The sequence below is a fragment of the Taurulus bubalis genome, assembly GCF_910589615.1.
Source record: "Taurulus bubalis genome assembly, chromosome: 5".
In the NCBI taxonomy this organism is placed as follows: Eukaryota; Metazoa; Chordata; class Actinopteri; order Perciformes; family Cottidae; genus Taurulus; species Taurulus bubalis.
The window spans coordinates 24343915-24415483 of record NC_136593.1 but is presented as its reverse complement, the minus strand read 5'-3'; the positions used below and the strand labels follow the sequence as shown (position 1 = coordinate 24415483).

General features: G+C 46.7%; 1 protein-coding gene across 1 annotated transcript; it reads right to left on the bottom strand.

Moving 5' to 3' along the window:
- Window positions 1-41469: 41469 nt before the first annotated feature.
- Window positions 41470-43442, bottom strand: LOC306737098 (nicotinamide phosphoribosyltransferase-like; the record flags this gene model as incomplete). Its single annotated transcript, XM_079218801.1, has 3 exons — window positions 41470-41631; window positions 42677-42802; window positions 43431-43442. 3 exons carry the CDS (start codon window positions 43440-43442, stop codon window positions 41470-41472), a joined length of 300 nt encoding a protein of 99 aa, XP_079074927.1.
- Between the last annotated feature and the right edge of the window lie 28127 nt (window positions 43443-71569).

Here is a 71569-nt window from a genome sequence, read left to right as displayed (position 1 = left end):
TCAAATAAATTATTAATTGTAATATTCAATACGTCAAAGATTATTTTCCCTACTAACCATTTTGTCTCACTTAAACTCATCTTACTCTGGATGAAAAAAGTAAGTATGAGCTTCTGTTTCATTCAACAAAAATATATCAATATTAATAGAATATGCAAGGGAGGCCAGAAGCCTAAAAGGCTGTTTGTCCATGGAGCATGCATGCTTTCCCTAAATTTAAATAATGTGATAATTATATGTGTTTTACTAACCATGACCGTACTTCACTTTAATCCTAATCCACCACCTGAGATGCTGCTGTTCACTGAGGATGAAGAAGGTAAGTTAGAGCTTCTGACATGGAAACAGTGTGACTTAAATAGTCTATAATGTAAAGATAAAGTAGGAAATGTGTGTGTAACGTGTTCCTTACCCCCGTGGCCACTTCCCACACCTCTCTTTGCAGCTGAGCCCCAGCACCCGACTTTGGCCGGGGAGCCATCCGGACCTAACCTACCTGCTACTCTTAATGTTGCTTCTTTTAATAATCCAGAGATGACTCATTTTACTCCCTCTATTGTACTTAAAGTAATATGTATTAATTCCTTTGAGAGGAACTCAACGTACCTCCAGAGTTGCCTTGACAAGGGAGCAGGAGAGAAGTGCTCTTCTGTGTTTCAGTGGATAAGTGTCACGGCCGCTTCCTGGTCTCTCCCGGTTCCTGCTCACCTGCCTGCAATCAACTCATCGCCTCCAGCAGATCGACCCCGGCTCTCAGTGCCAGATGGCCTCAACTACTGTGGTAGGTAATCACCTGCTTCTGGCTTCTCTAGTTTTTTGCTTTTGGTTTTTGGAGATGTGATTAACTGCCTTTTCTCTTTCCCTTATTTCTAGTTTTCGATATCATCGTGCAGCTCGTGCCTTTTGGAAATCCTGGGACCCGACCGAATGGATGTGGAAGAAAGGACAAAAGAGACGAAAGCCGGGCGTCCCAGAGGCCACTGTCTCAACTTTGGTGTTTCATTCAATAAAACACTCAAGCGTCACTTTTGTATTGTGAGATTTATTGTAGCTTCAGTGTTGTCGAGTTAATGTGGGGAATGGGTTTTAGAACAGTGAATCGGTCGCAGGTGTCATAAAAATGCCGACGGTGGCTACAATGCTGCTCAAACCTCTTCCACCAACATGTACACCGAGTCATCTGGATGACTTGTAGAGCAAAGAACAGATCTTTTTCTTTTTTTAAATCAATCCAGGTTTAAAGCGTCCCCACATATTCATGAGTTCTGAGAAGATAAACTTCAGAGAGGAGAGAGGGAGCGCACTGAGCCTGAAACACATGCACACACACCATATCAACACAGATTCATTTAAATTAATTTCAAAAGGCATAGTCTGATGTTCTGCAAACCAGTGAATCAATATTTCATTCAGCATTGCTTTGAGTTTGAACATCAAACACTAAATGTAATAAAACTACAGCCATGCTGGTGGTGAAGGTATCGTATTTAATAAAACCTATTGGAAGAATATGGAAGACAGAGCACTTGATGAAAAATAGAGAAAAAAACATTGATATTCTTGGCCAACCCAAGGCAATAACAATAAAATAAAGTAGTGAAGTGACGTTTGGCCTGAAGGTGGCACCAGAGATACAGAAATGTTACAAATCCAAAGGTTAACCTTTAAAAGGTGCCAAACTTTTAAAATGTGACTAAATTGTGTGCAAAGAGAAAGGAGGTATATTTCAGAATAAACTAGGATGCTCAATGTTCCTGCTGCAGTACGGAGCATGTAAAAGGATCTCAACCGTCTTCAGCTGATAACATACAGCACACCGGGTGGGACTATTGGTGCTCTACTAAATAATATTTACATATCTATGTGCATATAAGGTGACCATTGCTTCAGAAATGACACGCACACATGCGCACACACACACACAGTGTGGAAGAGGGGTTGGTCGTGGTGATGGGATGGGGGCTGTCACCGTGATGCAGAGTTAAGGGTGTTGACAGCTGAGTGGAAGAAACTGTTCCTGAGCCTGCTGGTCCTGGAACGGAGGTTTCTATAGCGCCTTCCATAGGGGAGGAGGGCAAACAGTCCATGGCTGGGGTGAGTGGTGTCCCTGACAATACTGTACGCTCTCCGCAGGCAGCGCTTGAGGTGGATGGTCTCGATGGCAGGGAGTGGAGTACCGGTTTTCACCACCCTCTGCAGTGCTTTCCGGTCTGAGACAGAGCAGTTGCCAAACCAGACTGTGATGCAGTTAGTAAGGATGCTCTCGATGGTGCAGCGGTAGAAGTTCACCAGGATCAGAGGAGACATGTGGATCTTCTTCAGTCTCCTCAGGAAGAAAAGACGCTGGTGTGCCTTTTTGACCAGGGTTGAGGTGTTGAGGGCCAAGAGAGGTCTGAGATGTGGACACCCAGGAACCTGAAGCTGGAGACACGCTCAACCTCCGTTCCATTGATATGGATGGGGGTGTGTGTGCAGCGCTTTGTCTTCCTGAAGTCCGTGATGAGCTCTTTGGTCTTTTAGGGTCTGTTGGTTAGGAAATCCAGTATCCAGCTGCAGAGCGAGGTGTCGATGCCAAGCTCACCTAGTTTAGTGTTCAGTTTGGAGGGGATGATGGTGTTAAATGCTGAACTGAAATCGATGAACAGCATTCTCACATAGGTGTTGTTGTTGTCCAGGTGGGAGAGAGCAGAGTAAAGCGCTGTGGAGATGGCGTCCTCTGTGCTCCTGTTCTGGCGGTACGCAAATTGGATGTGGTCCAGTGTGGGTGGTAGGCAGGTTTTGAGATGAGCCAGGACCAGCCTTTCAAAACACTTCATGATGATGGGGCTGAGTGCAACAGGGCGGAAGTCGTTTAGGCTCGATGCAGTGGAATGCTTTGGCACTGGCACGATTGAGGTGAGTTTGAAGCATGTGGGTACGGCTGCTTGGGCCAGTGACAGGTTGAAGATGTCAGTCAGGACCCCAGTCAGCTGCCCAGCACAGGCCTTGAGCACGCGTCCGGGGATGCCATCAGGGCCAGCAGCCTTACGAGCATTGATCTTGCTTAGCGCAGCACACACGTCGGTGGGGGAGAGGGGGAGGGGCTGGTGGTCTGCAGGGGGCAAAGTCTTGATGGCCTCCGCCTCCTGGTTGTCCCTGTCAAAGCGGGCATAAAAGTAGTTAAGCTCATCCGGAAGGGAGGCGTCGCAGGTTGGGGGGGGGGGGATTGGAGGGTTTGTAATCCGTAATGGCCTGGATGCCTTGCCACATGCATCGGGGGTCAGAGTTGTTGTTAAAGTACTCCTCAGTCCTTAGCTTGTGGTTGTGCTTGGCCCTCTTGATGCCCCTCTTTAGGTTGGCTCTGGATGAGCTGTAGTCTTGCGCATCACCTGATCTGAAGATAATGATAGAGCTCTGCTTTACAACCTCCAGGATTGTCCCCTCAGAGCACAAAGCAGCTGTTTGCCTGTGTGGCCCTCTAGTGGCTCCAAAGAAAAGAGCACTTCAATGAACAAAGATGAGAAGTCCTTTTACTGGATGTACAGATGGAGAGGTGCCTGTAAGGAACAGTGGCAGTCAGGTCAATTCGAAGCATACTGAATGTTCTTTCAAATCATTCTGATGGCTTTTGGAGAAAAATTTAAACTATTGGGGTTAAAATGGTGGCTAGATGCATCGCTGTCTTATTGATAATACCACTAGGATTTTCCAGGGTCATTTCTATATTCTAGTAAAGGGCTTTACAGACTTTAACAGCCCCTGAACAAGGTGAAAAATGACATTATACATGAAGGAGAATTAGCCTATGGAAAAGAGGTGGACACCTTCAGTATGTCCCAATGCCTGGTTTTACCTTCTGGTCACTCGGTGCAACAACACTCTTTACCTCTCGTGTCATGGACAACTTCAACAAGTTTCACTTTAGAAAAAAAGAGCTCACCCCAGTATGATAGTGTTACTGTTTTTTTAATTTTACAAAAGGTTAGTTCTCAAACACAAATAAAATCAAAGATACAGAACATTTTAAAAGATAAAGATAAGTTACAAAGCGAATCAGTTTCAAAAGCATATTTACAAAACAGAATTAAATATAGGAGTGCCGATACTACACAGCAGGTAATCCCGATAGGTCTGTAGGTCATCAGCAAGAAAATCAAATGCAAGCAGTCTGAAATGGAGCATACCAGTGATTATTGAAAAGAAGTCAAATATGTGAACAGGAAATAAAAGGGCCCTAACAAGAGAGTAAGAAGGATCATACATGACGAAGAACTGGCCTTAAAACAGCAAGAGAATAAAACAAATGAAATAGAAGCAGCGGTATCTTTGGAGTCGTGTGTTGAATGCATAGATATTCAGCAGCAGACTAGCTGGTCTTTACATCTGTTGTGATCTGCCCAAAACCAAAGAAATGAGCCACTTCCAATTTAAATCTGTTCTACATTATACGGTAAGTTGCTTAAGGCAGGTACTCACATGATACACACTTCTTTACTGGGGACACACACACACACACAAAAAGAAAAAAGAAAAAAGAAAAAAGACAAGGCATCAGGCCTTTTCTCCCAATCTCCCAAGAAAACTTGTGTGTAAATGAATGTTCCCAACTTTACCGCCATTTCTACATCACCTTATATTTTCTAGAAAAAAACAGCCATTTAGTTGAGGTACAGGTCTGATAAATCACATCTTTGATTTATAAACTTGTAAAAAAAAAATGCATTTAGTTAGTTTAGTAAACAATCGTTCTTTTCATTTCCTCTCATCAGCTAAGCAAACGCAATGAGCGGAAGCCTTTTATATTAGAGTCAACGTTATCAGTAGACTACAATTATCTGAGCTATTCAAACATCAAGGCTCCATCCATCATGGGGCTCAAATGGGAACTATTGTTATATTCTGCTAATTGAATTGGCGACCCAAGTAGAATTTCTTGCGACCCACTTGCAGGTCCCGACCCAGTGTTTTGGAACAGAAATAAAATACTTCTAACTAAAGTAGACAAGGCAGATTGGTACTAAAAGACCTAATGGTGTGACGGAGAATATTAGTGAATGTTTCCATTAAAGTCCATAAATCATTCCATGGTTCATCAGCCAATCAAAGCTGACATTAAACCAAACATGCTCTCCCACATAATCCCACTTTGATACTGCCAATTCTACATCCAGTAGATTGTGTTCCATAATGCACTCAGTTTAGCAGGGCACAATAACACACCTGCAGTCAATTAAATAAAGGCAGTTTAAAAGGTGCTATGGTGTGAAATTATGAGCATTAATACAGCATCAAACCACATGCATGCTGATCTGCATGATCACAAGTGAACGCATGCCAGCAGGCTTTGTCAAGACAGCACAGTGCCCCGTTTACTTTTTGGCCCCACCAAAGCATGATACCTCAGGATTATCAGCACGCGGCGCACGCTTCTGATAGTAGTAGTCACTTAAAATAGATTTACGTAATGTTTCTTTATTGGCCCCGTGATAAAAGTAATTTCTGCACCGCTGTTATGGCAACGTTACACCATGCGTCATCTAACGGTCTTATTGGATTGCTTTATATTGTTTGTTTGCTTTAACGGCTATGTACGAGTGAGAATGGCTTTAACTAACGCTACAGACTGTCATTAGAGTCTGTAAATCCTTTCAATTATTTCCCTCATTCAACTCAGATAAAAAAAATAAAATCCTTTTGAATTTGAGGTCCAGTATTTTACTGATCACGCATCTGACAATAGGGTCTGCTATGTTGTTGCATCTATTGGTTTTTCAGAGAGGACGATGGAAAAGAACGGCTTATCTTTTTCCACGCTGAGAGCTCTGGAGGAAATCCCTCAATCGTAGCTATGCTCTGAATTTAGCACCTTTAATGTCCAGCCTGTCTTCAAAAGGTTTAACTGCACGAACAAATGGCTCATTAATGATGAACCAGTATTGTACCAAACAACAAAGGATACACTGACTCTGTTTGAGTTGGGTGACCTTCACAAATGGAATGGACATTTCAGTTTGTAATTAATGTCGTAAATTGAAACAAAGCGCAACAAAATGACTTGGTTTTATTTCGTAAAAACATCATGGTTTGGCTTAAAATAACCATGTTTCTTATGTTATTTCAGTTACGCTCATGAATAAAAATAAGTCCACGTTGACTTTTGGTTTGGTGGGACGACTCTGGGAGGAGACAAGTTTCTCTCAAAAAGCTACTTGACAATGCAGTTTTGTTGTATGTGAATGTAATGTTTAGGCTGGACATTGACCTTAAATCAAATATTGTATCTTAGAACTAGCAAGTGTAATCCATCCCTGATGATTACTTCAAACAATAAAACTCTTTATATTTTGTTTAGGTTAGTGTCTTGTAAAAAATAGCATTTCCCTCCCCTCCATTATGTTCAGATTAATATATATTCATTATGTTTAGATTTATACCCGAGAGCCTTTCCTCCTTCCAGTGCACGCAGTTCAAAACTGAAGTTTTGTTTGCATTGCGCCAGGCTTTGGGGTTGCTTAATGAATCCCGTTAATGATGCGATTGTGCAGCAGCTCCTGTTCATGGTTGTGCTGGGTGGGCTTCACCTCCTCGTCCGTCAGCCGAGCATTCTTCCTTATCTCCTCCAGGGAGTAGTCCTGGACCAGGCTGCTGTTCTCAAAAACAGTCACCAGCAGGTCCTGAGGAACGCAGAGCACACAGACAAACCGTTAAGTCCAGGGGAAAGAAGTTGAACGAACTGTTAAACACCGCTTTTAGTTTACAATGTGCCTGATTATTCTCTCCAGGTACAGTCGTTTGTCACGCTTGGTGAGCTTGAAGTGTTTAATAGAAGCTTTATTGCATTATGGGAATGTAGCATCCAACATTAAGAGCTCGACCCATAGCGACTGATAGTCCGTATATCTTAGCCTCTGCTGCCCCGATTATCACCACTCTTTTAGTATCGGTTTCTTGTGAGCTTCCCATCTTTAAGAAAGCATCACGCAACAATATATGAAACATCTTTATACTCAAAGTACAAGAGTCCCGTTTTCAAACACCTGATATCTGGCTATCCGTCAGTGAAAGCTCAAATACAGGACATTATAAATGGCTTCACAAGATCAACAGAATACATTGGAAGCCTGCAAAAATAAAATGGCTGGCTGAGGACTCAAAAACAAGTAATATCATCAAGAGACGTTCAAGTAAGGATATCAAGAGGTACACGATGAGGAACCATCCTCATCGTGTACCTCTTGGTGGATCACAAGGATTGATCACCAAATAAACAAACGCACACAAAAAAGCCCAGGTTAGTTTGAGTTTGCTTAATAAACTACTTAAATACTTAGTCGTGTAATCAGCAGTTTCCAAAAAAACTCTTTCATTTCCTCTGGAAAAGAGACTGAGAAGTTCAGACATTTCCGCAAAACAACCTTTCATAGTCACTTCATCCCAACTGCTGAGGTTAATTTAGATGTAAAGAGACAACAATGTTTAATAGATTAATTTGTGAGAAACAATAGAAAAGCAGTTGATTTCTGAGTGGAAAATGTAACTAAAGAAAAATGAGTATGGCCATATTAACAGGGGGCACTTGACCTCTCACCTCAAGATACGAGTGAAAATGGATCTACCAATACTCCAGTTAGCGAATGTGTTTTCCAAAAGGACATGCCCTCACTTTGCCCTCATGATTCTACTGACAGTGAGAGTTAAAGATGAAATGCTGGGACTAACCTCCTCAGGCTTGCCTGCCCCGCTCTCTATCGTCTCCAAGAAGCCATCAGAGTTTTTCCTCAGAGATAATCGACCCTTCTTTGACCCTTTGGACGGGTCGGTCACCGGCTGCTTGTACACGTCCATCTGGAAGAAGCAGAAGGAAATTACAATAAGTGAAATCACGTTGAAAAAACAAGCCTCTGGGAGGATTTCTGCATCTGGGACACACGAGGAAGCACCTCTGGTCTTTTCATTCATTTTCAATCAACATGTCTACGACAGATGCACCAATTAATACAATGGAAAACGTGTTCATGCCGTGATAGGCGTGTGTCTCTGTAATACAGCACGGTAACACACGGTCAAGTACAGCAAGATGCACGCTTGGCATTTGTGTTCATGTTGGTGCCCTCAAATGTCTGAAATGAATGAGTGAAATATTGTGATCACTAAACAGCTTTTTAGAGAGGGAGATTTCTGATGACTATGTCATCCACTGCATTACAGAACTTTATTAAACACCTTTGTCTTGCTACGGTCTGTTATAATAAAATCATTTTTGTAATCAATACTTTGTGTCAAATCATTGATTGATTTCGATGATGCACAGGTCATTATTATCATCAAATTATAAATGGGACTGTAATTCTATATCTAGTTTCTAGTCCTAGACCATTAAAAGCATTTTAACCCTATGTGTCATCATTCACTCATTCATACACTGATGGCAGTCTGACATGCATGTGCCACCAGACCATCACAACTATCTAACATTCACACCCATTTCACAATAATGACCGGTTAGCTCTCACAGGGAAGTATGGTAGGTCAAAGTTGAACCAGGGCGTAGTCTACTTCCTGAGGCTGACTTAAGATCAAGTTTTAAATCAGACTTAAAAAGTCTGTAAAAGTGCACAATTAGCTGGATGATGACGACTAGTTATTCAAGATAACTGCATCCAACATTAAGTATCAATTCTAAAACTACACTCAAGACGACTGACCCTGAAGTTGTAATTCCACCGTTTGGCCCAGGACCCCCAAACTAATAGAGAGATGGAGCAGGGTTATACTATATATATATATATATTGTACTACAATTGTGTTTTATATTAAACTGGGCCTATATAACATACCTTGTTATTGTGCAATCAATACTACAATGTAAAAAATCACAGCCCTGTTTAGTGATGTCCATTTACTTCTTCCCTTTAACTCAAAGAGCTCTGACAAGTTTTAGATTGTGTACTTAACTGTTAAAGTTAGTTTAATGTACAGTAATGTCTTGTGTTTATTTTTTTAGATTTGTTAGAGTAAATTTAACTTGGGTCTTTTAGTTAGTGGGGTGGACAAAAATAAATGCTGACATGTTTGAGTTTGAGGATCTTTCTTAAAACATGGCCAGGTTGAAGCCTGGTCATAATGTAATATATAAATACTGCAGATAAGTGTGGAAGCCCATTTCCGTCCAGAAAAGAACAAAATAAGCTGTGATCATATAAATATTCCCATGCTAAATCCTAATTATGAGATATAAAGTCGACATTCGAGGACAATGCTCGGTTGTCTCGGCTGACCCGCCTCTTCAATGTCGCATCGGGAACAGGTGTTCAAGATTAACTGTATTTAATTAACTGGTTTTGTCCGCGTGCGTGGGGCAGCTGTGTGTAGGTGTGGCCTTCAGGGCCCAGTTGGACTAACTAGGAAAACAACATTTCGATCGCTTCGCCTCTCTGTCACATTCTTTTAAGGGTCTCTTTTTAAAGAATATAAACGGAACAGTTTACTGTCAAATCCTCTCCCTGTTCGTGAGGTGGTGTTGAGACGCCGCGAGGACAAGACTGAACTATAAGTAGGTGACTCTGTAGATGCCTGTTCAATATACTACTAACGTCAATGCATACTTGATAAAACGCTCTTGTTGTCAGTCTGATATTTAAGTCATACATCGTTGTCTGGTGTCAAGTCGATTTGAGACCAGTTTACTCTTCATACAGTGGGTCAGTGAAACGTGCAGACCGTGTTTACACCCAGCTCGACCGCCGCAGTCAGCTGTGGGAAAGTGTGATCCGCTCTTTTTAAACATTATGACGGAGCAGCTTTCTGCAGCATTCATTTAGGATTGCGACAGATTATCACGAAAAGTTATCCATCTTCATCACGAAAATATCAGTTGTTTACTGGCGACAAAAATACAATATAAAATGATGGTTCTGTCAAGAGTCGAATGCTATAACCTTTTAACCATTTCTTATTTTCAATATGTTTTTTGTTTTTCATTTAACTATCCGGTTGAGTGTGTGAATTTGATCTTAATTAGGCATTTTTATTTCGTGGTATTTCCTCAATCTGTTTCTGCGGTAATGACCTCTCACGCGTCTTCTTCTGAGCTCCTAGGCTTCCGTAGTCCCGTTTACTCCTCACAATTAGATATTATGCATTGCTGAAGGTAAATTGTGTGGAAAATTATGTCGCACTATTTGGTTATATTCTCCAAAAATGTAACCGGTTATGTTACACACGGTTATGGTCGCTAATACGATCACGGTGTCCAGCTGTTGCGTGTCATTTAGACCGTGAACATGAATGTTTTGTGGCTTTTTGATTGAGCCTCGTGGCGCCATTTGCATTACATCGCGCCGCCACTACATAGTTATATTTTCTCAGTGTAATTCTGTGTTTTTTTCGTGTTTAGGAAGCGGGTGTGCAGAAGAGTGAGAGACCAGAAACCAATGTGTTTTATTTTCGTCTCCAGGTATGCGTTTTCCTTTCTCTTTTTTTATGTTATAATTTTCGCCACTAGCTCTTGCAGTTGCTTATTTTGTCCACTTGGTGTTGCTGTTTCCCCTTGTATATTACGATTCATGGTTTTGGAAATAATGGTTGTAATTTAAGTTTAATGTACATGTCAAAGTCTAAGACAATGATACTCTGCATTGCTGAGGGAAGCGGATGTGCAGAGAGACCAGAAGACAATGTGTGTGTTTTATTGTCGTCTGCAGGAGAAAATAAATACATGAAAATCATTGTTGACTTCTTCCATGCCCTTTTCCACATCTGTAATATATGTTGAATAGTGTAACACTCACTCGTGGCAAAATATGAATATGATATTTTGGGAATTCTTTTAGTTGGTGTTTAAAATCCTCTGTTGTTGGGCAGTAGCTGGCAGTAAGTTTTCGTTTCGTATTTGTTTGAGATGTTCTCTCTCCTCTCCCCTCCAGTTTCGACCTCGTGGCACACAGAGGAGGACCGGCGTCCGTCCATCGACCGGTCCATCCTGCCCACAGCGCCGCACTCGGCTCGTGAGCCCAACGTGGACCGGTCCCGACTGCCCCGCAGCCCACCTTACACCGCCTTCCTGGGCAACCTGCCCTATGATGTCAGTGAGGAATCCATCAAAGACTTCTTCCATGGCTTGGCACACATATACATACATATAAATAATATATATATATATATTAGGGCTGGGCAAAGTTGAAAAAAAATAACTGATTAATCGCATGATTCTTCTGCGATTAATCGCATTATGCGCCAAATTCAATAATGAAGTAAATCCTAGTGTATTGCACGCTTTTATTTTAAAGTAATGTTATCAGAACAATATAGCAGGCACTCTGGAGCAACAGCAAGTTAACAACAGTATATAAATTAAAAATATATGCTAGGTAAGAAAAAAAAGATGTATTTTATTTTTGTGATACGACTGGTCATTCAATTAAATATTGTTTTTATTTTAATGGAGAACAGCTTAATATCCCTGATGATGTACGGCCCACGGAATGAAGCTACCTCGCCCGGACAAGGGAAACCGGGGCACCCTCCCGGAGCCAGACCCGGGAGGGGAGCTCGACGGCGAGCGTCTGGTGGCCGGGCTTTCACCCATGGGGCCCGGTCGGGCTCAGCCCGAAAAAAGATCATGGACCAGCAACCCTGTGGACTCACCACCCGCGGGGGGAAGCATCGGGGTCGGGTGCTATGCAGACCGGGCGGCGGGCCAGGCAGGAGACCTGGGCGAGCCGATCGCCGGCAGCATAGACTAGCTCTAGGGACGTGGAACGTCACCTCGCTAGCGGGGAAAGAGCCGGAGCTGGTGCAGGAGGTGGAGCGGTACCAGCTAGATTTAGTTGGGCTCACCTCCACGCACAGCATGGGCTCTGGAACCAAGCTCCTGGAGAAGGGTTGGACTTTGTCCTTTTCTGGAGTTGCCCAGGGTGAGAGGCGCCGGGCGGGAGTGGGGATACTCACGAGCCCCCGGCTGAGCGCTGCTATGTTGGAGTTTTCCCCGGAGAACGAGAGGGTCGCCTCCCTGCGCCTACGGGTTGCAGGGAGTAAAGCTCTGACTGTTGTCTGTGCTTATGCACCGAACAGCAGTTCGGAGTATCCGGCCTTCTTGGAGTCGGTGGGAGGGGTCCTGGAAAGGGCGCCGCCTGCCGACTCCATAGTTCTCCTGGGAGACTTCAACGCTCACGTGGGCAATGACAGAGAAACCTGGCGGGGCGTGATTGGGAGGAACGGCTTGCCCGATCTGAACCCGAATGGTGTTTTGTTGTTGGACTTCTGTGCTAGCCACAGTTTGTCCATAACGAACACCATGTTCGAGCATAAGGTGGCTCATAAGTGTACCTGGTACCAGAACACCTTAGGCCGGAGATCAATGATCGACTTTGTAGTCGTATCATCTGAACTGCGGCCGTATGTCTTGGACACTCGGGTGAAGAGAGGAGCAGAGCTGTCAACTGATCACCACCTGGTGGTGAGTTGGATCAGATGGCGGGGGAGTCGGCTAGAAAGACCTGGCAAGCCCAAACGTGTAGTGAGGGTGAACTGGGAACGTCTGGCGGAGGATCCTGTCCGGGAGGTCTTCAACTCCCACCTCCGGAAGAACTTCTCACAAATCCCGAGGGAGGCTGGGGACATGGAACCCGAGTGGACCATGTTCAAAGCCTCTATTGTGGACGCGGCTGCTCGGAGCTGTGGCCAGAAGGTCATCGGTGCCTGTCGTGGCGGCAACCCAAGAACCCGGTGGTGGACACCGGGGGTGAGGGAAGCCGTCAAACTGAAGAAGGAGGCCTTTCGGGCCTGGCTGGCCCAGGGGTCTCCTGAAGCAGCTGACGGGTACCGGCAGGCCAGAAGGGCTGCAGCTGCGATGGTCGCGGATGCTAAAACTCGGGCATGGGAGGAGTTCGGGGAGGCCATGGAGAAGGACTTTCGGTTGGCCTCAAGGAAGTTCTGGCAAACCATCCGACGGCTCAGGAAGGGAAAGCAGGGCCTACCCCAGGCTGTTCTCAGCGGGGGGGGGGGGGGAACTGCTGACCCGGACTGGGGACATCGTCGGGCGGTGGAAAGAGCACTTTGAGGAACTCCTAAACCCGGCTAACATGTCCCCCGGAGAGGGGGCAACGCCGGAAGTCTTTGGGGTGGTTTCTCCCATATCCCTGGCAGAGGTCGCTAAGGTAGTCAAAAAGCTCCTTGGTGGCAAGGCGCCAGGGGTGGATGAGATCCGCCCTGAGATGCTGAAAGCGCTGGACATTGTTGGGCTGTCTTGGTTGACACGCCTTTTCAGTGTCGCATGGGGGTCGGGAACAGTGCCCATGGACTGGCAGACCGGGGTGGTGGTTCCCATCTTCAAGAAGGGGGACCGGAGAGTGTGCTCAAACTATCGTGGCATCACACTGCTCAGCCTCCCGGGAAAAGCTTATGCCAGGGTGCTGGAAGGGAGGCTCCGACCGCTTGTCGAACCTCAGATTCAAGACGAGCAGTGCGGATTCCGTCCCGGTCGTGGAACAGTGGACCAGCTCTTTACCCTTGCAAGACTACTGGAGGGGTCCTGGGAGTTTGCCCAACCAGTCTACATGTGCTTTGTGGACTTGGAGAAGGCTTTCGACCGGGTCCCTCGGGGGTTTTTGTGGGGGGTGCTGCGGGAGTATGGGGTGCCGGACCCGTTGGCACGGGCTATCCGGTCTTTGTACGCCTGCAGTAGGAGCTGTGTTCGTATCCTCGGTAGTAAGTCAGACACGTTCCCGGTGGGTGTTGGCCTCCGCCAGGGCTGCCCTTTATCACCGGTCCTGTTCGTGACCTTCATGGACAGGATATCTAGGCGCAGCCAGGGGGCGGAGAGGATCCGGTTCGGGAGTCTCGGGATCGCCTCTCTGCTGTTCGCGGATGATGTGGTCCTGTTTGCCTCCTCGGATTGTGACCTCCAGCATTCACTGGGGCGTTTTGCAGCCGAGTGTGAAGCAGCAGGGATGAGAGTTAGCGCCTCCAAATCTGAGGCCATGGTGCTCTGCCGGAAACCGGTGGATTGCTCCCTCCAGGTGGGGACAAACTGCCTACCCCAAGCGAAGGAGTTCAAGTATCTCGGGGTCTTGTTCACGAGTGAGGGTAAGGTGGAGCGGGAGATCGACAGACGGATCGGTGCGGCTGCAGCAATAAAACAGGCGCTGTACCGGTCCGTCCTGGTGAAGAGGGAGCTGAGCCGGAAGGCGAAGCTCTCCATTTACTGGTCGGTCTATGTTCCAACCCTCACCTATGGTCACGAACTCTGGGTCGTGACCGAAAGAACGAGATCTCGAATACAAGCGGCCGAAATGAGCTTCTCCGCAGGGTGGCCGGGCTCACCCTTAGAGATAGGGTAAGGAGCTCGGACATCAGGAGGGAGCTTGGAGTCGAGTCGCTGCTCCTTCGTGTCGAAAGGAGTCAGCTGAGGTGGTTCGGGCATCTAGTCAGGATGCCTCCTGGGCGCCTCCCATTAGAGGTTTTCCAGGCACGTCCAACTGGTAGGAGACCCCGGGGAAGACCGAGGACACGCTGGAGGGATTATATCTCCCGGCTGGCCTTGGAACGCCTCGGGATCCCCCAGAATGAGCTGGAAAGTGTTGCGGGTGAGAGGGAAGCCTGGGTCGGCCTGCTGAACCTGCTGCCACCGCGACCCGACCCCGGATAAGCGGCTGATAATGGATGGATGGATGGATGGACAGCTTAATATCATGCTGAAGAAGAAACATTTGTCTTTTATCAGGGAACAACATAAACAGTCTGTTCAGTAGTAAGGGTCCCTGTGAGGGACAAGCCACTCCTTCTTTTGTCCATGTTCAGTTTGTTGCTTACCTTTTTTTAAAGATGTATGTTAAAGAACAGAAATTGATTAACTTCATACAAAAGCAATCAGTGCTTTTGATCTTGTTCAGTTTTTCTTACTCTGTGAGAAAAGTCCAGTCTGTGTTGGCTTGAACAAGTGCACTGAAGTCTGGTTGAATGAGGTGGAGATGTTAAGGACAGCTGACGGGTATCTCAGCAGCGCGATTAATGTTCACTCTGGACGCGGAGAGCGAGGCTCCTGTGAGGCGGAGCGGCTCGCGGCAGCACCTGCTGAGCAGTGAGCACAGACACTACAGAACAATACGTGCGTCAGTCTGTTGGCAACAAGCCGGTCTGTGAGGCTGTAGAAGCACGCGCGCAAATCGCCTTCAAAGTAAAAGCAGTGCCGTTGTATTCCATTTCTGGCGTGCATCTTTTTTATTTTTTGATTGACCTCACGCGGGCCGGACTGGGAGAGCCGTAAGATGCCCAGGTCTGAACTACGCCGTCTGGGAGAGATTTAAAGTGCAGCACCTGTGTGCAGCAGCATTAAGCCCCTCCCAATGCAAAAAAAAAATGTTGACGCATGATCAAATAATTAACGGCGTTAATAGTTTGCTGCTTTAATGCGTTTTTAACGCTTCAACTCTTTGGCAAGGGAACAAACAGTGAAACAGTCTTTGTTGCTCTTTGCAGGCAGGAGCCTTAAATGATGACCTGAACATCCTGTGAAACTAGTTTGTTTAGTCCACATTCAATTTCATCTGTAATTTAAATATTTATCTCTGAAGTATTTTCCCAGTTCACCCAACCGACACATCTTGAACTGACACGGTAACTCCGGCTTGCTTGTTATGCTTTGTGACTCTTTTGCGGTGTCATTATTATTATTAATGTTTATACAAGCAATGTGTATAAATTTTTTTTTTTTTTTTTTACAAGAGCAAAGTGAATTAAAGAAGAAAAAGTTATTTGTAGGCAGACCAGGTCCCTTAAAATAATATATTTGCTGTAAGTCAATGTAATTATTGATGCATTCACTTCATCACTTTAATGTTGCTGCTGTTAAAGGTGGATTTAATTTGAACTACTTTAATTATGTATTACTTGATAATAAATAATTATTCATTAGTTGATTTATATTTTGTATTAAGAATTAGAATCTTAAAAGTAACCTAATTATATTGTTAAATAAATGTAGTGATGTTATAAATACAATATTTCCGTTTATAGATGTATAAAATGAAAATACTCCAGTAAAGTACAAGCAACTCAAACTAATCCAAAGTGCTGAAGTAGCCTAGTATATCTGAAACTCAAATACATTTGTTTATTTTAGGGTAAAGGAAAACATGCATGACAAACATTTCCATTTCCTCAATTCCAAAGTCGATCAATTTCTTCCATATTTTTAATTTGCACACTGCTCTCGCTGTCTCCTGATCTTGTGTGGGTGAACTGCTGGTCCCAGATCAGTGCATTCTGTTTTCACATGTGGTTCTGTCCCCACCTTCACCAGATCAATGCGGTGCGTCTGCCTCGAGAGCCCAGTAACCAGAGAGGCTGAAGGGCTTTGGTTATGCTGAGTTTGATGATGTGGACTCTCTCCTGAGGTGAGAAGATGCAACAGTAACCTGGTTTTATATTGGTTGCTTTTTTATTTAACTACAGGGTTCTTACGGTCATGGAAAACCTGGTAAAAGTCCTTGAAAATAAATTAATACCCAAACGTTTTGGAAAAGTCATGGAAATGTGTTATATTCATGTGTTCATGATGTTCATTTATGATGAGTTTGAAATAATGAATATGCTTTTAAAAGAAAGATGCTCAAAATATAAGCAGGCATACACACAGGCATCGATATAAATGTTTATTCATTTAATCAAACTATTGTCTCATTCATTTGTGTCATTTAAGGTATACTGTATCCTTTTGAATTCTCATTTTTGGTATAAATACTACATTTTCTCACTTCATGTATTTGAATGTATGTGATGTAAATGTATATGAACCCTGTTGAGTTATCTTTGGAAAACTGCTAAGCTATTTGTGAAGCAAGTACCAAACACTGACGCTGTACCTTCATTTTTGTAAAATTAAACCATTTCACTGATTTGATCTTCTCAGGGGTGAAGGAACGATTGCTCATCGGCTGAAGGTCTCACCGTTTGGATTCCGCAGGATATTGAACTTCATTAAGGATGAGTATGGAAATCCACCTATTATCATCACAGAAGTTATTCATAGTGGCTACTACTATGAAAAATACCTCAACCAGGTGCTTAAGAGTATCAAACCACAACTTGCATGGTATGTTTTAAGAGAGACCATTGACAATATCTCATGTAATGTATCTCTGAGAAATGATTTGAATTGTATTGGATCATAGCAATCTTGCCATTTTCACAGAATAATTGTCATGTTCAAACCAAGATACCGAATATCTTTTACTTAGGAATCTCAAGTGTATTTGCAATCCTAAAGGTTTTCATTTTCTCCTCCTTGCTCACTTGCTAGTTAACGTGGATATCCGGGGTTACACAGCGTGGTCCCTGATGGACAACCTAGAGTGGGCCACACGATTTGGGCTTTTCTGCGTCAATCACTCGGACCCCAAATTGCGAGTGGCCAAGACTTCTGTTACACTCTACTCCCATCATCAACTGCAAAGGATTCCAGACCCCATGCATGCTTGAACACCGTGCCTGAAGGTAAATTGATGCAACCAGTAGCTTTTTTTTTTTAAAGCTCACCAATTAAAATGTAATTCGTGCAAAAACCTAAGTAAAAGAAAACAATAAGTTGTATGAGGGATAAACCCTTTACACTGTATATACAGAGGACAAATAATCCCATAAAATGCAGCAAGGCCGAGATCCTCCCCGTGGCACTGCAGTGGCAGGTTTCAGTCAGGTGTCGGGACAGTGGCAAGCAAACGGCACTCGTTCGACACCCGTCAAGAAGCCCAAGCTGAGTGGGTGGAGTAGGGCTGCACGATTATGGCCAAAATCCTAATCCCTACTATTTTGATCAATATTGAGATCACTATTATTTATCACGATGATTCATTAATTTTAGGGACATCTTTTTATTCCGCTTTCACGTTTAAATGAGCACTGCTTCCACTTCCATTGTTGTGCTACATTCCAGCTAATATACAAATCTTTGCATCAGACTGGTCCTTATCACAGTGCATCTCTTAGAAGAAAAATATTAATAAAATAGTGTAAACACTTTTTACACAAAATTAAATCAACAGAGCACTGCTTTCACTTCCATGTTGTGCTACTTTCCAGCTAATGTACACGTCTTTGCATCAAAATAAAACTTATACTGTGACATCCCTTTTTATTTCCCCTGACGTTTTTCATACAGTGCAGGTAATGCCTGTTTGGAGAAATAATTGCGTGAGGGGATCACGTATCTTGTCTACTGTCTTGACCATTTTTCTGAAGCCTTCACTCCTCACAGTATTTATTGGACACATGTCAGTGTCTTTGGGAGGTGGATGGATTCGCTGCCGCGCTATGCAGGGTCGCTGTTATGGTTTTCTGGGTTGACGTTGGACATGGACGGAGATACGTTAGCTTTAGCCTTAATGCATTCGTTGTACTGTGTTTTGTGGTGTTTTTCAGGTGGTTGAACAAGTTGGTTGTATTGCTATGCGGACACAACTCTAATGCACTCTGTGCACATGATTTGTTCTTGGTTAACATCGCTGACCCTAAATCCCAAAAGCTTCGAGTCAATAGATTATGATCCTTTTCGAGGGACTAGCTTGTCGCCTTCTGCTCCTGACATTTTATTTACTTTTCACGCGACACCTGCGACCGTCTGCTCTCTGTTCTGTTGTCTGTCTCTCTCTACTCTTCTACTAATACCAGAGTCGACTGCAGACGGAGCCTTTTTTGAGGCTGTCGCTGCAGGGTGTGCGCGCATGACACCTCCCATCTCGTTCTCCCCTGGTGGTTGGCTGACTGTTAGTTGAGGAAGCGCTTGATTTGATATGTAGCAGAGCACGCATTGTGGCAGCCAAAATCGTGATCGCAACTACAATGCAATTAATTGTGCAGCCCTAATGCCGTGTTCACACCAAAACAGTTGCGAAAGCCAATCAGCGTTGAGAAGCTCCGCCCGGCATCACCGTCGTTACTGAATCAAACTGCTGGTCCGCTGAAGGAGCGCTGGAAGCGGCTTCATTCAGACACTCGTCCTGGAGGAGTCGGAGCTGTGTGTGACTACGGATAATGTTATGAACCCAGACACAGAGGTGGTTGATGTTCCGACGTGTGTGGGACTTCCTCAACAAGTATAAAGCAGAACTAGTTGTCATTTACCTGGTGGCAAATTGGCATCACACTTTTCTGCTCAAGCTGCGTTCACACCAAACGCGTTGCGAATGTTACTCGTGCCTGAAAGGGGGCGTGGCTTATCTCCGTAAAAACAGTTACCGTTGCCGCCATCCACCATGGAAATAACCACTAGTTCTGTTATATACTTGTTGTGTAAATTCCACATACGTCGGAACATCGAACTCCATCGTGTCTGGGTTCATAATATTGTCCGTAGTCCCACAACAGCGTCTGAATGACGGCCTCTTCCAGCGCTACTTCAGGCGGACCAGCAGCAGTTTGATTCAGCAACGGCGGTGATGACGGGCGGAGCTTCTCAACACTGATTGGCTTACGCAACTCAGCGTCACGAAAATTTCAAATCTTACGAATTCGCGCTGCGTCATTTGTGCCACCCGGCGGAAAATTTGCTTTTCCGCAACCTCGTGCGTTGGCTTTGCTTGTAATCTACTCGCGCATCAAATTTGCAATGTGTTTGGTGTGAACGCAGCATGACAGAAGCCTGTAAGCTCGCTGCCAACAAAACGGTTAACATTTACACAAGGGCTGCAACAACGAATCGATAAAAATCGATTATCAAAAGTGTTGGCAACAAATTTCATTATCGATTCGTTGTGTCGCGAGATTATTGCGGCAGTCATAAAATCGCGGAGGGAAAAAAAAAGAGCAGAGAAGAGCAACTGGCCGCCAGCGTGTCTGAGATTGGAGTGAAAGACTGAGAAACGTTGAGGTCGTGATCTCAGCAAAAATCTAACATCTTGGATGTGTCGAGTCTTAATATAAAGCAGATAAAGCAGGGTATGCTAAAGCCAATTACAGTAAAAAAAACGGTGTATAGAGAGCAAAAATGTAATAATAATAAAAGCGTCAGCTAAATGAAATGTAGAATCACAGAGGCCTTGTTGACATCATCTGGAAAGCCCATTACTCACTGACTTTGCTAGAAGCCATACTGATCCCTAAAACTATCTGTGTTTATGAAATGTGAGGCTCACACTAACACTTCTGATCCCATTTCAACAGGTGATGCTGCTGCGGCTTGAAGAGAGGCTTATTTGGGTTCCTCTTTCCAGCTCATAACACATATGCTAGATGGGCCTTCAGAAATATCTTTCACTTATGATGTTAACGTATTGCCAGCCATCGGCTCCCCCAGAGTGAAGGGTTGGGCCTCATCTGGTGCAGTTTAAAAAATGATGTCAGACAATTGACAAGTGCTCTCTTCCACTGTTAGGCTAAATTAGCTCACAGCAGAGATAACTTAACAAAAGGGGGATATGTATATGTAATTTATTGTAAAGATAATATATCCACATTTTGTACAGTTTTTAGTAACGCTACACTAAAAGACAGCAAATTATCAGTGATATAACATGGAAGGAGATTAAATCTACATACTTGGGTAACTGTCCAAAGCAGGTTGAACGCTGATTGGCTGACGCAACTATGACTCGCGCGTTTTTTTTCAGCAGAGTTGGGATATTTCAACTCGCCCTCTGTTCGCGCTGTGTCCTTCGCTCTGTTCGCCCCGCGTCAAACGTGCTATTTGCGCCGCCTCAAACGAGTCTATCGCGTCGCCCGGCGGAGAACTTGCGCCACGTTTGGCGTGAACACGGCATAAGTATGTTGCGTTATAAAGAATTTGGTAGACAAACACTAGACGTCATTCCTCCAACAAACTGTTACCTTCCAAAGAATCACACTTTCACTGATTGCTTTGAATCACTAGACACAATTTAGGCAGTAAATAAACTGATAAATAAAGGCTACATGGAACACAACAGTGCTGTAATACAACGTCACAATAAAGGGCTGAATTCAATCTTTACTAATTATTAGGCCTACTTTAAGTCGTAGGTACTCAACTTGGTGAATGCCAACGTTTTCACTTTTTTTTTCATGTTTTTTTTCACATGACACTGACAAGTGGTTATGCCGAAATGTTATGTTTGTTTTTTAAATAAAAGTCAAATAATATCTCCACTTGTCCTCTCCTTATAGGTGTCAGTCGGTGCCACGAGCTGCCAGTGCCAATTTAATTTTTGCAAATTTTATAGAATGTGTCTAAAACTCTGAATTATTTTTCTGGCTCAGATCTCTTAACCATTTGTGGCGAAAGAGCTCTGTTCATTCAATTGAATTATTCCATGTATCTGTTTTTAATACAGGCTTAAAGACATTTCAGTATTTCACTACGTTTAATTTCCATAACACCGAAGGAATGCTGTTCGCTTACCGCTGTTCTGACTGACACGTGCCTAAAATGTCGCTTTCTTTCATGGAAAACAACATTCAGTGGTTGTAGACATTTAGATGTTGTGTGTATCATCAGGTTTTCTGTTCCCACATTTAAGATGTGAGAACATGTGTTTAGATTTACTGTCTATATTATTGTGTCTTTTCTACAGCAACGAGCGCGGCCATCACACCCACGCCCCCTAACAACACTGAGATTCCTGCGTACGAAGCGCTCTACAAATGCTGAGACCGGATTCGCCACCACATTTGTTCTGCAGTTTTAATATTAGCTAATACATTTTACATGCTGCAGTAAAATTAGTGATGTACAGTTCTTTTTATAAATATATAAACTGTTTGTGTTCCTGATATATTGTTTGAGTTGCATTTCTGAGTATTTCCTTTAGCAATTTGTGTTAATGGTGTCTGTGAACTGCAAAGTCAATAATATGAAAGCTTAATTCCAAGGTAAATTAACTAAATGAACATTTAGGATCTCAAAAAAAGAATTTAGATATTTGCTGTAACCTCAAGATTGTGGAGCTTTGAGCCAAGACTGTAACCCCTTCAACCACACATTTGTAAGTCGTCAATAGTGTGATAAACTGGTATAAAAGAATATTTTTAAACATCCAAATCATTCAGTTTTGTTGAACATTTCTTATCAGGATCAGTTTGAGTAATTCCTTGGAAATGGTCCACAACAGTACAATGTACTGTTACTTTAATTAGACTCTGGTAGGTGGCAACTTATTAACTGTTCCATGAATGAAGTTGTTCAAATACATCGTTAGGACATGTCTTGTGTATGAGATGCTGCTGGAGTTTCTGCAGAGACACGTGAAGATCCATCCGTCTATCATCCCTCGGTAGCTCACGCAGGTACGCAAGCACGCGCGTACGTCAAAGTCATGGAATCAGAACGGCGAATTCTACCGAGACTATATAAAGCATGCAGATTCTCTAAATCGTTCCTTCGCACTTCAACTTCACAAGAGTCAACCTGCGAATTTTTTTCTGCTGCAAAGCTGAAATCTTTTGAAAACCTGATCGCCTAAAAACCTTCTGGAGAACCAACGTTTGAAGAACCGACCTGAAGAAAACCGAAAACACACCTGCTGACTGAGAATCTCGCTGAGGACCACCTGCTGACCAGAGTTTCACAGTAGCTTATCAACTTTTTAAGGTAAGAAATATTATCATTTCATGTCAAATGTGTTTATTTAGGTTTCTTACATGCTCAAAGGGGTGTAAAATCAGTAAATTAATGTTAAATGTTGAATAGAAGGATCGTCATAAATGGAACGTTGGGCTTTTTCTTGGCAAAAAAAAGGTTTGAGGTCACTTGACGTTTTTTCGGTGTAAAATAATAATTATACAGTCAAACCGGAATATTTTTAGCACAAAATGTGTGGAATGTGTCAACACTTGCATCGTGATAGAGAAATACAGTTATTTTTGTTTGCGGGGCTCATATTTTCCAAATTTGCCGTCGAAAATGTGGAAAAAAGATGGCCGCCGTGCCGTTTCTGTCCGTGACGTCACTAAGTCTGCAGCGTTGAAACTACAATTTTCCAAAGATGGACTACAAAAGACCGCATAGATACTTCGTCCATGTTCTTACAGTGTTGGTTCATGCAGACGATATGAACAACACGGTTCATAGTATTGTAACGACCCTGGGGCAGGAAAGCTACGAGACGTTAGCTTGCTTTAGGTGTGTTTATTAAGGAAACAACCGAACAGGCTACTGTGGGCCGTAGCCTACGCCAAAACAACAGTAAACACCGTGAAAACCTCTCAACATGCTTCACCTCTGCTCCCGGTCATAGACTCGCTGTCAAAACGGCTCATAACACCACAACAACATCCCACCTCACTCGCTCTGCCAATCACAGGCATGCTCATAGGTAGCTACCATGACTGACAGGCTTCACAGCTACACAGCTCATGAGACGTTCACTGACCTGAAATAGAAATTAAAGAAGGAATATAAAGTGAAAACAAGGGATTGCCACGGAGTACAAAGCTACTGAACTGTCTGTCTCTCTCTCCCCCATCAGGGTGTGAACCCCAACAGCTGTGAGATTATTTATATATCATGGAAGTGGGGACTTTCTAATACATGTTTTCCTCCTCAGCCACTGAGCGCACTGCCGAGATGCTTCCCTACTACCCGGTTGGCACTGGCGGTGGGGACTGGCTTCAGGAGGCTCAGCCTCCTACAGGTAAGGGAAATAGCGAGCAGCAGTTCCCTCCACCTTATTACTGGGGGGAACAAGGCCCTGCTGCTCCTTTTCCTTATGTTACTTTCGCTGCTCCTGATGCTTTTCTCCTTGCTTTCCAACCTGATGCTCCTCCTTTCGCTGATCCTCCTTTCGCTGCTCCTGATGCTCTTCTTCTTGCTTTCCAACCTGATGCTTCTCCTTTTGCTGCTCCTCCTTTCGCTGCTCCTCCTTTCGCTGCTCCTGATGCTCTCCTTCTTGCTTTCCAACCTGATTCTCCTCCTTTCGCTGCACCTGATGCTCTCCTTCTTGCTTTCCAACCTGATGCTCCTCCTCCTTTCGCTGCTCCTGATGCTCTCCTTCTTGCTTTCCAACCTGATGCTCCTCTTTTCGCTGCTCCTGATGCCCTCCTTGCTTTCCAACCTGTTCCTCCTCCTTTCGCTGCTCCTGATTCTCTCCTTCTTCCTTTCCAACCTGACGCTCCTCTTTTCGCTGCACCTGATGCTCTCCTTCTTGCTTTCCAACCTGATGCTCCTCCTCCTTTCGCTGCTCCTGATGCTCTCCTTCTTCCTTTCCAACCTGATGCTCCTCTTTTCGCTGCTCCTGATGCCCTCCTTGCTTTCCAACCTGTTCCTCCTCCTTTCGCTGCTCCTGATGCTCTCCTTCTTGCTTTCCAACCTGATTCTCCTCCTTTCGCTGCACCTGATGCTCTCCTTCTTGCTTTCCAACCTGATGCTCCTCCTCCTTTCGCTGCTCCTGATGCTCTCCTTCTTCCTTTCCAACCTGACGCTCCTCTTTTCGCTGCTCCTGATGCCCTCCTTGCTTTCCAACCTGTTCCTTCTCCTTTCGCTGCTCCTGATTCTCTCCTTCTTCCTTTCCAACCTGACGCTCCTCTTTTCGCTGCACCTGATGCTCTCCTTCTTGCTTTCCAACCTGATGCTCTCCTTCTTCCTTTCCAACCTGATGCTCCTCTTTTCGCTGCTCCTGATGCCCTCCTTGCTTTCCAACCTGTTCCTCCTCCTTTCGCTGCACCTGATGCTCTCCTTCTTGCTTTCCAACCTGATGCTCCTCCTCCTTTCGCTGCTCCTGATGCTCTCCTTCTTCCTTTCCAACCTGACGCTCCTCTTTTCTCTGCTCCTGATGCCCTCCTTGCTTTCCAACCTGTTCCTTCTCCTTTCGCTGCTCCTGATTCTCTCCTTCTTCCTTTCCAACCTGACGCTCCTCTTTTCGCTGCACCTGATGCTCTCCTTCTTGCTTTCCAACCTGATGCTCCTCCTCCTTTCGCTGCTCCTGATGCTCTCCTTCTTCCTTTCCAACCTGATGCTCCTCTTTTCGCTGCTCCTGATGCCCTCCTTGCTTTCCAACCTGTTCCTCCTCCTTTCGCTGCACCTGATGCTCTCCTTCTTGCTTTCCAACCTGATGCTCCTCCTCCTTTCGCTGCTCCTGATGCTCTCCTTCTTCCTTTCCAACCTGACGCTCCTCTTTTCGCTGCTCCTGATGCCCTCCTTGCTTTCCAACCTGTTCCTCCTCCTTTCGCTGCTCCTGATGCTCTCCTTCTTCCTTTCCAACCTGACGCTCCTCTTTTCGCTGCTCCTGATGCCCTCCTTGCTTTCCAACCTGTTCCTCCTCCTTTCGCTGCTCCTGATGCTCTCCTTCTTGCTTTCCAACCTGATGCTCCTCTTTTCGCTGCTCCTGATGCCCTCCTTGCTTTCCAACCTGTTCCTCCTCCTTTCGCTGCTCCTGATGCTCTCCTTCTTCCTTTCCAACCTGACGCTCCTCTTTTCGCTCCACCTGATGCTCTCCTTCTTGCTTTCCAACCTGATGCTCCTCCTCCTTTCGCTGCTCCTGATGCTCTCCTTCTTCCTTTCCAACCTGACGCTCCTCTTTTCGCTGCTCCTGATGCCCTCCTTGCTTTCCAACCTGTTCCTCCTCCTTTCGCTGCTCCTGATGCTCTCCTTCTTCCTTTCCAACCTGACGCTCCTCTTTTCGCTGCTCCTGATGCTCTCCTTCTTGCTTTCCAACCTGATGCTCCTCCTCCTTTCGCTGCTCCTGATGCTCTCCTTCTTCCTTTCCAACCTGACACTCCTCTTTTCGCTGCTCCTGATGCCCTCCTTGCTTTCCAACCTGTTCCTCCTCCTTTCGCTGCTCCTGATGCTCTCCTTCTTCCTTTCCAACCTGACGCTCCTCTTTTCGCTGCACCTGACTCTCCCCTTCTTGCTTTCCAACCTGATGCTTCTCCTTTCGCTGCTCCTCCTTTCGCTGCTCCTGATGCTCTCCTTCTTGCTTTCCAACCTGATTCTCCTCCTTTCGCTGCACCTGATGCTCTCCTTCTTGCTTTCCAACCTGATGCTCCTCCTCCTTTCGCTGCTCCTGATGCTCTCCTTCTTCCTTTCCAACCTGATGCTCCTCTTTTCGCTGCTCCTGATGCCCTCCTTGCTTTCCAACCTGTTCCTCCTCCTTTCGCTGCTCCTGATGCTCTCCTTCTTCCTTTCCAACCTGACGCTCCTCTTTTCGCTGCACCTGATGCTCTCCTTCTTGCTTTCCAACCTGATGCTCCTCCTCCTTTCGCTGCTCCTGATGCTCTCCTTCTTCCTTTCCAACCTGACGCTCCTGATGCCCTCCTTGCTTTCCAACCTGTTCCTCCTCCTTTCGCTGCTCCTGATGCTCTCCTTCTTGCTTTCCAACCTGCTCCTCCTCCTTTCGCTGCACCTGATGCTTTTCTCCTTGCTTTCCCACCTGCTGCTCCTCTCGCTTTCCCTCCTGCTTCTCCTCCTCCTTTCGCTACCCCTTGTGTTTTTCCTCCTGCTGCTCCTTGTCCTCCTCCTGCTCCTCCTCCCCTTGCTTCCACACCTGCTGCTCCTTCTTTTGCTTCCACACCTGCTGGTCCTTGTCCTCCTGCTGCTCCTCCCGCTTTTCCTCCTGCATTCCCACCTGCTTCTCCTCCTACTTTTGCTCCCCCTTGTGTTTTTCCTCCTGCTGCTCCTTGTCCTCCTCCTGCTCCTCCTGCTTCCACACCTGTTGCTCCTTGTCCTCCTCCTGCTTCCACACCTGTTGCTCCTTGTCCTCCTGCTGCTCCTCCCACTTTCCTTCCTGCATTCCCACCTGCTTCTTCTCCTTTCGTTACCCCTTGTGTTTTCCCTCCTGCTGTTCCTTGTCCTCCTCCTGCTTCCACACCTGCTGCTCCTCCCGCTTTCCCTCCTGCATTCCCACTTGCTTCTTCTCCTCCTTTTGCTACCCCTTGTGTTTTTCCTCCTGCTGCTCCTTGTCCTCCTCCTGCTGCTCCTCCTGCTTCCACACCTGCTGCTCCTTGTCCTCCTGCTGCTCCTCCAGCTTTCCCTCCTGCATTCCCATCTGCTTCTCCTCCTCCTTTCGCTACCCCTTGTGTTTTTCCTCCTGCTCCTTGTACTCCTCCTGCTGCTCCTCCTGCTTCCACACCTGCTGCGCCTTGTCCTCCTGCTGCTCCTCCCGCTTTCCCTCCTGCATTCCCACCTGCTTCTCCTCCTCCTTTCGCTACCCCTTGTGTTTTTCCTCCTGCTGCTCCTTGTCCTCCTCCTGCTGCTCCTGCTCCTCCTGCTTCCACACTTGCTGCTCCTCGCCCTCCTGCTGCTCCTCGTCCTCCTGCTGCTCCTCCTGCTTTTCCTCTTGCATTCCCACCTGCTGCTCTTCCTCCTTTCTCTACCCCTTATTTTTGTACTCCTATTGCTCCTCTTGCATTCCCATCTGCTGCTCCTCGTCCTCGTCCTCCTGCTTTTCCTCTTGCATTCCCACCTGCTTCTCCTCCTCCTTCCCCTTGTTTTTTCCCTCCTGCTGTTCCTCTTCCTGCTGCTCCTCCTGCTTTCACACCTGCTGCTCCTCATCCTCCTCCTGCTGCTCCTCCTGCTTCCACACCTGCTGCTCCTTGTCCTCCTGCTGCTCCTCCCGCTTTCCCTCCTGCATTCCCACCTGCTTCTCCTCCTCCTTTCGCTACCCCTTGTGTTTTTCCTCCTGCTGCTCCTTGTCCTCCTCCTGCTGATCCTCGTCCTCCTACTGCTCCTCCTGCTTTTCCTCTTGCATTCTCACCTGCTTCTCCTCCTCCTTCCCCTTGTTTTTTCCCTCCTGCTGTTCCTCTTCCTGCTGCTCCTCCTGCTTTCACTCCTGCTGCTCCTTGTCCTCCTCCTGCTGCTCCTCCCGCTTTCCCTCCTGCATTCCCACCTGCTTCTCCTCCTCCTTCCCCTTGTTTTTTCGCTCCTGCTGTTCCTCTTCCTGCTGTTCCTCCTGCTTTCACTCCTGCTGCTCCTTGTCCTCCTCCTGCTGCTCTTCCTCTTGCTGCTCCTCGCCCTCCTGCTGCTCCTCCTGCTTTTCCTCTTGCATTCCCACCTGCTTCTCCTCCTCCTTCCCCTTGTGTTTTTCCTCCTGCTGCTCCTCTTCCTCCTGCTGCTCCTCCTGCTTCCACACCTGCTGCTCCTTGTCCTCCTGCTGCTCCTCCTGCATTCCCACCTGCTTCTCCTCCTGCTTTCACTCCTGCTGCTCCTTGTCCTCCTCCTGCTGCTCTTCCTCTTGCTGCTCCTCGCCCTCCTGCTGCTCCTCGCCCTCCTGCTGCTCCTCCTGCTCTTCCTCTTGCATTCCCATCTGCTTCTCCTCCTCCTTTCGCGACCCCCTGTGTTTTTCCTCCTGCTGCTCCTTGTCCTCCTGCTGCTCCTCCTGCTTCCACACCTGCTGCTCCTTGTCCTCCTGCTGCTCCTCCTGCTTTCCCTCCTGCATTCCCACCTGCTTCTCCTCCTCCTTTCGCTACCCCTTGTGTTTTTCCTCCTGCTGCTCCTTGTCCTCCTCCTGTTGCTCCTCTTCCTCCTGCTGCTCCTCCTGCTTCCACTCCTGCTGCTCCTCGTCCTCGTGCTGCTCCTCCTGCTTTTCCTCTTGCATTCCCACCTGCTTCTCCTCCCCCTTGTTTTTTCCCTCCTGCTGTTCCTCTTCCTGCTGCTGTTCCTCTTCCTGCTGCTCCTCCTGCTTTCACTCGTGCTGCTCCTTGTCCTCCTCCTGCTGCTCCTCCCGCTTTCCCTCCTGCATTCCCATCTGCTTCTTCTCCTCCTTTCGCTACCCCTTCTGTTTTTCCTCCTGCTGCTCCTTGTCATCCTCCTCCTGCTGCTCCTTGTCCTCCTTCTGCTGCTCCTTGTCCTCCTCCTGCTGCTGCTCCTCCTGCTGCTCCTCCCGCTTTTCCTCCTGCATTCCCACCTGCTTCTCCTCCTCCTTTCACTACCCCTTGTGTTTTTCCTCCTGCTGCTCCTTGTCCTCCTCCTGCTGCTCCTCTTCCTCCTACTGCTCCTCCTGCTCCCTCTCCTGCTGCTCCTCGTCCTCCTGCTGCTCCTCCTGCATTCCCACCTGCTTCTCCTCCTCCTTCCCCTTGTTTTTTCCCTCCTGCTGTTCTTTTTCCTGCTGCTCCTCCTGCTTTCACTCGTGCTGCTCCTTGTCCTCCTCCTGCTGCTCCTCCCGCTTTCCCTCCTGCATTCCCATCTGCTTCTTCTCCTCCTTTCGCTACCCCTTGTGTTTTTCCTCCTGCTGCTCCTTGTCATCCTCTTCCTACTGCTCCTTGTCCTCCTCCTGCTGCTGCTCCTCCTGCTTCCACACCTGCTGCTCCTTGTCCTCCTGCTGCTCCTCCCGCTTTCCCTCCTGCATTCCCACCTGCTTCTCCTCCTCCTTTCGCTACCCCTTGTGTTTTTCCTCCTGCTGCTCCTTGTCCTCCTCCTGCTGCTCCTCTTCCTCCTACTGCTCCTCCTGCTTCCACTCCTGCTGCTCCTCGTCCTCCTCCTGTTGCTCCTTGTCCTCCTCCTGCTGTTCCTCTTCCTCATACTGCTGCTCCTCTTCCTCATACTGCTCCTCGTCCTCCTGCTGCTCCTCTTCCTCCTGCTGCTCCTCTTCCTCCTGCTGCTCCTCCTTCCACACCTGCTGCTCCTCGCCCTCCTGATGCTCTTCCTGCTTTTCCTCTTGCATTCCCACCTGCTTCTCCTCCTCCTTCCCCTTGTTTTTTCGCTCCTGCTGTTCCTCTTCCTGCTGCTCCTCCTGCTTTCACTCCTGCTGCTCCTTGTCCTCCTCCTGCTGCTCCTCCCGCTTTCCCTCCTGAATTCCCACCTGCTTCTCCTCCTCCTTTCGCGACCCCTTGTGTTTTTCCTCCTGCTGCTCCTTGTCCTCCTCCTGCTGCTCCTCTTCCTCCTGCTGCTCCTCTTTCCACACCTGCTGCTCCTCGCCCTCCTGCTGCTCCTCCTGCTTTTCCTCTTGCATTCCCACCTGCTGCTCCTCCTCCGTTCTCTACCCCTTTTTTTTGTACTCCTATTGCTCCTCTTGCTCCTCGTGTTTACACACGTGCTGCTCCTCGTCTTCCTCCTGCTGCTCCTCGTCCTCCTGCTGCTCCTCCTCGTGCTTTTTCTCTTGCATTCCCACGTGCTGCTCCTCGTCCTCGTCCTCTTGCATTCCCACCTGCTGCTCCTCGTCCTCGTCCTCCTGCTTCTCCTCTTTCATTCCCATCTGCTTCTCCTCCTCCTTTCGCGACCCCTTGTGTTTTTCCTCCTGCTTCCACACCTGCTGCTCCCCGTCCTCCTCCTGCTGCTCCTCTTGCTTCCACACCTGCTGCTCCTCGTCCTCCTGCTTCTCCTCTTGCATTCCCACCTGCTTCTCCTCCTCCTTTCGCTACCACTTGTGTTTTTCCTCCTGCTGCTTTTTGTCCTCCTCCTGTTGCTCCTCCTCCTCCTGCTGCTCCTCCTGCTTCCACTCCTGCTGCTCCTCGTCCTCGTCCTCCTGCTGCTCCTCCTGCTTTTCCTCTTGCATTCCCACCTGCTTCTCCTCCCCCTTGTTTTTCCCCTCCTGCTGTTCCTCTTCCTGCTGCTCCTCCTGCATTCCCACCTGCTGCTCCTCGTCTTCCTCCTCCTGCTCCTCCTGCTTCCACACCTGCTGCACCTCTTCCTCCTGTTGCTCCTCCTGCTACCTCACCTGCTGCTCCTCCCGTTTTTTCTCCTGCATTCCCACCTGCTTCTCCTCCTCCTCCTTCCCCTTATTTTTTTCCTCCTGCTGCTCCTCCCTCTTCCCCACCTGCTGCTCCTCGTCTTCCTCTTCCTGCTCCTCCTGCTTCCTCACCTGCTGCTCCTCCTGCTTTTCCTCTTGCTTCCACACCTGCTGCTCCTTGTCTTCCTCCTGCTCCTCCTCCTGCTTCCACACCTGCTGCTCCCCGTCCTCCTCCTGCTGCTCCTCTTGCTTCCACACCTGCTGCTCCTCGTCCTCCTGCTTCTCCTCTTGCATTCCCATCTGCTTCTCCTCCTCCTTTCGCGACCCCCTGTGTTTTTCCTCCTGCTGCTCCTTGTCCTCCTCCTGCTGCTCCTCCTGCTTCCACACCTGCTGTTCCTTGTCCTCCTGCTGCTCCTCCTGCATTCCCACCTGCTTCTCCTCCTCCTTTCGCTACCCCTTGTGTTTTTCCTCCTGCTGCTCCTTGTCCTCCTCCTGTTGCTCCTCTTCCTCCTGCTGCTCCTCCTGCTTCCACTACTGCTGCTCCTCGTCCTCCTGCTGCTCCTGCTGCTCCTCCTGCTTCTCCTCCCCCTTGTTTTTCCCCTCCTGCTGTTCCTCTTCTTGCTGCTCCTCCTGCTTTCACTCCTGCTGCTCCTTGTCCTCCTCCTGCAGCTCCTCCCGCTTTCCCTTCTGCATTCCCACCTGCTTCTCCTCCTCCTTTCACTACCCCTTGTGTTTTTCCTCCTGCTGCTCCTTGTCCTCCTCCTGCTGCTCCTCTTCCTCCTGCTGCTCCTCCTTCCACACCTGCTGCTCCTCGCCCTCCTGCTGCTCTTCCTGCTTTTCCTCTTGCATTCCCACCTGCTTCTCCTCCTCCTTCCCCTTGTTTTTTCGCTCCTGCTGTTCCTCTTCCTGCTGCTCCTCCTGCTTTCACTCCTGCTGCTCCTTGTCCTCCTCCTGCTGCTCCTCCCGCTTTCCCTCCTGAATTCCCACCTGCTTCTCCTCCTCCTTTCGCTACCCCTTGTGTTTTTCCTCCTGCTGCTCCTTGTCCTCCTCCTGCTGCTCCTCTTCCTCCTGCTGCTCCTCTTTCCACACCTGCTGCTCCTCGCCCTCCTGCTGCTCCTCTTGCTTTTCCTCTTGCATTCCCACCTGCTGCTCCGCCTCCGTTCTCTACCCCTTTTTTTTGTACTCCTATTGCTCCTCTTGCTCCTCGTGTTTACACACGTGCTGCTCCTCGTCTTCTTCCTGCTGCTCCTCGTCCTCCTGCTGCTCCTCCTCGTGCTTTTTCTCTTGCATTCCCACGTGCTGCTCCTCGTCCTCGTCCTCTTGCATTCCCACCTGCTGCTCCTCGTCCTCGTCCTACTGCTTCTCCTCTTTCATTCCCATCTGCTTCTCCTCCTCCTTTCGCGACCCCTTGTGTTTTTCCTCCTGCTGCTCCTTGTCCTCCTCCTGCTGCTCCTCCTGCTTCCACACCTGCTGCTCCTTGTCCTCCTGCTGCTCCTCCTGCTTTCCCTCCTGCATTCCCACCTGCTTCTCCTCCTCCTTTCACTACCCCTTGTGTTTTTCCTCCTGCTGCTCCTTGTCCTCCTCCTGTTGCTCCTGCTCCTCCTGCTTCCACTCCTGCTGCTCCTCGTCCTCCTGCTGCTCCTCCTGCTTTTCCTCTTGCATTCCCACCTGCTTCTCCTCCCCCTTGTTTTTCCCCTCCTGCTGTTCCTCTTCCTGCTGCTCCTCCTGCATTCCCACCTGCTGCTCCTCGTCTTCCTCCTCCTGCTCCTCCTGCTTCCACACCTGCTGCACCTCTTCCTCCTGTTGCTCCTCCTGCTACCTCACCTGCTGCTCCTCCCGTTTTTTCTCCTGCATTCCCACCTGCTTCTCCTCCTCCTCCTTCCCCTTGTTTTTTTCCTCCTGCTGCTCCTCCCTCTTCCCCACCTGCTGCTCCTCGTCTTCCTCTTCCTGCTCCTCCTGCTTCCTCACCTGCTGCTCCTCCAGCTTTTCCTCTTGCTTCCACACCTGCTGCTCCTTGTCTTCCTCCTGCTCCTCCTCCTGCTTCCACACCTGCTGCTCCCCGTCCTCCTCCTGCTGCTCCTCTTGCTTCCACACCTGCTGCTCCTCGTCCTCCTGCTTCTCCTCTTGTATTCCCATCTGCTTCTCCTCCTCCTTTCGCGACCCCCTGTGTTTTTCCTCCTGCTGCTCCTTGTCCTCCTCCTGCTTCCACACCTGCTGCTCCTTGTCCTCCTGCTGCTCCTCCTGCTTTCCTTCCTGCATTCCCACCTGCTTCTCCTCCTCCTTTCGCTACCCCTTGTGTTTTTCCTCCTACTGCTCCTTGTCCTCCTCCTGTTGCTCCTCTTCCTCCTGCTGCTCCTCCTGCTTCCACTCCTGCTGCTCCTCGTCCTCATCCTCCTGCTGCTCCTCTTGCTTTTCCTCTTGCATTCCCACCTGCTTCTCCTCCCCCTTGTTTTTCCCCTCCTGCTGTTCCTCTTCCTGCTGCTCCTCCTGCATTCCCACCTGCTGCTCCTCGTCTTCCTCCTCCTGCTTCCACACCTGCTGCACCTCTTCCTCCTGTTGCTCCTCCTGCTACCTCACCTGCTGCTCCTCCCGTTTTTTCTCCTGCATTCCCACCTGCTTCTCCTCCTCCTTCCCCTTGTTTTTTTCCTCCTGCTGCTCCTCCCTCTTCCCCACCTGCTGCTCCTCGTCTTCCTCTTCCTGCTCCTCCTGCTTCCTCACCTGCTGCTCCTCCTGCTTTTCCTCTTGCTTCCACACCTGCTGCTCCTTGTCTTCCTCCTGCTCCTCCTCCTGCTGCTTCCACACCTGCTGCTCCCCGTCCTACTCCTGCTGCTCCTCTTGCTTCCACACCTGCTGCTCCTCGTCCTCCTGCTTCTCCTCTTGCATTCCCATCTGCTTCTCCTCCTCCTTTCGTGACCCCCTGTGTTTTTCCTCCTGCTGCTCCTTGTCCTCCTCCTGCTGCTGCTCCTCCTGCTTCCACACCTGCTGCTCCTTGTCCTCCTGCTGCTCCTCCTGCTTTCCCTCCTGCATTCCCACCTGCTTCTCCTCCTCCTTTTGCTACCCCTTGTGTTTTTCCTCCTGCTGCTCCTTGTCCTCCTCCTGTTGCTCCTCTTCCTCCTGCTGCTCCTCCTGCTACCTCACCTGCTGGTCCTCCCGTTTTTTCTCCTGCATTCCCACCTGCTTCTCCTCCTCCTTCCCCTTGTTTTTTTCCTCCTGCTGCTCCTCCCTCTTCCCCACCTGCTGCTCCTCCTGCTTCCTCACCTGCTGCTCCTCCTGCTGCTTTTCCTCTTGCTTCCACACCTGCTGCTCCTTGTCTTCCTCTTGCTCCTCCTCCTGCTTCCACACCTGCTGCTCCCCGTCCTCCTTCTGCTGCTCCTCTTGCTTCCACACCTGCTGCTACTTGTCCTCCTGCTGCTTCTCCCATTTTTCCTCCTGCATTCCCACCTCCTCCTCCTTTCACTACCCGTTGTTTTTGTGCTCCTCGTCCTCCTCCTGCTTCACATCTGGTGCTCCTCGTCCTTGGGATGCTCTTCCCACTTTGCCTCTAGCATTCCCACCTGCTGCTCCTCCTGCTTTTCCTCCAGCATTCCCACCTCTTCCTTTCGCTGCCCCTGAGTGTTTCCTCCTGCTGCTCCTCCTGCTTTTCCTCCTGCTTCTCCTCCTCCTTTCGCTGTTCCATAATCTTCTCCTCAAAATGTTCCTTAAGTTTTTCTCATGCTGCTCTTGACTATTTTGTTGCTCATTTTTCAACATATGGTTGCCAGGTTTGTCTCTTTGGTTCTTCGATCTTAGAAGAGGCCGAAGTGGAATTAACTCCCCACCTGCTGCTCCTCCTCCTTTGGCTGCTCCGCCTGCTTTTCCACCTGCTGCTCCTCCTCCTCTTTTGGCTCCTCCCCCTGCTTGTCCACCTGCTGCTTCTCCTCCTTTGGAAAAACAGGAGGAGCAGCCAAAGGAGGAGGAGCAACAGGTGGAAAAGCAGGCGGAAAAGCAGGCGGAGCAGCCACCTGTTGCTCCTCCTCCTCCTTTCGCTGCTTCTCAATCTTTTCCTCATGCTGCTCTTGCTTGAGCATATGTTATGTGTTCTGTGTTAATCATATGTTTGCCAGGTCTCTTTGATTCTTAGATCTGCCTCGAGAACGTCTTTCTCCACAGGTTCAACTGGCCTTAATATGGCAAAAAAAAGGTAAAGTCTCTCAAATAAATTATTAATTGTAATATTCAATACGTCAAAGATTATTTTCCCTACTAACCATTTTGTCTCACTTAAACTCATCTTACTCTGGATGAAAAAAGTAAGTATGAGCTTCTGTTTTGCAATAGCACATACAAATGAACATTCAACAAAAATATATCAATATTAATAGAATATGCAAGGGAGGCCAGAAGCCTAAAAGGCTGTTTGTCAATGGAGCATGCATGCTTTCCCTAAATTTAAATAATGTGATAATTATATGTGTTTTACTAACCATGACCGTACTTCACTTTAATCCTAATCCACCACCTGAGATGCTGCTGTTCACTGAGGATGAAGAAGGTAAGTTAGAGCTTCTGACATGGAAACAGTGTGACTTAAATAGTCTATAATGTAAAGAGAAAGTAGGAAATGTGTGTGTAACGTGTTCCTTACCCCCGTGGCCACTTCCCACACCTCTCTTTGCAGCTGAGCCCCAGCACCCGACTTTGGCCGGGGAGCCATCCGGACCTAACCTACCTGCTACTCTTAATGTTGCTTCTTTTAATAATCCAGAGATGACTCATTTTACTCCCTCTATTGTACTTAAAGTAATATGTATTAATTCCTTTGAGAGGAACTCAACGTACCTCCAGAGTTGCCTTGACAAGGGAGCAGGAGAGAAGTGCTCTTCTGTGTTTCAGTGGATAAGTGTCACGGCCGCTTCCTGGTCTCTCCCGGTTCCTGCTCACCTGCCTGCAATCAACTCATCGCCTCCAGCAGATCGACCCCGGCTCTCAGTGCCAGATGGCCTCAACTACTGTGGTAGGTAATCACCTGCTTCTGGCTTCTCTAGTTTTTTGCTTTTGGTTTTTGGAGATGTGATTAACAGCCTTTTCTCTATCCCTTATTTCTAGTTTTCGATATCATCGTGCAGCTCGTGCCTTTTGGAAATCCTGGGACCCGACCGAATGGATGTGGAAGAAAGGACAAAAGAGACGAAAGCCGGGCGTTCCAGAGGCCACTGTCTCAACTTTGGTGTTTCATTCAATAAAACACTCAAGCGTCACTTTTGTATTGTGAGATTTATTGTAGCTTCAGTGTTGTCGAGTTAATGTGGGGAATGGGTTTTAGAACAGTGAATCGGTCGCAGGTGTCATAAAAATGCCGACGGTGGCTACAATGCTGCTCAAACCTCTTCCACCAACATGTACACCGAGTCATCTGGATGACTTGTAGAGCAAAGAACAGATCTTTTTCTTTTTTTAAATCAATCCAGGTTTAAAGCGTCCCCACATATTCATGAGTTCTGAGAAGATAAACTTCAGAGAGGAGAGAGGGAGCGCACTGAGCCTGAAACACATGCACACACACCATATCAACACAGATTCATTTAAATTAATTTCAAAAGGCATAGTCTGATGTTCTGCAAACCAGTGAATCAATATTTCATTCAGCATTGCTTTGAGTTTGAACATCAAACACTAAATGTAATAAAACTACAGCCATGCTGGTGGTGAAGGTATCGTATTTAATAAAACCTATTGGAAGAATATGGAAGACAGAGCACTTGATGAAAAATAGAGAAAAAAACATTGATATTCTTGGCCAACCCAAGGCAATAACAATAAAATAAAGTAGTGAAGTGACGTTTGGCCTGAAGGTGGCACCAGAGATACAGAAATGTTACAAATCCAAAGGTTAACCTTTAAAAGGTGCCAAACTTTTAAAATGTGATTAAATTGTGTGCAAAGAGAAAGGAGGTATATTTCAGAATAAACTAGGATGCTCAATGTTCCTGCTGCAGTACGGAGCATGTAAAAGGATCTCAACCGTCTTCAGCTGATAACATACAGCACACTGGGTGGGACTATTGGTGCTCTACTAAATAATATTTACATATCTATGTGCATATAAGGTGACCATTGCTTCAGAAATGACACGCACACATGCGCACACACACACACAGTGTGGAAGAGGGGTTGGTCGTGGTGATGGGATGGGAGCTGTCACCGTGATGCAGAGTTAAGGGTGTTGACAGCTGAGTGGAAGAAACTGTTCCTGAGCCTGCTGGTCCTGGAACGGAGGTTTCTATAGCGCCTCCCAGAGGGGAGGAGGGCAAACAGTCCATGGCTGGGGTGAGTGGTGTCCCTGACAATACTGTACGCTCTCCGCAGGCAGCGCTTGAGGTGGATGGTCTCGATGGCAGGGAGTGGAGTACCGGTTTTCACCACCCTCTGCAGTGCTTTCCGGTCTGAGACAGAGCAGTTGCCATACCAGACTGTGATGCAGTTAGTAAGGATGCTCTCGATGGTGCAGCGGTAGAAGTTCACCAGGATCAGAGGAGACATGTGGATCTTCTTCAGTCTCCTCAGGAAGAAAAGACGCTGGTGTGCCTTTTTGACCAGGGTTGAGGTGTTGAGGGCCAAGAGAGGTCTGAGATGTGGACACCCAGGAACCTGAAGCTGGAGACACGCTCAACCTCCGTTCCATTGATATGGATGGGGGAGTGTGTGCAGCGCTTTGTCTTCCTGAAGTCCATGATGAGCTCTTTGGTCTTTTTGGTGTTGAGGGTCAGGTTGTTGTTGGCGCACCATGCCGCCAGGTGCCGGACCTCCTCCCTGTAGGCCGACTCATTGTTGTTGTTGTTGATGAGGCCCACTGCCGTTGTGTCGTCTGCAAACTTGATGATGGTATTGGAACCATGTACAGGCGTGCTGTCATAGGTGAACAGGGAGTAGAGGAGAGGACTCAGCACACAGCCCTGTGGAACACCAGTGTTTAGGGTGAGGGTTGAGGAGGTGCGATTGCCTAACCTAACATACTGGGGTCTGTTGATTAGGAAATCCAGTATCCAGCTGCAGAGCGAGGTGTCGATGCCAAGCTCACCTAGTTTAGTGTTCAGTTTGGAGGGGATGATGGTGTTAAATGCTGAACTGAAATCGATGAACAGCATTCTCACATAGGTGTTGTTGTTGTTCAGGTGGGAGAGAGCAGAGTAAAGCGCTGTGGAGATGGCGTCCTCTGTGCTCCTGTTCTGGCGGTACGCAAATTGGATGTGGTCCAGTGTGGGTGGTAGGCAGGTTTTGAGATGAGCCAGGACCAGCCTTTCAAAACACTTCATGATGATGGGGCTGAGTGCAACAGGGCGGAAGTCGTTTAGGCTCGATGCAGTGGAATGCTTTGGCACTGGCACGATTGAGGTGAGTTTGAAGCATGTGGGTACGGCTGCTTGGGCCAGTGACAGGTTGAAGATGTCAGTCAGGACCCCAGTCAGCTGCCCAGCACAGGCCTTGAGCACGCGTCCGGGGATGCCATCAGGGCCAGCAGCCTTACGAGCATTGATCTTGCTTAGCGCAGCACACACGTCGGCGGGGGAGAGGGGGAGGGGCTGGTGGTCTACAGGGGGCAAAGTCTTGATGGCCTCCGCCTCCTGGTTGTCCCTGTCAAAGCGGGCATAAAAGTAGTTAAGCTCATCCGGAAGGGAGGCGTCGCAGGTTGGGGGGGTGGTATTGGAGGGTTTGTAATCCGTAATGGCCTGGATGCCTTGCCACATGCATCGGGGGTCAGAGTTGTTGTTAAAGTACTCCTCAGTCCTTAGCTTGTGGTTGTGCTTGGCCCTCTTGATGCCCCTCTTTAGGTTGGCTCTGGATGAGCTGTAGTCTTGCGCATCACCTGATCTGAAGATAATGATAGAGCTCTGCTTTACAACCTCCAGGATTGTCCCCTCAGAGCACAAAGCAGCTGTTTGCCTGTGTGGCCCTCTAGTGGCTCTAAAGAAAAGAGCACTTCAATGAACAAAGATGAGAAGTCCTTTTACTGGATGTACAGATGGAGAGGTGCCTGTAAGGAACAGTGGCAGTCAGGTCAATTTGAAGCATACTGAATGTTCTTTCAAATCATTCTGATGGCTTTTGGAGAAAAATTTAAACTATTGGGGTTAAAATGGTGGCTAGATGCATCGCTGTCTTATTGATACTACCACTAGGATTTTCCAGGGTCATTTCTATATTCTAGTAAAGGGCTTTACAGACTTTAACAGCCCCTGAACAAGGTGAAAAATGACATTATACATGAAGGAGAATTAGCCTATGGAAAAGAGGTGGACACCTTCAGTATGTCCCAATGCCTGGTTCTACCTTCTGGTCACTCGTGTCATGGAAAACTTCAACAAGTTTCACTTTAGAAAAAAAGAGCTCACCCCAGTATGATAGTGTTACTGTTTTTTTAATTTTACAAAAGGTTAGTTCTCAAACACAAATAAAATCAAAGATACAGAACATTTTAAAAGATAAAGATAAGTTACAAAGCGAATCAGTTTCAAAAGCATATTTACAAAACAGAATTGAATATAGGAGTGCCGATACTACACAGCAGGTAATCCCGATAGGTCTGTAGGTCATCAGCAAGAAAATCAAATGCAAGCAGTCTGAAATAGAGCATACCAGTGATTATTGAAAAGAAGTCAAATATGTGAACAGGAAATAAAGGGCCCTAACAAGAGAGTAAGAAGGATCATACATGACGAAGAACTTTGGAGTCGTGTGTTGAATGCATAGATATTCAGCAGCAGACTAGCTGGTCTTTACATCTGTTGTGATCTGCCCAAAACCAAAGAAATGAGCCACTTCCAATTTGAATCTGTTCTACATTATACAGTAAGTTGCTTAAGGCAGGTACTCACATGATACACACTTCTTTACTGGGGACACACACACACACACACACACACACACACACACACACACACACACACACACACACACACACACACACACACAAGAAAAAAGACATGGCATCAGGCCTTTTCTCCCAATCTTGAGAAAACTTGTATGTAAATGAATGTTCCCAACTTTACTGCCATTTTTACATCACCTTATATTTTCTAGAAAAAACAGCCATTTAGTTGAGGTACAGGTCTGATAAATCACATCTTTGATTTATGAACTTGTAAAAAAAAAATGCATTTAGTTAGTTTAGTAAACAATCGTTCTTTTCATTTCCTCTCATCAGCTAAGCAAACGCAATGGGCGGAAGCCTTTTATATTAGAGTCAACGTTATCAGTAGACTACAATTATCTGAGCTATTCAAACATCAAGGCTCCATCCATCATGGGGCTCAAATGGGAACTATTGTTATATTCTGCTAATTGAATTGGCGACCCAAGTAGAATTTCTTGCGACCCACTTGCAGGTCCCGACCCAGTGTTTTGGAACAGAAATAAAATACTTCTAACTAAAGTAGACAAGGCAGATTGGTACTAAAAGACCTAATGGTGTGATGGAGAATATTAGTGAATGTTTCCATTAAAGTCCATAAGTCAATCCATGGTTCATCAGCCAATCAAAGCTGACATTAAACAAAACATGCTCTCCCACATAATCCCACTTTGATACTGCCAATTCTACATCCAGTAGATTGTGTTCCATAATGCACTCAGTTTAGCAGGGCACAATAACACACCTGCAGTCAATTAAATAAAGGCAGTTTAAAAGGTGCTATGGTGTGAAATTATGAGCATTAATACAGCATCAAACCACATGCATGCTGATCTGCATGATCACAAGTGAACGCATGCCAGCAGGCTTTGTCAAGACAGCACAGTGCCCCGTTTACTTTTTGGCCCCACCAAAGCATGATACCTCAGGATTATCAGCACGCGGCGCACGCTTCTGATAGTAGTAGTCACTTAAAATAGATTTACGTAATGTTTCTTTATTGGCCCCGTGATAAAAGTAATTTCTGCACCGCTGTTATGGCAACGTTACACCATGCGTCATCTAACGGTCTTATTGGATTGCTTTATATTGTTTGTTTGCTTTAACGGCTATGTACGAGTGAGAATGGCTTTAACTAACGCTACAGACTGTCATTAGAGTCTGTAAATCCTTTCAATTATTTCCCTCATTCAACTCAGATAAAAAAAATAAAATCCTTTTGAATTTGAGGTCCAGTATTTTACTGATCACGCATCTGACAATAGGGTCTGCTATGTTGTTGCATCTATTGGTTTTTCAGAGAGGACGATGGAAAAGAACGGCTTATCTTTTTCCACGCTGAGAGCTCTGGAGGAAATCCCTCAATCGTAGCTATGCTCTGAATTTAGCACCTTTAATGTCCAGCCTGTCTTCAAAAGGTTTAACTGCACGAACAAATGGCTCATTAATGATGAACCAGTATTGTACCAAACAACAAAGGATACACTGACTCTGTTTGAGTTGGGTGACCTTCACAAATGGAATGGACATTTCAGTTTGTAATTAATGTCGTAAATTGAAACAAAGCGCAACAAAATGACTTGGTTTTATTTCGTAAAAACATCATGGTTTGGCTTAAAATAACCATGTTTCTTATGTTATTTCAGTTACGCTCATGAATAAAAATAAGTCGACGTTGACTTTTGGTTTGGTGGGACGACTCCGGGAGGAGACAAGTTTCTCTCAAAAAGCTACTTGACAATGCAGTTTTGTTGTATGTGAATGTAATGTTTAGGCTGGACATTGACCTTAAATCAAATATTGTATCTTAGAACTAGCAAGTGTAAGCCATCCCTGATGATTACTTCAAACAATGAAACTCTTTATATTTTGTTTAGGTTAGTGTCTTGTAAAAAATAGCATTTCCCTCCCCTCCATTATGTTCAGATTAATATATATTCATTATGTTTAGATTTATACCCGAGAGCCTTTCCTCCTTCCAGTGCACGCAGTTCAAAACTGAAGTTTTGTTTGCATTGCGCCAGGCTTTGGGGTTGCTTAATGAATCCCGTTAATGATGCGATTGTGCAGCAGCTCCTGTTCATGGTTGTGCTGGGTGGGCTTCACCTCCTCGTCCGTCAGCCGAGCATTCTTCCTTATCTCCTCCAGGGAGTAGTCCTGGACCAGGCTGCCGTTCTCGAAAACAGTCACCAGCAGGTCCTGAGGAACGCAGAGCACACAGACAAACCGTTGAGTCCAGGGGAAAGAAGTTGAACGAACTGTTAAACACCGCTTTTAGTTTACAATGTGCCTGATTATTCTCTCCAGGTACAGTCGTTTGTCACGTTTGGTGAGCTTGAAGTGTTTAATAGAAGCTTTATTGCATTATGGGAATGTAGCATCCAACATTAAGAGCTCGACCCATAGCGACTGATAGTCCGTATATCTTAGCCTCTGCTGCCCCGATTATCACCACTCTTTTAGTATCGGTTTCTTGTGAGCTTCCCATCTTTAAGAAAGCATCACGCAACAATATATGAAACATCTTTATACTCAAAGTACAAGAGTCCCGTTTTCAAACACCTGATATCTGGCTATCCGTCAGTGAAAGCTCAAATACAGGACATTATAAATGGCTTCACAAGATCAACAGAATACATTGGAAGCCTGCAAAAATAAAATGGCTGGCTGAGGAATCACAAACAAGTAATATCATCAAGAGACGTTCAAGTAAGGATATCAAGAGGTACACGATGAGGAACCATCCTCATCGTGTACCTCTTGGTGGATCACAAGGATTGATCACCAAATAAACAAACGCACACAAAAAAGCCCAGGTTAGTTTGAGTTTGCTTAATAAACTACTTAAATACTTAGTCGTGTAATCAGCAGTTTCCAAAAAAACTCTTTCATTTCCTCTGGAAAAGAGACTGAGAAGTTCAGACATTTCCGCAAAACAACCTTTCATAGTCACTTCATCCCAACTGCTGAGGTTAATTTAGATGTAAAGAGACAACAATGTTTAATAGATTAATTTGTGAGAAACAATAGAAAAGCAGTTGATTTCTGAGTGGAAAATGTAACTAAAGAAAAATGAGTATGGCCATATTAACAGGGGGCACTTGACCTCTCACCTCAAGATACGAGTGAAAATGGATCTACCAATACTCCAGTTAGCGAATGTGTTTTCCAAAAGGACATGCCCTCACTTTGCCCTCATGATTCTACTGACAGTGAGAGTTAAAGATGAAATGCTGGGACTAACCTCCTCAGGCTTGCCTGCCCCGCTCTCTATCGTCTCCAAGAAGCCATCAGAGTTTTTCCTCAGAGATAATCGACCCTTCTTTGACCCTTTGGACGGGTCGGTCACCGGCTGCTTGTACACGTCCATCTGGAAGAAGCAGAAGGAAATTACAATAAGTGAAATCACGTTGAAAAAACAAGCCTCTGGGAGGATTTCTGCATCTGGGACACACGAGGAAGCACCTCTGGTCTTTTCATTCATTTTCAATCAACATGTCTACGACAGATGCACCAATTAATACAATGGAAAACGTGTTCATGCCGTGATAGGCGTGTGTCTCTGTAATACAGCACGGTAACACACGGTCAAGTACAGCAAGATGCACGCTTGGCATTTGTGTTCATGTTGGTGCCCTCAAATGTCTGAAATGAATGAGTGAAATATTGTGATCACTAAACAGCTTTTTAGAGAGGGAGATTTCTGATGACTATGTCATCCACTGCATTACAGAACTTTATTAAACACCTTTGTCTTGCTACGGTCTGTTATAATAAAATCATTTTTGTAATCAATACTTTGTGTCAAATCATTGATTGATTTCGATGATGCACAGGTCATTATTATCATCAAATTATAAATGGGACTGTAATTCTATATCTAGTTTCTAGTCCTAGACCATTAAAAGCATTTTAACCCTATGTGTCATCATTCACTCATTCATACACTGATGGCAGTCTGACATGCATGTGCCACCAGACCATCACAACTATCTAACATTCACACCCATTTCCCAATAATGACCGGTTATCTCTCACAGGGAAGTATGGTAGGTCAAAGTTGAACCAGGGCGTAGTCTACTTCCTGAGGCTGACTTAAGATCAAGTTTTAAATCAGACTTAAAAAGTCTGTAAAAGTGCACAATTAGCTGGATGATGACGACTAGTTATTCAAGACAACTGCATCCAACATAAAGTATCAATTCTAAAACTACACTCAACAAGACGACTGACCCTGAAGTTGTAATTCCACCGTTTGGCCCAGGACCCCCAAACTAATAGAGAGATGGAGCAGGGTTATACTATATATATATATATTGTACTACAATTGTGTTTTATATTAAACTGGGCCTATATAGCATACCTTGTTATTGTGCAATCAATACTACAATGTAAAAAATCACAGCCCTGTTTAGTGATGTCCATTTACTTCTTCCCTTTAACTCAAAGAGCTCTGACAAGTTTTAGATTGTGTACTTAACTGTTAAAGTTAGTTTAATGTACAGTAATGTCTTGTGTTTATTTTTTTAGATTTGTTAGAGTAAATTTAACTTGGGTCTTTAAGTTAGTGGGGTGGACAAAAATAAATGCTGACATGTTTGAGTTTGAGGATCTTTCTTAAAACATGGCCAGGTTGAAGCCTGGTCATAATGTAATATATAAATACTGCAGATAAGTGTGGAAGCCCATTTCCGTCCAGAAAAGAACAAAATAAGCTGTGATCATATAAATATTCCCATGGTAAATCCTAATTATGAGATATAAAGTCGACATTCGAGGACAATGCTCGGTTGTCTCGGCTGAGCCGCCTCTTCAATGTCGTATCGGGAACAAGTGTTCAAGATTAACTGTATTTAATTAACTGGTTTTGTCCGCGTGCGTGGGGCAGCTGTGTGTAGGTGTGGCCTTCAGGGCCCAGTTGGACTAACTAGGAAAACAACATTTCGATCGCTTCGCCTCTCTGTCACATTCTTTTAAGGGTCTCTTTTTAAAGAATATAAACGGAACAGTTTACTGTCAAATCCTCTCCCTGTTCGTGAGGTGGTGTTGAGACGCCGCGAGGACAAGACTGAACTATAAGTAGGTGACTCTGTAGATGCCTGTTCAATATACTACTAACGTCAATGCATACTTGATAAAACGCTCTTGTTGTCAGTCTGATATTTAAGTCATACATCGTTGTCTGGTGTCAAGTCGATTTGAGACCAGTTTACTCTTCATACAGTGGGTCAGTGAAACGTGCAGACAGTGTTTACACCCAGCTCGACCGCCGCAGTCAGCTGTGGGAAAGTGTGATCCGCTCAGATTAACTTGTGATAAAACACTGTGTGCTGTCTGACATCGCTAATGTTTTATATTCAAGACTACGGTCATGCATCTCTATCATCATAACGATATTATACCCTGTGCAGCACGCATTCGTCCAGATTAAACATGATTGTTAACTGTCATTGTGTTGGATAAAGGCCTTCAGTGAATCACACAGTTTGCGTGTCTTTTTAAACATTATGACGGAGAGGCTTTCTGCAGCATTAATTTAGGATTGCGACAGATTATCACGAAAAGTTATCCATCTTCATCAAGAAAATATCACTTGTTTACTGGCGACAAAAATACAATATAAAATGATGGTTCTGTCAAGAGTCGAACGCTATAACCTTTTAACCATTTCTTATTTTCAATATGTTTTTTGTTTTTCATTTAACTATCCGGTTGAGTGTGTGAATTTGATCTTAATTAGGCATTTTTATTTCGTGGTATTTCCTCAATCTGTTTCTGCGGTAATGACCTCTCACGCGTCTTCTTCTGAGCTCCTAGGCTTCCGTAGTCCCGTTTACTCCTCACAATTAGATATTATGCATTGCTGAAGGTAAATTGTGTGGGAAATTATGTCGCACTATTTGGTTATATTCTCCAAAAATGTAACCGGTTATGTTACACACGGTTATGGTCGCTAATACGATCACGGTGTCCAGCTGTTGCGTGTCATTTAGACCGTGAACATGAATGTTTTGTGGCTTTTTGATTGAGCCTCGTGGCGCCATTTGCATTACATCGCACCGCCACTACATAGTTATATTTTCTCAGTGTAATTCTGTGTTTTTTTCGTGTTTAGGAAGCGGGTGTGCAGAAGAGTGAGAGACCAGAAACCAATGTGTTTTATTTTCGTCTCCAGGTATGCGTTTTCCTTTCTTTTTTTTTATGTTATAATTTTCGCCACTAGCTCTTGCAGTTGCTTATTTTGTCCACTTGGTGTTGCTGTTTCCCCTTGTATATTACGATTCATGGTTTTGGAAATAATGGTTGTAATTTAAGTTTAATGTACATGTCAAAGTCTGAGACAATGATACTCTGCATTGCTGAGGGAAGCGGATGTGCAGAGAGACCAGAAGACAATGTGTGTTTTATTGTCGTCTGCAGGAGAAAATAAATACAGGAAAATCATCGTTGACTTCTTCCATGCCCTTTTCCACATCTGTAATATATGTTGAATAGTGTAACCCTCACTCGTGGCAAAATATGAATATGATATTTTGGGAATTCTTTTAGTTGGTATTTAAAATCCTCTGTTGTTGGGCAGTAGCTGGCAGTAAGTTTTCGTTTCGTATTTGTTTGAGATGTTCTCTCTCCTCTCCCCTCCAGTTTCGACCTCGTGGCACACAGAGGAGGACCGGCGTCCGTCCATCGACCGGTCCATCCTGCCCACAGCGCCGCACTCGGCTCGTGAGCCCAACGTGGACCGGTCCCGACTGCCCCGCAGCCCACCTTACACGGCCTTCCTGGGCAACCTGCCCTATGATGTCAGTGAGGAATCCATCAAAGACTTCTTCCATGGCTTGGCACACATATACATACATATAAATAATATATATATATATATATATATATATATATTAGGGCTGGGCAAAGTTGAAAAAAAATAACTGATTAATCGCATGATTCTTCTGCGATTAATCGCATTATGCACCAAATTCAATAATGAAGTAAATCCTAGTGTATTGCACGCTTTTATTTTAAAGTAATGTTATCAGAACAATATAGCAGGCACTCTGGAGCAACAGCAAGTTAACAACAGTATATAAATTAAAAATATATGCTAGGTAAGAAAAAAAAGATGTATTTTATTTTTGTGATATGACTGGTCATTCAATTAAGCATTGTTTTTATTTTAATGGAGAACAGCTTAATATCATGCTGAAGAAGAAACATTTGTCTTTTATCAGGGAACAACATAAACAGTCTGTTCAGTAGTAAGGGTCCCTGTGAGGGACAAGCCACTCCTTCTTTTGTCCATGTTCAGTTTGTTGCTTACCTTTTTTTTTTTTTTAAAGATGTATGTTAAAGAACAGAAATTGATTAACTTCATACAAAAGCAATCAGTGCTTTTGATCTTGTTCAGTTTTTCTTACTCTGTGAGAAAAGTCCAGTCTGTGTTGGCTTGAACAAGTGCACTGAAGTCTGGTTGAATGAGGTGGAGATGTTAAGGACAGCTGACGGGTATCTCAGCAGCGCGATTAATGTTCACTCTGGACGCGGAGAGCGAGGCTCCTGTGAGGCGGAGCGCTCTGTGAGGCGGAGCGGCTCGCGGCAGCACCTGCTGAGCAGTGAGCACAGACACTACAGAACAATACGTGCGTCAGTCTGTTGGCAACAAGCCGGTCTGTGAGGCTGTAGAAGCACGCGCGCAAATCGCCTTCAAAGTAAAAGCAGTGCTGTTGTATTCCATTTCTGGCGTGCATCTTTTTTATTTTTTGATTGACCTCACGCGGGCCGGACTGGGAGAGCCGTAAGATGCCCAGGTCTGAACTACGCCGTCTGGGAGAGATTTAAAGTGCAGCACCTGTGTGCAGCAGCATTAAGCCCCTCCCAATGCAAAAAAAAAAGTGTTGACGCATGATCAAATAATTAACGGCGTTAATAGTTTGCTGCTTTAATGCGTTCTTAACGCTTCAACTCTTTGGCAAGGGAACAAACAGTGAAACAGTCTTTGTTGCTCTTTGCAGTCTTTGTTGCTCTTTTTTTAAATGATGACCTGAACATCCTGTGAAACTAGTTTGTTTAGTCCACATTCAATTTCATCTGTAATTTAAATATTTATCTCTGAAGTATTTTCCCAGTTCACCCAACCGACACGTCTTGAACTGACACGGTAACTCCGGCTTGCTTGTTATGCTTTGTGACTCTTTTGCGGTGTCATTATTATTAATGTTTATACAAGCAATGTGTATACATTTTTTTTTTTTTTTTTTTTTTTTTACAAGAGCACAGTGAATTAAAGAAGAAAAAGTTATTTGTAGGCAGACCAGGTCCATTAAAATAATATATTTGCTGTAAGTCAATGTAATTATTGATGCATTCACTTCATCACTTTAATGTTGCTGCTGTTAAAGGTGGATTTAATTTGAACTACTTTAATTATGTATTACTTGATAATAAATAATTATTCATTAGTTGATTTATATTTTGTATTAAGAATTAGAATCTTAAAAGTAACCTAATTATATTGTTAAATAAATGTAGTGATGTTATAAATACAATATTTCCGTTATAGATGTATAAAATGAAAATACTCCAGTAAAGTACAAGCAACTCAAACTAATCCAAAGTGCTGAAGTAGCCTAGTATATCTGAAACTCAAATACATTTGTTTATTTTAGGGTAAAGGAAAACATGCATGACAAACATTTCCATTTCCTCAATTCTAAAGTCGATCAATTTCTTCCATATTTTTAATTTGCACATTGCTCTCGCTGTCTCCTGATCTTGTGTGGGTGAACTGCTGGTCCCAGATCAGTGCATTCTGTTTTCACATGTGGTTCTGTCCCCACCTTCACCAGATCAATGCGGTGCGTCTGCCTCGAGAGCCCAGTAACCAGAGAGGCTGAAGGGCTTTGGTTATGCTGAGTTTGATGATGTGGACTCTCCTGAGGTGAGAAGATGCAACAGTAACCTGGTTTTATATTGGTTGCTTTTTTATTTAACTACAGGGTTCTTACGGTCATGGAAAACCTGGTAAAAGTTCTTGAAAATGAATTAAATCCCAAACGTTTTGGAAAAGTCATGGAAATGTGTTATATTCATGTGTTCATGATGTTCATTTATGCTGAGTTTGAAATAATTAATATGCTTTTAAAAGAAAGATGCTCAAAATATAAGCAGGCATACACACAGGCATCAATATAAATGTTTATTCATTTAATCAAACTATTGTCTCATTCATTTGTCATTTAAGGTATACTGTATCCTTTTGAATTCTCATTTTTGGTATAAATACTACATTTTCTCACTTTTTCATGTATACACTGAGATTTCACTAAATGTTTGGTCATGGAAATCCATTGGTCAAAATGTATATGAACCCTGTTGAGTTATCTTTGGAAAACTGCTAAGCTATTTGCGAAGCAAGTACCAAACACTGACGCTGTACCTTTTCATTTTTGTAAAATTAAACCATTTCACTGATTTGATCTTCTCAGGGGTGAAGGAACGATTGCTGATCGGCTGAAGGTCTCACCGTTTGGATTCCGCAGGATATTGAACTTCATTAAGGATGAGTATGGAAATCCACCTATTATCATCACAGAAGTTATTCATAGTGGCTACCACTATGAAAAATACCTCAACCAGGTGCTTAAGAGTATCAAACCACAACTTTCATGGTATGTTTTAAGAGAGACCATTGACAATATCTCATGTAATGTATCTCTGAGAAATGATTGCAGTGGATTGGATCATAGCAATCTTGCCGTTTTCACAGAATAATTGTCATGTTCAAACCAAGATACCGAATATCTTTTACTTAAGAATCTCAAGTGTATTTGCAATCCTAAAGGTTTTCATTTACTCCTCCTTGCTCACTTGCTAGTTAACGTGGATATCCGGGGTTACACAGCGTGGTCCCTGATGGACAACCTAGAGTGGGCCACACGATTTGGGCTTTTCTGCGTCAATCACTCGGACCCCAAATTGCCTCGAGTGGCCAAGACTTCTGTTACACTCTACTCCCATCATCAACTGCAAAGGATTCCAGACCCCATGCATGCTTGAACACCGTGTCTGAAGGTAAATTGATGCAACCAGTAGCTTTTTTTTTTTTTTAAAGCTCACCAATTAAAATGCAATTCGTGCAAAAACCTAAGTAAAAGAAAACAATAAGTTGTATGAGGGATAAACCCTTTACACTGTATATACAGAGGGCAAATAATCCCCTAAAATACAGCAAGGCCGAGATCCTCCCCGTGGCACTGCAGTGGCAGGTTTCAGTCAGGTGTCGGGACAGTGGCAAGCAAACGGCACTCGTTCGACACCCGTCAAGAAGCCCAAGCTGAGTGGGTGGAGTAGGTCCTTATCACAGTGCATCTCTTAGAAGAAAAATATTAATAAAATAGTGTAAACACTTTTTACACAAAATTAAATCAACAGAGCACTGCTTTCACTTCCATGTTGTGCTACATTCCAGCTAATGTACACGTCTTTGCATCAAAATGAAACTTATACTGTGACATCCCTTTTTATTTCCCCTGACGTTTTTCATACAGTGCAGGTAATGCCTGTTTGGAGAAATAATTGCGTGAGGGGATCACCTATCTTGTCTACTGTCTTGACCATTTTTCTGAAGCCTTCACTCCTCACAGTATTTATTGGACACATGTCAGTGTCTTTGGGAGGTGGATGGATTCGCTGCCGCGCTATGCAGGGTCGCTGTTATGGTTTTCTGGGTTGACGTTGGACATGGACGGAGATACGTTAGCTTTAGCCTTAATGCATTCGTTGTACTGTGTTTTGTGGTGTTTTTCAGGTGGTTGAACAAGTTGGTTGTATTGCTATGCGGACACAACTCTAATGCACTCTGTGCACATGATTTGTTCTTGGTTAACATCGCTTACCCTAAATCCCAAAAGCTTCGAGTCAATAGATTATGATCCTTTGAGGGACTAGCTTGTCGCTTTCTGCTCCTGACATTTTATTTACTTTTCACGCGACACCTGCGGCCGTCTGCTCTCTGTTCTGTTGTCTGTCTCTCTCTACTCTTCTACTAATACCGGAGTCGACTGCAGACGGAGCCTTTTTTGAGGCTGTCGCTGCAGGGTGTGCGCGCATGACACCTCCCATCTCGTTCTCCCCTGGTGGTTGACTGACTGTTAGTTGAGGAAGCGCTTGATTTGATATGTAGCAGAGCACGCATTGTGGCAGCCAAAATCGTGATCGTAACTACAATGCAATTAATTGTGCAGCCCTAATGCCGTGTTCACACCAAAACAGTTGCGAAAGCCAATCAGCGTTGAGAAGCTCCGCCCGGCATCACCGTCGTTACTGAATCAAACTGCTGGTCCGCTGAAGGAGCGCTGGAAGCGGCTTCATTCAGACACTCGTCCTGGAGGAGTCGGAGCTGTGTGTGACTACGGATAATGTTATGAACCCAGACACGGGGGTGGTTGATGTTCCGACGTGTGTGGGACTTCCTCAACAAGTATAAAGCAGAACTAGTTGTCATTTACCTGGTGGCAAATTGGCATCACACTTTTCTGCTCAAGCTGCGTTCACACCAAACGCGTTGCGAATGTTACTCGTGCCTGAAAGGGGGCGTGGCTTATCTCCGTAAAAACAGTTACCGTTTCCGCCATCCACCATGGAAATAACCACTAGTTCTGTTATATACTTGTTGTGTAAATTCCACATACGTCGGAACATCGAACTCCATCGTGTCTGGGTTCATAATATTGTCCGTAGTCCCACAACAGCGTCTGAATGACGGCCTCTTCCAGCGCTACTTCAGGCGGACCAGCAGCAGTTTGATTCAGCAACGGCGGTGATGACGGGCGGAGCTTCTCAACACTGATTGGCTTACGCAACTCAGCGTCACGAAAATTTCAACTCTTACGAATTCGCGCTGCGTCATTTGTGCCACCCGGCGGAAAATTTGCTTTTCCTCAACCTCGTGCGTTGGCTTTGCTTGTAATCTACTCGCGCATCAAATTTGCAATGTGTTTGGTGTGAACGCAGCATGACAGAAGCCTGTAAGCTCGCTGCCAACAAAACGGTTAACATTTACACGAGGGCTGCAACAACGAATCGATAAAAATCGATTATCAAAAGTGTTGGCAACAAATTTCATTATCGATTCGTTGTGTCGCGAGATTATTGCGGCAGTCATAAAATCGCGGAGGGAAAAAAAAAGAGCAGAGAAGAGCAACTGGCCGCCAGCGTGTCTGAGATTGGAGTGAGAGACTGAGAAACGTTGAGGTCGTGATCTCAGCAAAAATCTAACATCTTGGATGTGTCGAGTCTTAATATAAAGCAGATAAAGCAGGGTATGCTAAAGCCAATTACAGTAAAAAAAACGGTGTATAGAGAGCAAAAATGTAATAATAAAAGCGTCAGCTAAATGAAATGTAGAATCACAGAGGCCTTGTTGACATCATCTGGAAAGCCCATTACTCACTGACTTTGCTAGAAGCCATACTGATCCCTAAAACTATCTGTGTTTATGAAATGTGAGGCTCACACTAACACTTCTGATCCCATTTCAACAGGTGATGCTGCTGCGGCTTGAAGAGAGGCTTATTTGGGTTCCTCTTTCCAGCTCATAACACATATGCTAGATGGGCCTTCAGAAATATCTTTCACTTATGATGTTAACGTATTGCCAGCCATCGGCTCCCCCAGAGTGAAGGGTTGGGCCTCATCTGGTGCAGTTTAAAAAATGATGTCAGACAATTGCCAAGTGCTCTCTTCCACTGTTAGGCTAAATTAGCTCACAGCAGAGATAACTTAACAAAAGGGGGATATGTATATGTAATTTATTGTAAAGATAATATATCCACATTTTGTACAGTTTTTAGTAACGCTACACTAAAAGACAGCAAATTATCAGTGATATAACATGGAAGGAGATTAAATCTACATACTTGGGTAACTGTCCAAAGCAGGTTGAACGCTGATTGGCTGACGCAACTATGACTCGCGCGTTTTTTTTCAGCAGAGTTGGGATATTTCAACTCGCCCTCTGTTCGCGCCGTGTCCTTCGCTCTGTTCGCCCCGCGTCAAACGTGCTATTTGCGCCGCCTCAAACGAGTCTATCGCGTCGCCCGGCGGAGAACTTGCGCCACGTTTGGCGTGAACACGGCATAAGTATGTTGCGTTATAAAGAATTTGGTAGACAAACACTAGACGTCATTCCTCCAACAAACTGTTACCTTCCAAAGAATCACACTTTCACTGATTGCTTTGAATCACTAGACACAATTTAGGCAGTAAATAAACTGATAAATAAAGGCTACATGGAACACAACAGTGCTGTAATACAACGTCACAATAAAGGGCTGAATTCAATCTTTACTAATTATTAGGCCTACTTTAAGTCGTAGGTAATCAACTTGGTGAATGCCAACGTTTTCACTTTTTTTTTCATGTTTTTTTTCACATGACACTGACAAGTGGTTATGCCGAAATGTTATGTTTGTTTTTTAAATAAAAGTCAAATAATATCTCCACTTGTCCTCTCCTTATAGGTGTCAGTCGGTGCCACGAGCTGCCAGTGCCAATTTAATTTTTGCAAATTTTATAGAAGGTGTCTAAAACTCTGAACTATTTTTCTGGCTCAGATCTCTTAACCATTTGTGGCGAAAGAGCTCTGTTCATTCAATTGAATTATTCCATGTATCTGTTTTTAATAAAGGCTTAAAGACATTTCAGTATTTCACTACGTTTAATTTCCATAACACCGAAGGAATGCTGTTCGCTTACCGCTGTTCTGACTGACACGTGCCTAAAATGTCGCTTTCTTTCATGGAAAACAACATTCAGTGGTTGTAGACATTTAGATGTTGTGTGTATCATCAGGTTTTCTGTTCCCACATTTAAGATGTGAGAACATGTGTTTAGATTTACTGTCTATATTATTGTGTCTTTTCTACAGCAACGAGCGCGGCCATCACACCCACGCCCCCTAACAACACTGAGATTCCTGCGTACGAAGCGCTCTACAAATGCTGAGACCGGATTCGCCACCACATTTGTTCTGCAGTTTTAATATTAGCTAATACATTTTACATGCTGCATTAAAATTAGTGATGTACAGTTCTTTTTATATATATATAAACTGTTTGTGTTCCTGATATATTGTTTGAGTTGCATTTCTGAGTATTTCCTTTAGCAATTTGTGTTAATGGTGTCTGTGAACTGCAAAGTCAATAATATGAAAGCTTAATTCCAAGGTAAATTAACTAAATGAACATTTAGGATCTCAAAAAAAGAATTTAGATATTTGCTGTAACCTCAAGATTGTGGAGCTTTGAGCCAAGACTGTAACCCCTTCAACCACACATTTGTAAGTCGTCAATAGTGTGATAAACTGGTATAAAAGAATATTTTTAAACATCCAAATCATTCAGTTTTGTTGAACATTTCTTATCAGGATCAGTTTGAGTAATTCCTTGGAAATGGTCCACAACAGTACAATGTACTGTTACTTTAATTAGACTCTGGTAGGTGGCAACTTATTAACTGTTCCATGAATGAAGTTGTTCAAATACATCGTTAGGACATGTCTTGTGTATGAGATGCTGCTGGAGTTTCTGCAGAGACACGTGAAGATCCATCCGTCTATCATCCCTCGGTAGCTCACGCAGGTACGCAAGCACGCGCGTACGTCAAAGTCATGGAATCAGAACGGCGAATTCTACCGAGACTATATAAAGCATGCAGATTCTCTAAATCGTTCCTTCGCACTTCAACTTCACAAGAGTCAACCTGCGAATTTTTTTCTGCTGCAAAGCTGAAATCTTTTGAAAACCTGATCGCCTAAAAACCTTCTGGAAAACCAACGTTTGAAGAACCGACCTGAAGAAAACCGAAAACACACCTGCTGACTGAGAATCTCGCTGAGGACCACCTGCTGACCAGAGTTTCACAGTAGCTTATCAACTTTTTAAGGTAAGAAATATTATCATTTCATGTCAAATGTGTTTATTTATGTTTCTTACATGCTCAAAGGGGTGTAAAATCAGTAAATTAATGTTAAATGTTGAATAGAAGGATCGTCATAAATGGAACGTTGGGCTTTTTCTTGGCAAAAAAAAGGTTTGAGGTCACTTGACGTTTTTTCGGTTTAAAATAATAATTATACAGTCAAACCGGAATATTTTTAGCACAAAATGTGTGGAATGCGTCAACACTTGCATCGTGATAGAGAAATACAGTTATTTTTGTTTGCGGGGCTCATATTTTCCAAATTTGCCGTCGAAAATGTGGAAAAAAGATGGCCGCCGTGCCGTTTCTGTCCGTGACGTCACTAAGTCTGCAGCGTTGAAACTACAATTTTCCAAAGATGGACTACAAAAGACCGCATAGATACTTCGTCCATGTTCTTACAGTGTTGGTTCATGCAGACGACATGAACAACACGGTTCATAGTATTGTAACGACCCTGGGGCAGGAAAGCTACGAGACGTTAGCTTGCTTTAGGTGTGTTTATTAAGGAAACAACCGAACAGGCTACTGTGGGCCGTAGCCTACGCCAAAACAACAGTAAACACCGTGAAAACCTCTCAACATGCTTCACCTCTGCTCCCGGTCATAGACTCGCTGTCAAAACGGCTCATAACACCACAACAACATCCCACCTCACTCGCTCTGCCAATCACAGGCATGCTCATAGGTAGCTACCATGACTGACAGGCTTCACAGCTACACAGCTCATGAGACGTTCACTGACCTGAAATAGAAATTAAAGAAGGAATATAAAGTGAAAACAAGGGATTGCCACGGAGTACAAAGCTACTGAACTGTCTGTCTCTCTCTCCCCCATCAGCTGTGAGATTATTTATATATCATGGAAGTGGGGACTTTCTAATACATGTTTTCCTCCTCAGCCACTGAGCGCACTGCCGAGATGCTTCCCTACTACCCGGTTGGCACTGGCGGTGGGGACTGGCTTCAGGAGGCTCAGCCTCCTACAGGTAAGGGGAATAGCGAGCAGCAGTTCCCTCCACCTTATTACTGGGGGGAACAAGGCCCTGCTGCTCCTTTTCCTTATGTTACTTTCGCTGCTCCTGATGCTTTTCTCCTTGCTTTCCAACCTGATGCTCCTCCTTTCGCTGATCCTCCTTTCGCTGCTCCTGATGCTCTTCTTCTTGCTTTCCAACCTGATGCTTCTCCTTTCGCTGCTCCTCCTTTCGCTGCTCCTCCTTTCGCTGCTCCTGATGCTCTCCTTCTTGCTTTCCAACCTGATTCTCCTCCTTTCGCTGCACCTGATGCTCTCCTTCTTGCTTTCCAACCTGATGCTCCTCCTCCTTTCGCTGCTCCTGATGCTCTCCTTCTTGCTTTCCAACCTGATGCTCCTCTTTTCGCTGCTCCTGATGCCCTCCTTGCTTTCCAACCTGTTCCTCCTCCTTTCGCTGCTCCTGATTCTCTCCTTCTTCCTTTCCAACCTGACGCTCCTCTTTTCGCTGCACCTGATGCTCTCCTTCTTGCTTTCCAACCTGATGCTCCTCCTCCTTTCGCTGCTCCTGATGCTCTCCTTCTTCCTTTCCAACCTGATGCTCCTCTTTTCGCTGCTCCTGATGCCCTCCTTGCTTTCCAACCTGTTCCTCCTCCTTTCGCTGCTCCTGATGCTCTCCTTCTTGCTTTCCAACCTGATTCTCCTCCTTTCGCTGCACCTGATGCTCTCCTTCTTGCTTTCCAACCTGATGCTCCTCCTCCTTTCGCTGCTCCTGATGCTCTCCTTCTTCCTTTCCAACCTGACGCTCCTCTTTTCGCTGCTCCTGATGCCCTCCTTGCTTTCCAACCTGTTCCTTCTCCTTTCGCTGCTCCTGATTCTCTCCTTCTTCCTTTCCAACCTGACGCTCCTCTTTTCGCTGCACCTGATGCTCTCCTTCTTGCTTTCCAACCTGATGCTCCTCCTTTCGCTGCTCCTGATGCTCTCCTTCTTCCTTTCCAACCTGATGCTCCTCTTTTCGCTGCTCCTGATGCCCTCCTTGCTTTCCAACCTGTTCCTCCTCCTTTCATTTCACCTGATGCTCTCCTTCTTGCTTTCCAACCTGATGCTCCTCCTCCTTTCGCTGCTCCTGATGCTCTCCTTCTTCCTTTCCAACCTGACGCTCCTCTTTTCGCTGCTCCTGATGCCCTCCTTGCTTTCCAACCTGTTCCTTCTCCTTTCGCTGCTCCTGATTCTCTCCTTCTTCCTTTCCAACCTGACGCTCCTCTTTTCGCTGCACCTGATGCTCTCCTTCTTGCTTTCCAACCTGATGCTCCTCCTCCTTTCGCTGCTCCTGATGCTCTCCTTCTTCCTTTCCAACCTGATGCTCCTCTTTTCGCTGCTCCTGATGCCCTCCTTGCTTTCCAACCTGTTCCTCCTCCTTTCGCTGCACCTGATGCTCTCCTTCTTGCTTTCCAACCTGATGCTCCTCCTCCTTTCGCTGCTCCTGATGCTCTCCTTCTTCCTTTCCAACCTGACGCTCCTCTTTTCGCTGCTCCTGATGCCCTCCTTGCTTTCCAACCTGTTCCTCCTCCTTTCGCTGCTCCTGATGCTCTCCTTCTTCCTTTCCAACCTGACGCTCCTCTTTTCGCTGCTCCTGATGCCCTCCTTGCTTTCCAACCTGTTCCTCCTCCTTTCGCTGCTCCTGATGATCTCCTTCTTGCTTTCCAACCTGATGCTCCTCTTTCCGCTGCTCCTGATGCCCTCCTTGCTTTCCAACCTGTTCCTCCTCCTTTCGCTGCTCCTGATGCTCTCCTTCTTCCTTTCCAACCTGACGCTCCTCTTTTCGCTCCACCTGATGCTCTCCTTCTTGCTTTCCAACCTGATGCTCCTCCTCCTTTCGCTGCTCCTGATGCTCTCCTTCTTCCTTTCCAACCTGACGCTCCTCTTTTCGCTGCTCCTGATGCCCTCCTTGCTCTCCAACCTGTTCCTCCTCCTTTCGCTGCTCCTGATGCTCTCCTTCTTCCTTTCCAACCTGACGCTCCTCTTTTCGCTGCACCTGATGCTCTCCTTCTTGCTTTCCAACCTGATGCTCCTCCTCCTTTCGCTGCTCCTGATGCTCTCCTTCTTCCTTTCCAACCTGACACTCCTCTTTTCGCTGCTCCTGATGCCCTCCTTGCTTTCCAACCTGTTCCTCCTCCTTTCGCTGCTCCTGATGCTCTCCTTCTTCCTTTCCAACCTGACGGTCCTCTTTTCGCTGCACCTGACTCTCCCCTTCTTGCTTTCCAACCTGATGCTTCTCCTTTCGCTGCTCCTCCTTTCGCTGCTCCTGATGCTCTCCTTCTTGCTTTCCAACCTAATTCTCCTCCTTTCGCTGCACCTGATGCTCTCCTTCTTGCTTTCCAACCTGATGCTCCTCCTCCTTTCGCTGCTCCTGATGCTCTCCTTCTTGCTTTCCAACCTGATGCTCCTCTTTTCGCTGCTCCTGATGCCCTCCTTGCTTTCCAACCTGTTCCTCCTCCTTTCGCTGCTCCTGATGCTCTCCTTCTTCCTTTCCAACCTGACGCTCCTCTTTTCGCTGCACCTGATGCTCTCCTTCTTGCTTTCCAACCTGATGCTCCTCCTCCTTTCGCTGCTCCTGATGCTCTCCTTCTTCCTTTCCAACCTGACGCTCCTGATGCCCTCCTTGCTTTCCAACCTGTTCCTCCTCCTTTCGCTGCTCCTGATGCTCTCCTTCTTGCTTTCCAACCTGCTCCTCCTCCTTTCGCTGCACCTGATGCTTTTCTCCTTGCTTTCCCACCTGCTGCTCCTCTCGCTTTCCCTCCTGCTTCTCCTCCTCCTTTCGCTACCCCTTGTGTTTTTCCTCCTGCTGCTCCTTGTCCTCCTCCTGCTCCTCCTCCCCTTGCTACCACACCTGCTGCTCCTTCTTTTGCTTCCACACCTGCTGGTCCTTGTCCTCCTGCTGCTCCTCCCGCTTTTCCTCCTGCATTCCCACCTGCTTCTCCTCCTACTTTTGCTCCCCCTTGTGTTTTTCCTCCTGCTGCTCCTTGTCCTCCTCCTGCTCCTCCTGCTTCCACACCTGTTGCTCCTTGTCCTCCTCCTGCTCCTCCTGCTTCCACACCTGTTGCTCCTTGTCCTCCTGCTGCTCCTCCCACTTTCCTTCCTGCATTCCCACCTGCTTCTTCTCCTTTCGTTACCCCTTGTGTTTTCCCTCCTGCTGTTCCTTGTCCTCCTCCTGCTCCTCCTCCTGCTTCCACACCTGCTGCTCCTCCCGCTTTCCCTCCTGCATTCCCACTTGCTTCTTCTCCTCCTTTTGCTACCCCTTGTGTTTTTCCTCCTGCTGCTCCTTGTCCTCCTCCTGCTGCTCCTCCTGCTTCCACACCTGCTGCTCCTCCTCCTGCTTCCACACCTGCTGCTCCTTGTCCTCCTGCTGCTCCTCCAGCTTTCCCTCCTGCATTCCCATCTGCTTCTCCTCCTCCTTTCGCTACCCCTTGTGTTTTTCCTCCTGCTCCTTGTACTCCTCCTGCTGCTCCTCCTGCTTCCACACCTGCTGCGCCTTGTCCTCCTGCTGCTCCTCCCGCTTTCCCTCCTGCATTCCCACCTGCTTCTCCTCCTCCTTTCGCTACCCCTTGTGTTTTTCCTCCTGCTGCTCCTTGTCCTCCTCCTGCTGCTCCTGCTCCTCCTGCTTCCACACTTGCTGCTCCTCGCCCTCCTGCTGCTCCTCCTGCTTTTCCTCTTGCATTCCCACATGCTGCTCTTCCTCCTTTCTCTACCCCTTATTTTTGTACTCCTATTGCTCCTCTTGCATTCCCATCTGCTGCTCCTCGTCCTCGTCCTCCTGCTTTTCCTCTTGCATTCCCACCTGCTTCTCCTCCTCCTTCCCCTTGTTTTTTCCCTCCTGCTGTTCCTCTTCCTGCTGCTCCTCCTGCTTTCACACCTGCTGCTCCTCATCCTCCTCCTCCTGCTCCTCCTGCTTCCACACCTGCTGCTCCTTGTCCTCCTGCTGCTCCTCCCGCTTTCCCTCCTGCATTCCCACCTGCTTCTCCTCCTCCTTTCGCTACCCCTTGTGTTTTTCCTCCTGCTGCTCCTTGTCCTCCTCCTGCTGCTCCTCGTCCTCCTGCTGCTCCTCCTGCTTTTCCTCTTGCATTCTCACCTGCTTCTCCTCCTCCTTCCCCTTGTTTTTTCCCTCCTGCTGTTCCTCTTCCTGCTGCTCCTACTGCTTTCACTCCTGCTGCTCCTTGTCCTCCTCCTGCTGCTCCTCCCGCTTTCCCTCCTGCATTCCCACCTGCTTCTCCTCCTCCTTCCCCTTGTTTTTTCGCTCCTGCTGTTCCTCTTCCTGCTGCTCCTCCTGCTTTCACTCCTGCTGCTCCTTGTCCTCCTCCTGCTGCTCTTCCTCTTGCTGCTCCTCGCCCTCCTGCTGCTTTTCCTCTTGCATTCCCACCTGCTTCTCCTCCTCCTTCCCCTTGTGTTTTTCCTCCTGCTGCTCCTCTTCCTCCTGCTGCTCCTCCTGCTTCCACACCTGCTGCTCCTTGTCCTCCTGCTGCTCCTCCTGCATTCCCACCTGCTTCTCCTCCTGCTTTCACTCCTGCTGCTCCTTGTCCTCCTCCTGCTGCTCTTCCTCTTGCTGCTCCTCGCCCTCCTGCTGCTCCTCGCCCTCCTGCTGCTCCTCCTGCTCTTCCTCTTGCATTCCCATCTGCTTCTCCTCCTCCTTTCGCGACCCCCTGTGTTTTTCCTCCTGCTGCTCCTTGTCCTCCTGCTGCTCCTCCTGCTTCCACACCTGCTGCTCCTTGTCCTCCTGCTGCTCCTCCTGCTTTCCCTCCTGCATTCCCACCTGCTTCTCCTCCTCCTTTCGCTACCCCTTGTGTTTTTCCTCCTGCTGCTCCTTGTCCTCCTCCTGTTGCTCCTCTTCCTCCTGCTGCTCCTCCTGCTTCCACTCCTGCTGCTCCTCGTCCTCGTGCTGCTCCTCCTGCTTTTCCTCTTGCATTCCCACCTGCTTCTCCTCCCCCTTGTTTTTTCCCTCCTGCTGTTCCTCTTCCTGCTGCTGTTCCTCTTCCTGCTGCTCCTCCTGCTTTCACTCGTGCTGCTCCTTGTCCTCCTCCTGCTGCTCCTCCCGCTTTCCCTCCTGCATTCCCATCTGCTTCTTCTCCTCCTTTCGCTACCCCTTCTGTTTTTCCTCCTGCTGCTCCTTGTCATCCTCCTCCTGCTGCTCCTTGTCCTCCTCCTGCTGCTCCTTGTCCTCCTCCTGCTGCTGCTCCTCCTGCTGCTCCTCCCGCTTTTCCTCCTGCATTCCCACCTGCTTCTCCTCCTCCTTTCGCTACCCCTTGTGTTTTTCCTCCTGCTGCTCCTTGTCCTCCTCCTGCTGCTCCTCTTCCTCCTACTGCTCCTCCTGCTCCCTCTCCTGCTGCTCCTCGTCCTCGTCCTCCTGCTGCTCCTCCTGCATTCCCACCTGCTTCTCCTCCTCCTTCCCCTTGTTTTTTCCCTCCTGCTGTTCTTTTTCCTGCTGCTCCTCCTGCTTTCACTCGTGCTGCTCCTTGTCCTCCTCCTGCTGCTCCTCCCGCTTTCCCTCCTGCATTCCCATCTGCTTCTTCTCCTCCTTTCGCTACCCCTTGTGTTTTTCCTCCTGCTGCTCCTTGTCATCCTCCTCCTACTGCTCCTTGTCCTCCTCCTGCTGCTGCTCCTCCTGCTTCCACACCTGCTGCTCCTTGTCCTCCTGCTGCTCCTCCTGCATTCCCACCTGCTTCTCCTCCTCCTTTCGCTACCCCTTGTGTTTTTCCTCCTGCTGCTCCTTGTCCTCCTCCGGCTGCTCCTCTTCCTCCTACTGCTTCTCCTGCTTCCACTCCTGCTGCTCCTCGTCCTCCTCCTGTTGCTCCTTGTCCTCCTCCTGCTGCTCCTCTTCCTCATACTGCTCCTCGTCCTCCTCCTGTTGCTCCTTGTCCTCCTCCTGCTGCTCCTCTTCCTCCTGCTGCTCCTCCTTCCACACCTGCTGCTCCTCGCCCTCCTGATGCTCTTCCTGCTTTTCCTCTTGCATTCCCACCTGCTTCTCCTCCTCCTTCCCCTTGTTTTTTCGCTCCTGCTGTTCCTCTTCCTGCTGCTCCTCCTGCTTTCACTCCTGCTGCTCCTTGTCCTCCTCCTGCTGCTCCTCCCGCTTTCCCTCCTGAATTCCCACCTGCTTCTCCTCCTCCTTTCGCTACCCCTTGTGTTTTTCCTCCTGCTGCTCCTTGTCCTCCTCCTGCTGCTCCTCTTCCTCCTGCTGCTCCTCTTTCCACACCTGCTGCTCCTCGCCCTCCTGCTGCTCCTCCTGCTTTTCCTCTTGCATTCCCACCTGCTGCTCCTCCTCCGTTCTCTACCCCTTTTTTTTGTACTCCTATTGCTCCTCTTGCTCCTCGTGTTTACACACGTGCTGCTCCTCGTCTTCCTCCTGCTGCTCCTCGTCCTCCTGCTGCTCCTCCTCGTGCTTTTTCTCTTGCATTCCCACGTGGTGCTCCTCGTCCTCGTCCTCTTGCATTCCCACCTGCTGCTCCTCGTCCTCGTCCTCCTGCTTCTCCTCTTTCATTCCCATCTGCTTCTCCTCCTCCTTTCGCGACCCCTTGTGTTTTTCCTCCTGCTTCCACACCTGCTGCTCCCCGTCCTCCTCCTGCTGCTCCTCTTGCTTCCACACCTGCTGCTCCTCGTCCTCCTGCTTCTCCTCTTGCATTCCCACCTGCTTCTCCTCCTCCTTTCGCTACCCCTTGTGTTTTTCCTCCTGCTGCTCCTTGTCCTCCTCCTGTTGCTCCTCTTCCTCCTGCTGCTCCTCCTGCTTCCACTCCTGCTGCTCCTCGTCCTCGTCCTCCTGCTGCTCCTCCTGCTTTTCCTCTTGCATTCCCACCTGCTTCTCCTCCCCCTTGTTTTTCCCCTCCTGCTGTTCCTCTTCCTGCTGCTCCTCCTGCATTCCCACCTGCTGCTCCTCGTCTTCCTCCTCCTGCTCCTCCTGCTTCCACACCTGCTGCACCTCTTCCTCCTGTTGCTCCTCCTGCTACCTCACCTGCTGCTCCTCCCGTTTTTTCTCCTGCATTCCCACCTGCTTCTCCTCCTCCTCCTTCCCCTTGTTTTTTTCCTCCTGCTGCTCCTCCCTCTTCCCCACCTGCTGCTCCTCGCCTTCCTCTTCCTGCTCCTCCTGCTTCCTCACCTGCTGCTCCTCCTGCTTTTCCTCTTGCTTCCACACCTGCTGCTCCTTGTCTTCCTCCTGCTCCTCCTCCTGCTTCCACACCTGCTGCTCCCCGTCCTCCTCCTGCTGCTCCTCTTGCTTCCACACCTGCTGCTCCTCGTCCTCCTGCTTCTCCTCTTGCATTCCCATCTGCTTCTCCTCCTCCTTTCGCGACCCCCTGTGTTTTTCCTCCTGCTGCTCCTTGTCCTCCTCCTGCTGCTCCTCCTGCTTCCACACCTGCTGTTCCTTGTCCTCCTGCTGCTCCTCCTGCTTTCCCTCCTGCATTCCCACCTGCTTCTCCTCCTCCTTTCGCTACCCCTTGTGTTTTTCCTCCTGCTGCTCCTTGTCCTCCTCCTGTTGCTCCTCTTCCTCCTGCTGCTCCTCCTGCTTCCACTCCTGCTGCTCCTCGTCCTCATCCTCCTGCTGCTCCTGCTGCTCCTGCTGCTCCTCCTGCTTTTCCTCTTGCATTCCCACCTGCTTCTCCTCCCCCTTGTTTTTCCCCTCCTGCTGTTCCTCTTCCTGCTGCTCCTCCTGCTTTCACTCCTGCTGCTCCTTGTCCTCCCCCTGCTGCTCCTCCCGCTTTCCCTTCTGCATTCCCACCTGCTTCTCCTCCTCCTTTCACTACCCCTTGTGTTTTTCCTCCTGCTGCTCCTCGTCCTCCTCCTGCTGCTCCTCTTCCTCCTGCTGCTCCTCCTTCCACACCTGCTGCTCCTCGCCCTCCTGCTGCTCTTCCTGCTTTTCCTCTTGCATTCCCACCTGCTTCTCCTCCTCCTTCCCCTTGTTTTTTCGCTCCTGCTGTTCCTCTTCCTGCTGCTCCTCCTGCTTTCACTCCTGCTGCTCCTTGTCCTCCTCCTGCTGCTCCTCCCGCTTTCCCTCCTGAATTCCCACCTGCTTCTCCTCCTCCTTTCGCTACCCCTTGTGTTTTTTCTCCTGCTGCTCCTTGTCCTCCTCCTGCTGCTCCTCTTCCTACTGCTGCTCCTCTTTCCACACCTGCTGCTCCTCGCCCTCCTGCTGCTCCTCCTGCTTTTCCTCTTGCATTCCCACCTGCTGCTCCGCCTCCGTTCTCTACCCCTTTTTTTTGTACTCCTATTGCTCCTCTTGCTCCTCGTGTTTACACACGTGCTGCTCCTCGTCTTCCTCCTGCTGCTCCTCGTCCTCCTGCTGCTCCTCCTCGTGCTTTTTCTCTTGCATTCCCACCTGCTGCTCCTCGTCCTCGTCCTACTGCTTCTCCTCTTTCATTCCCATCTGCTTCTCCTCCTCCTTTCGCGACCCCTTGTGTTTTTCCTCCTGCTGCTCCTTGTCCTCCTCCTGCTGCTCCTCCTGCTTCCACACCTGCTGCTCCTTGTCCTCCTGCTGCTCCTCCTGCTTTCCCTCCTGCATTCCCACCTGCTTCTCCTCCTCCTTTCTCTACCCCTTGTGTTTTTCCTCCTGCTGCTCCTTGTCCTCCTCCTGTTGCTCCTGCTCCTCCTGCTTCCACTCCTGCTGCTCCTCGTCCTCCTGCTGCTCCTCCTGCTTTTCCTCTTGCATTCCCACCTGCTTCTCCTCCCCCTTGTTTTTCCCCTCCTGCTGTTCCTCTTCCTGCTGCTCCTCCTGCATTCCCACCTGCTGCTCCTCGTCTTCCTCCTCCTGCTCCTCCTGCTTCCACACCTGCTGCACCTCTTCCTCCTGTTGCTCCTCCTGCTACCTCACCTGCTGCTCCTCCCGTTTTTTCTCCTGCATTCCCACCTGCTTCTCCTCCTCCTTCCCCTTGTTTTTTTCCTCCTGCTGCTCCTCCCTCTTCCCCACCTGCTGCTCCTCGTCTTCCTCTTCCTGCTCCTCCTGCTTCCTCACCTGCTGCTCCTCCTGCTTTTCCTCTTGCTTCCACACCTGCTGCTCCTTGTCTTCCTCCTGCTCCTCCTCCTGCTTCCACACCTGCTGCTCCTCTTGCTTCCACACCTGCTGCTCCTCGTCCTCCTGCTTCTCCTCTTGTATTCCCATCTGCTTCTCCTCCTCCTTTCGCGACCCCCTGTGTTTTTCCTCCTGCTGCTCCTTGTCCTCCTCCTGCTTCCACACCTGCTGCTCCTTGTCCTCCTGCTGCTCCTCCTGCTTTCCTTCCTGCATTCCCACCTGCTTCTCCTCCTCCTTTCGCTACCCCTTGTGTTTTTCCTCCTGCTGCTCCTTGTCCTCCTCCTGTTGCTCCTCTTCCTCCTGCTGCTCCTCCTGCTTCCACTCCTGCTGCTCCTCGTCCTCATCCTCCTGCTGCTCCTCCTGCTTTTCCTCTTGCATTCCCACCTGCTTCTCCTCCCCCTTGTTTTTCCCCTCCTGCTGTTCCTCTTCCTGCTGCTCCTCCTGCATTCCCACCTGCTGCTCCTCGTCTTCCTCCTCCTGCTTCCACACCTGCTGCACCTCTTCCTCCTGTTGCTCCTCCTGCTACCTCACCTGCTGCTCCTCCCGTTTTTTCTCCTGCATTCCCACCTGCTTCTCCTCCTCCTTCCCCTTGTTTTTTTCCTCCTGCTGCTCCTCCCTCTTCCCCACCTGCTGCTCCTCGTCTTCCTCTTCCTGCTCCTCCTGCTTCCTCACCTGCTGCTCCTCCTGCTTTTCCTCTTGCTTCCACACCTGCTGCTCCTTGTCTTCCTCCTGCTCCTCCTCCTGCTTCCACACCTGCTGCTCCCCGTCCTCCTCCTGCTGCTCCTCTTGCTTCCACACCTGCTGCTCCTCGTCCTCCTGCTTCTCCTCTTGCATTCCCATCTGCTTCTCCTCCTCCTTTCGTGACCCCCTGTGTTTTTCCTCCTGCTGCTCCTTGTCCTCCTCCTGCTGCTCCTCCTGCTTCCACACCTGCTGTTCCTTGTCCTCCTGCTGCTCCTCCTGCTTTCCCTCCTGCATTCCCACCTGCTTCTCCTCCTCCTTTCGCTACCCCTTGTGTTTTTCCTCCTGCTGCTCCTTGTCCTCCTCCTGTTGCTCCTCTTCCTCCTGCTGCTCCTCCTGCTACCTCACCTGCTGGTCCTCCCGTTTTTTCTCCTGCATTCCCACCTGCTTCTCCTCCTCCTTCCCCTTGTTTTTTCCCTCCTGCTGCTCCTCCCTCTTCCCCACCTGCTGCTCCTCCTGCTTCCTCACCTGCTGCTCCTCCTGCTGCTTTTCCTCTTGCTTCCACACCTGCTGCTCCTTGTCTTCCTCCTGCTCCTCCTTCTGCTTCCACACCTGCTGCTCCCCGTCCTCCTTCTGCTGCTCCTCTTGCTTCCACACCTGCTGCTACTTGTCCTCCTGCTGCTTCTCCCATTTTTCCTCCTGCATTCCCACCTCCTCCTCCTTTCACTACCCGTTGTTTTTGTGCTCCTCGTCCTCCTCCTGCTTCACATCTGGTGCTCCTCGTCCTTGGGATGCTCTTCCCACTTTGCCTCTAGCATTCCCACCTGCTGCTCCTCCTGCTTTTCCTCCAGCATTCCCACCTCTTCCTTTCGCTGCCCCTGAGTGTTTCCTCCTGCTGCTCCTCCTGCTTTTCCTCCTGCTTCTCCTCCTCCTTTCGCTGTTCCATAATCTTCTCCTCAAAATGTTCCTTAAGTTTTTCTCATGCTGCTCTTGACTATTTGGTTGCTCATTTTTCAACATATGGTTGCCAGGTTTGTCTCTTTGGTTCTTCGATCTTAGAAGAGGCCGAAGTGGAATTAACTCCCCACCTGCTGCTCCTCCTCCTTTGGCTGCTCCGCCTGCTTTTCCACCTGCTGCTCCTCCTCCTCTTTTGGCTCCTCCCCCTGCTTGTCCACCTGCTGCTTCTCCTCCTTTGGAAAAACAGGAGGAGCAGCCAAAGGAGGAGGAGCAACAGGTGGAAAAGCAGGCGGAAAAGCAGGCAGAGCAGCCACCTGTTGCTCCTCCTCCTCCTTTCGCTGCTTCTCAATCTTTTCCTCATGCTGCTCTTGCTTGAGCATATGTTATGTGTTCTGTGTTAATCATATGTTTGCCAGGTCTCTTTGATTCTTAGATCTGCCTCGAGAACGTCTTTCTCCACAGGTTCAACTGGCCTTAATATGGCAAAAAAAAGGTAAAGTCTCTCAAATAAATTATTAATTGTAATATTCAATACGTCAAAGATTATTTTCCCTACTAACCATTTTGTCTCACTTAAACTCATCTTACTCTGGATGAAAAAAGTAAGTATGAGCTTCTGTTTTGCAATAGCACATACAAATGAACATTCAACAAAAATATATCAATATTAATAGAATATGCAAGGGAGGCCAGAAGCCTAAAAGGCTCTTTGTCCATGGAGCATGCATGCTTTCCCTAAATTTAAATAATGTGATAATTATATGTGTTTTACTAACCATGACCGTACTTCACTTTAATCCTAATCCACCACCTGAGATGCTGCTGTTCACTGAGGATGAAGAAGGTAAGTTAGAGCTTCTGACATGGAAACAGTGTGACTTAAATAGTCTATAATATAAAGATAAAGTAGGAAATGTGTGTGTAACGTGTTCCTTACCCCCGTGGCCACTTCCCACACCTCTCTTTGCAGCTGAGCCCCAGCACCCGACTTTGGCCGGGGAGCCATCCGGACCTAACCTACCTGCTACTCTTAATGTTGCTTCTTTTAATAATCCAGAGATGACTCATTTTACTCCCTCTATTGTACTTAAAGTAATATGTATTAATTCCTTTGAGAGGAACTCAACGTACCTCCAGAGTTGCCTTGACAAGGGAGCAGGAGAGAAGTGCTCTTCTGTGTTTCAGTGGATAAGTGTCACGGCCGCTTCCTGGTCTCTCCCGGTTCCTGCTCACCTGCCTGCAATCAACTCATCGCCTCCAGCAGATCGACCCCGGCTCTCAGTGCCAGATGGCCTCAACTACTGTGGTAGGTAATCACCTGCTTCTGGCTTCTCTAGTTTTTTGCTTTTGGTTTTTGGAGATGTGATTAACTGCCTTTTCTCTTTCCCTTATTTCTAGTTTTTGATATCATCGTGCAGCTCGTGCCTTTTGGAAATCCTGGGACCCGACCGAATGGATGTGGAAGAAAGGACAAATGAGACGAAAGCCGGGCGTCCCAGAGGCCACTGTCTCAACTTTGGTGTTTCATTCAATAAAACACTCAAGCGTCACTTTTGTATTGTGAGATTTATTGTAGCTTCAGTGTTGTCGAGTTAATGTGGGGAATGGGTTTTAGAACAGTGAATCGGTCGCAAGTGTCATAAAAATGCCGACGGTGGCTACAATGCTGCTCAAACCTCTTCCACCAACATGTACACCGAGTCATCTGGATGACTTGTAGAGCAAAGAACAGATCTTTTTCTTTTTTTAAATCAATCCAGGTTTAAAGCGTCCCCACATATTCATGAGTTCTGAGAAGATAAACTTCAGAGAGGAGAGAGGGAGCGCACTGAGCCTGAAACACATGCACACACACCATATCAACACAGATTCATTTAAATTAATTTCAAAAGGCATAGTCTGATGTTCTGCAAACCAGTGAATCAATATTTCATTCAGCATTGCTTTGAGTTTGAACATCAAACACTAAATGTAATAAAACTACAGCCATGCTGGTAGTGAAGGTATCGTATTTAATAAAACCTATTGGAAGAATATGGAAGACAGAGCACTTGATGAAAAAAACATTGATATTCTTGGCCAACCCAAGGCAACAACAATAAAATGAAGTAGTGAAGTGACGTTTGGCCTGAAGGTGGCACCAGAGATACAGAAATGTTACAAATCCAAAGGTTAACCTTTAAAAGGTGCCAAACTTTTAAAATGTGATTAAATTGTGTGCAAAGAGAAAGGAGGTATATTTCAGAATAAACTAGGATGCTCAATGTTCCTGCTGCAGTACGGAGCATGTAAAAGGATCTCAACCGTCTTCAGCTGATAACATGCAGCACACCGGGTGGGACTATTGGTGCTCTACTAAATAATATTTACATATCTATGTGCATATAAGGTGACCATTGCTTCAGAAATATACTACTCTTACAAAGTCCACAGAAAGCACCAACTAAATGAATACAAATGATATAAATACCAGTGAATCTGTGTTCAGTATACGTTCTGTGAGAAATGCACATTATTTTGGTCATTTGCTGTTAAAAAAGAAGGGTAGAGCACCACTGTCATTATTAAAGGAATATTTAAACTGAAAACAATGTTCAACAAAACACTAGTGTGTCTGTGTGGACTGACCACACACACACTTTACAAACAGAGCAGACTCTTTCTGCTGAGGAGACTGAGGTCTTTTGGAGTGCAGGGAGCTCCTGAAGACCTTCTTTGACTCGGTGGTGGCATCAGCCATCTTTTATGGAGTGGTCTTCTGGAGCAGCAGCATCACAACAGCTGACAAGACTCCTCTTGTCAGCTGTTGTGTGTAGTCTCCACTGGACAAGCTGGTAAAGAAGGCCAGCAGCGTGCTGGGGTGTCCTCTGGATACGGTGGAGGTGGAGGGAGACGGGAGGATGATGCTAAGCTCTCATCCCTGATGAACAACACCTCGCCATGCAGGACTCAGGCAGCGCTGCACAGCTCCTTCATCCTTGTGTGTGAAGGAGAGGCACCGCAAGTCCTTCCTTCCTGCTGCTGTGGTAGTTACACGGAGCTTGCAAGTTTAGTGTAAACTTTTCAATATTGCATTTGTATGCAGTTTATTTTAATATTTTGATTTAACATATTAGATGGATTATTCTTGTTAGGGTCTGGAACTAAATATTCTACAAACAAGTTATTAATAACAATTACACAATAAATGACATATGTGTTATTCTAGTAATCTTTGACAGGTTGGAGGGTTTCAGACACTTTCAATACTCGTTCTTGAGACTTGCACTGTTGAATTGTTTTATATTGAGCGGTGTTTCTCGTACTCTACAGTAAATGTAATACATTTAAACATCACAATCTACTGTCGCACTGATACCTAAACAAAGCTAAATGGAATATTTTAAACGTCATCAAGGCTGAAACTCTTGTCGCCTTATACTGCACACATTTTAGCTAACCCAATAAACTGACTGAAAGTGTATTTGAAAATTAGATGTATAATAGTTGGTTTATACTTTGTTGTAAACTAGAGGATTTGTGCTTCATAATCACTTGATCCCTGTTTTAGTTTATAATATTTAGAAGTCTTAAATATTGATTATTTAAGCGTAAAGTAAATGCATGTTATATTTATATTAAATACAAATATATGTGGGTTTTATTTTTCTGAAAAACACATTTTCACTAAACTTGCAATTCATTTGATTTGTTCTGTTTACAGACGTCATCTGTACAGTTTAGAAGAGTTTTAGTCGACAGTTTTTCACTTTTACATTTCTACACCAAGCTTGACTTTGAGATGTGCATTCATTGTTTTGCTGGATATATGTATTATTATATTCTGAGGTGACTGTGGCTCAGTGGTAGAACATGGACGTCCTTCAATAAGAGGATCGGCGGTTCAATCCCCGGCTCTGCTAGTCCATGTTGATGTGTCCTTGGGCGAGACACTTAACCCCATATTGCACTAACTCTCTTAATGAAAACAAACTCTTTAGAATTGTGTTTAAGACATTTTATAAAAATGAAAGTGTTATTATGTGGTTTGATGAAGTTCTCAGTATCCCACATCTTGCCTCACAGCCACATTGCCGTATCTCTATATATCCCTGTGGATGTCTCTAATTCTGTCATTCCCCTTTTTGAAAGTATGCAATCAAGTCATGTACTTTTTTTTGGAGTGTTTACAATGTTCTTGTTCATATTGAGATATTATGAACCTGTTGTAATTGTCTCTCATTTGTCAGTGTATGCTATTCAAATACACAGTTTCATACGTTCATGTGTTTTTAAACGTGTGTACGGTACAGTAGGGTGGCCATACCACTGCCATTTATAAACATACCTTGTCAACTGATACCAATATCAACATTGTCTGTCAATGGCATAATAATCATACATACAAGCTATTCAAATTGACATTTAATTGTTTTATGTGGAAACGAAAATGAGTGATGGCCTATTAGTGTGCACTGCCATGAATAAACATACCTGTTATCTTGCATACAATACTGAACTAATAAAATAATGGACAGATGTCTGTTCTTTTAAACACACATCTAGGGAGACAGTGAATCCTCAAGCCATGTGAATGGCTCATAGGCCCATTCCCACATTAGTGAGATGTCTGACCCTGAGAGCACAACACTTTCCCAGAGGGTCATATCAGCCCAGGCTGCTCTTGAGCTGCTAGTGAACTGGTGCCAGCTTGAGAGCTCCTGTGTGTCGCTGAATGTGTGTATTTCTGACTGAAAGATAACATCTTATGCCTCCATTTATCCATCTGCTACAATATGTTAGATTCATGTTAATGAGTATTTAAAGACATTCACATTTGTGCGGGAAAAAAATTGGGGAAACAATATATACACATATATATTATAATAATAATAAGTAATACTATTCACGACCCCCCCTGCATTACATCTGCGGACCCCCTGTTGAAGACTTGTGCTCTAAAGTCATTTGCATTTTGGTGTTGGCTACATTGCCACCATAGTCCTGCATGTTTGGCACATGGGAGGAGTTTCTTTTGGTGGTAACTGCAACCTCACCGCTAGCTGCCAACAGACACACTGGCCCTTTAATGCCTCTCAACGAATCATAATATCCTACTTTATTAGTCTGCTTACAAGCTATGTTTTGAAACGCATTAGAAAACATTCACATGCATGTGAAGTCATGAAGCAATAAACAGGAGTTAACAGTGGGGTCCATTTGTTTTCTACAGTGAGTGTGTGTGTGTGTGTGTGTGTGTGTGTGTGTGTGTGTTTATGTTGATGAAGGAACACTTCACCCAGTGCGGCTCACTGATGTGTTTATAATGGAGCTCTATGGCAGAGGAAGAATCAGGCTTTGACACACACAATACTTAACGTTCGCAGATACATTTGTTGCAAGTAGTAAAAAACAACAACATAATTCCCAGAAAACTTTGAAATCTGATTGGTTTGGCTAAGAACCTCCTCAGTAGATGTCTAAAATGAAAACCTCTTCCCTTGTGAGATTTCAGAAAGATTCGTGAGGCTGTGGCC